Here is a 72,089-nt window from a genome sequence, read left to right as displayed (position 1 = left end):
AAAGAGTTTTTGAGAGCTGGGAAGGCTTTACTGACATATTGCCCCATCATGTAAAAGAGGCTATTAAGGAATCTTTCAAATTAACCTCCAAATATCTGAAGAGATCCATGATAGGAGACCTACCGATCACCTTGAGGGGAAATCTAATCCTGAAGGTAAAACAGGGATTCCAAGTATTGTCATGTTCACTTAGGTTACCCGGATGAGACCTTTGTCGAGTCGAAACTGCACATAAGGAGGGAAACATAGGAAATCACTTTGACATAATTATGGTGTCAACTAAGGTTGAAGTTTGCTGCAAAGATCCTGTAAGGATTGGCTAGAAACAGGGGGTTACGGAAGTCCCTACGTCAGCTTTCTCTCATGTCCCTACCTACTTGCCCCCCTGATCTAGGCCCCAGGGCGACAACTGGGCGACGGTCCCTACTCTGCACTAGGGACGTGACCCCCGGAAGGGAAGGGACAAGTGAAGAATACTGTGTAAATACACAAACTCAGTAGTGCCAACAAACTGGGACAAACTGACCGAGAACGACAGACCAAAGGAGAAGACAAGCTCAGAGTCAGGGAATAGCTGGGTCAAAACCAACCGGGAACGACAGACAAAGGGAGAAGACAAGCTCAGAGTCAGGGAATAGCTGGATCAGAACTAAAGGCAGACTGAAAATACGCGGGTGTTAACTGGATGAAACCTAACCAAACACTGGCACTGGAAACCAGCGCCAGACAGGCTAAAAACAGAAGTTCCCGCCTAAAGCGGGGCGGAGCGAGATTACACGCCAGCCGGTGATGTTATAAATACAGCCCCAACCTACCATGCGCCCTAGCAGGAGAGCTGTGCGTTTGGCCAGGAGAGAGGTGCTTCCGTGTGGGGCACGCACCAGCCCGTCCGAGCGAGCGAACGCAGCACACGAGAGCCCTGAGTGGAGACGCCTACACGACCACTAGCAGTGCCAGGGAGGACAGTGCGCACCCGCCGAGCGCCGGTGCCCCCAGTGGTAAGCTTCTCCCTAACAGATCCAGTTGAGGGACCTCATGTTCTTCCTCCTCTTTTTTTTATTTTTCATTTCCCTTTACCAGGGTATGGTGAATTATTGTTGGCTGTCTGGTTCCAACCTTGACGGGGCTTGATGGATCATCCGCACCATTACTGCATATGGAAATGACCCCTACTGGTTTCTGCAATCACTGTATATCCAACATCTTATGGCGTGTAAAAAACTTTACCGTTTGTGCTGAAAAAATGCAATAAAAACATATTGCATTTAAAAGGGCCTTAGTTTTAAGAGGATCTGTCATATCTTCTGACAAGCGGGACAAGCTGCTTACCTTTACACCCGGCTTTTCACTAATTCCAGCACTCACAATGGAATGGCTACTGTTGGCTTCTGAGCCCAGTACAAGTCAACTGCCATGTAGGAAGAGTCCAAAACTCCAGTTTCAATCAAACGTCATGTCAAGCATTGACACTGGATGGTGGAGGCCACATGACAATCTACTAATATGGGGTTTAGTTAGATATTGGTGAAAGTGACAGGGGCGTTGTGCTCAAATTGGGAATAGAGGTGAAGAAAAAGCAGTGGAGGAATCGGCGAGCTGCCGACTATAAAATATGCAGCCTGTTCTGCTTGTCAAAGGATTAGAGATGAGCGAACGTGCTCGTTTAGGACAATTACTCGATCGAGCATCGCTTTTTTCGAGTAACTGCCTACTCAGGCGAAAAGATTCGGGGGGCGCCGGGGTGGAGCAGGGGGGGGGGGGGGCTAGCAGGGGGAGCTCTCTCTCCCCACCACAACCCCCTGCCCCCCCCCCCCCTGTTCCCCGGCGCCCCCCGAATCTTTTCGCCCAATTAGGCAGTCACTCGAAAAAAGCGATGCTCGATCGAGTAATTGCTCTAAACGAGCACGTTCGCTCATCCCTACAGAGGATGTATTGGATCCTCTTAAACTATATGCAATTCCAAGAATAGGGAGATAGACAATCGTCTCAGGCTTCTCTGAAGACCCTTTTACACTGGACAACTGTTGGGCGCATAAGAGCCCGACAGTTGTTCCAACGACTGACGCTTCTGTGCTTTACATAGGAGCGGAAGCCATTCAGTACTGCACAAAAGCTTTAGGGCACCTGCACACGAGTGGAAATTCCGCGGCGGGATTTCCCGCGGAATTTCCGCCGCTGGAAGACTGCATAGGATTGCGTTAACGAACGCAATCCTGTGCAGACGGCCGCGATTTGGCCGCGCGAAATCTCACGCGGCAAACAAATCATGGCATGCTCTATTTCTGTGCGGGGCACAGAAACGTCATTGCCTGGCCGCCTGCTCCGGTCTGCGCATGCGCCGGCTGCCCGGCAAGCCGGCACATCAAACAGCCGCGGACGCGGGTAAGTACGCGCCGCTCTCTGCAGGCGCTCGGGTCGCGGCGAGAATTCTCGCCACCAGATCCGACCCGCCCGTCTGCAGACGGCCTTAGGCAGATGTGGAAAAATGCTGCAAAGTAAGAAGGTTTTAAAAAATAAAAATGCTAATAGTTTATTTTTGTCACTTAACAAAATGCAAAGTGAATGAACAAAAGAGAAATCTAAATGAAATCAATATTTGGTGTGACCGCCCTTTGTCTTCACAACAGCATCCATTCTTCTTCTAGGTGCCCTTGTACACAGTTTTCGAACATCTTGGAGAACTAACCACAGATTTTCTGTGGATGTAGACTTGCTTAGATTCTTCAGTTTCTTTACGTAACCCCAGACAGACTCAATGTTGAGATCAGGACGTTCTCATCACCTCTAGGACTTCCTAGTCCTCATGCACACAGCCGGGTCGGATTCTGACTGCAACATTCTCGCAGCGGGATGCAACCCGTGCCCCTGCAGTGACCTCACGTTTACCTGTCCAGCGTCTACTCTCTCTGCTCTGCAATGTCCCAGCTGGCGCACAGCCGCACATGCGCACAATAGAGTGGGCGTGTCAGCGGTGACGTTTCTGTGCCAGCCTCTGCCAGGCTTACCCAGAAATAGGACATGCCTCGATTATGTTACCACACAGATTTTTCGTGATCAAAACTGCGTCTGTCTGCATAGGGTTGCGTGCCTGCATGCAATTATATGGCAGTGTGCAACCGCGGAATCTCGCTGCGGAATTTCTGTCCGTGGGCATTGGGCCTTATTCTCCTTTACGCTGAAGATAGTTCCTACTGGCACTAGCTGTATGTTTGAGCTCATTGTTCTGCTGCATAAAAAAAAAATTGGAGTCCATCAGACGTCTTTTATATATTTTTTTAAATCCTTACTTTGCAGCATTTTTTCTACAGCTGCCTAAAACTTTTGCACAGTATTGTATACCTGCCACGGCTCGTGGGCTGTATCGGATCAGGGCTAGGGTGCTGTCACAGCGTTAGCCCCAGCCTGAGTGATCCACATGCTGGACCATGCTCAGTGTCATTTTGGCACTGGTTGCCGATATGAACTCTTCTCTGTGGATGTGTTGATTGGTCGGCTGGGAGGCGTGTTTTCAAGCTGGCCAATCAGCGCCTTTCTGTACTCACTTATTCTGGCTCCTCCCTATGGGGGATGCTGTTTATACTACTAGTTTGATGGTGATTCTGGTCACATTGGTGGCTCATGTGTTGCTCTGTTGTCAGATAAATCTGTTTAGTGTAAAGGATATTCTGGGGTGTTGTGACATCTAATCCTGCCTACAGAGGCGTAACTTGAAGCTTCTGGGCCCCAATGCAAAACCTGTAACAGGGCCCCCAACTATAATGCTTTATAATACTGGGCTCCCTATATGGGCCCTATATGGAGAGAGACCTTATGGGCCCCCTAAGGCTCCTGGGCCCGGGTGCAACTGCATCCCCTGGATCCCCTATAGTTACACCCCTGCCTGACTATACTACATTGTAATTTATATGGTTCATTGTGTGCTAGCTTTCGTCTAAACTGTATTCCAACTCTCCCCTGTTTTCCAACTAGAGAGAGTTAGGGCCATACGAGCTTCCTGACGTGGGGTTGCCCTTATCAGGGTAAATACTCTCCTTTTAGTTAGTGTCTCATCGCATAAGTAGTTAAGGTCAGATTTCCCAATGCCCCATTTTTTGTTTCGTTATTAATATTTTGTGTCCTCTGCAGTATTAAATTGTGTGAATATTCATCCTTTTAGGAGAACTCATTATGTTTGATTCAGACTAAGGTTTTGGACCTAGCTCTGATGTAACAATACCACTAATAACCCCCCTCTGCTTTCTACCACTGAGACCATTACTTGCCCTCTTACACACATTTTCCTGCAGACCGAGCGCTCTCTTGCTTTATACCAACCTTTAATGCGCCGCAGCATCAAACACTTTGGAACAATCAAGATATACAGGATCCGGTAACAAACAGATTCTGCAGCACTCATGCACGCTTAATGTCCCGTGGATGGCACAGGCTCACAAAGGAGCCCGCAGCGGGGACTGGCTGTGACGGACAATGTTTTAACAATCCCCGAACTTAACTCCTTACGTGCCAATGCCCACAAACTGATTTGCACCGCGGTTCCTGCAGTGGAACAACGCAGCTGTTAGGTTCTATTGAACCTAATGACTCAGTCCTAAAATGCAGGATTCTGTCACGGATTTATAGTATTAATGGAGACTGTGGGAAAAAAAAAATCGCAGCATGTTCTATTTTACCACATTTTTCCGCGGCACGAGATCTCTATTAATATAGTATTAATGGAGACCGCAGGAAAACGCACATTTTTCCGTTATCGCCAGCAGGGACTTTTTTGTTTATCCCCATGGAATTCCCGCAACGTAAAACCGCGGGCGTATCTCGCTATGTCGGTGGCCATGAGGCCTACATGTTGCGATCAATGTACATCACGGCATGTAAGGGGTTCACAAAGGGAGCACACTCCCTCTGTGGAGTCAGCGGCACTCCGCGATGTAATCGCCGAGGGCTGATGGTTTCCAATGGCAACCGGATGCCATACATTGTAAAAATCTAAAAGAAAAAAATTATTCTGGTATTGTTGTAATCGTACCAGCCTGCAGAAAAAATGTATAATGACATTTATGCTGCATGATTAAGGGATTATTTACACGAGCGTATATCGGCTTCCATCTGAGCAGTTCCCCCCTTCCCACCCACTCACTGGCTCTCTGCTTCTCTCCTCCCCTGCAAGTGGTTTGCAATGGGAGTGGGTGGAATGGGGGCGGACCTAAGCTCCCACCCCCTCCCCGCCGCTTGTCCATACCCACCAATGGGAGTGGGCAGGACAAAGCCCAGCTTAGCCCTGCCCCTGCCTGCACGCCCCTCCCATTGCAAATGCCTGAGTGAAGGAGAGAGGCAGAGAGCCTGTGAGGTTGAGGGAATGGGAGAACTGCTTAGATGGAAGCGTATATAAGCCGGCCTTGAAAACCCGACCGATATACACACGTCTGAATAAGCCCTAATGCTGTAAGAACAAACAAACAGCAGTAGCAGAATTGATGCATTTTCTCTTTCTGCCCTCCAAAAAAAATGTATAAAAGTTTTACAATACATTATGTGCATCCAAAAATGGTACCAATAAAAACTACAGCCCGCCACACAAAAAAACAAGCCCTCATACCATGGCCATGTCGATGGAATAATAAAGTTATGGCTTTTGAAATGTGGAGATGAAAATCCCCCCCCAAATCGTTGCATCCTTATAACCAAAATAGGCCGTGTCCTTAAAGGGTTAATAACCGCAAAACAAAATGCACAACTATTTTTATTACTAACTGCATAAAAATGCAAGGTTTTTAGCATACAATTTGATCTAATTTGTGTGGGACCGTGCATCCAAAAAACTAAATGCTGCATATTCACCAAATTGAGTAGACTTTTGGTTTTTGTAGGCATTGCCTTTGTGTAGGAGCGGCTGCCTGCACATGTCATGCACTCCATTTACCCATCTGTCCCAGGTGGTTCAGTAATAGTATATAGCCAGCTAGCCAGCTTTCCCATTCATATGGAGGCATTTTAGTCCAAAGAGAGGTAGGTGCCTGTAGAGCCATCCATTGAGGTTCTCCTGGAGGTAGTGGTTGGACTAACAAAAATGTGATCAAATTGTGCCATTAGTATAAACAGTTGTGCTTCAGTCAGGAATATGCTGAATATGTAATTATTTCAGACATGACTTTTGAACTCTCATTGTTCTGGACAGAGAGCTAAGGTAAATAGTCATGCCTGGGAAAAGTTATTTATTAGTGTATGCCCACAAAGCAACATGCTGAATGTGTATTGACTTTTATGATATATCTTATCTTGGGTAGAACGTTGAGCTTATTTCTGGGAAGAGGAATTTTAAGTTGGCATACAATAAAGAGGAGTCAACATTTTGACTTGTAGAATAATGTGCGGCTGTGTATGCTTAAATTAAGTGTAGGTACTGTTGTACCTTGTCACCACCGGAAGCTAGAGATTTGACAGGGCTTGCATGGAGGAACGGCCCTGTCACGCCCCTAGCTTCCGATTGGCTGAATTTCTTAGGGTCCTAGCAGCATCTATATTGATGTTTGCCTGGCCTTGAGGGTTAGGGTTAGTTTTCCTGTTAGGCTTACATTATTAGCTGTAAATACTTCCATGGTACAGCTGTTACATGGAAGCATGTACAGCTAATAATGTAAGCCTAACAGCCGTCTGTCCCCACTGCTCTGCCATCTCTGGTTGTCTTGGATGTCATCAGCTGTACGGACCCCGCTGTAGTCAGTGTCCCGACCCTGCTGCTGCTAATTGCCTTACACTGTCAGTGCAGGAGAGCCGCAATGGTCTTGCGCGACAGCGACGGAGGAGAGTAGCAAAGCGTAGATCACCGGGGAGACGGAGAAGCAGAGCAAAGCGTTGATCACCGGGGAGACAGAGGAGCACAGCACATTGCCGATAGCCGACCAGGATACTGTGAGCGCAGCTGAGCTGCAGCGGTGGTGGTGAGTCTGAGGAGTGGAGGACTAGAGCACTTCAGTGCCGAGACTGGGTGGGGAGTCACAGCAGCAGGAACGGAAAGCTCCCGTAGCAGGGGAAACAAAATTCTTCAACACCCGGGAGTGCATTTTAGCCTACAGTGCCGGCAGAGCCAAGAGACGCAGACGGCACAGCAGTGGGGACAGGTAATCAATGGGACAGTGGCAACAGAGGGCTCCGGACTGCACATTACACCAGAGACACCTTAATAACAGGGCAGTGGCGACAGCCAATAACAAGCTGCATGTCAACCCAGCTGTATTATGTCTCCGCCCCTAACTTCCGGTGGCGACATAATACTACAGTAGCTTAAGTGTATATGCAATGCATACAGCATATGTCTGATTTCCACTTCAAACAGAGTGTAGTGGCCCAGTATTTCATCCTGTTCCCCTCCATAAATATCATACATGTTTGTCTTATGTAGATGCACTGTGCAAGCCTATCTTGTCATTTCCAGTGTGTGTGTGTTGCACAGCTGCACAGTTAACTTTCATAAAATCATTGCCTGCATGTAAATGTATCAGTCTGTCTTGTCATGTGGTATGAGTGAGGGTATAAAAGGAGGCACCACCTGCGGGATTCTGCATGAAGAATCCGTGGCGGTCCTGATTTTCCACGTGGACATGAGGCCTTAAAGTGTAATCTGAACTTTAAGTCTTGCTCCATGTAGCAATATAGATGTGCAGACCTTTGCTTTTTGATATCCAAATCCAGTGACCCCGCCCACCTCCCTGATCCAGTCTAGAATTTACCTCCCCGTAGAAGCTGATCAGGGTGGTTTGACAGGACTGATTCCTCATAAACCCGTGCTGATATGGAGTTATACAGCTATTTCCCTTAAAGGGGTTATCTGGGGACATAATGTTCTGTAAAACCTCAGTCTGTAGTATTACATGCACCCCCACTGCTGCCAGCTCTCCGATCACTGCTCAACTTCACTCCTGGGGGTGAGTGATAATGACCTGACACTGAGTCATGTGAGTGCCGCAGCTATTCACTGGCTGAAGGGAGCCAGTGATTGGCTGTAGTGGTTGCGTGACATTTGTCGGGGATATTATCGCCGGCTCTGCACCCGGTAGTGAAGACTAGTGGGGACCAGAGAGACGGCAGCTGAAGGGTGAATATATAATATGTTACTTTAATACTGCAGGCTAAGCAATGTTTACAGAATATTATGCACCCGGATAACCCCTTTAAGATACTCCAGGACAGCATCTCTTAGATTTTTTTTTACTCTGCTGTCTGTACATGACTATGGGGGCAGCTATCTTACCTGAGCTGCTCTTAACTGCATTTAGAGATGCTTTACAACAGAAATCATGGGCCATTTACATAGTGGACAGGAAGTGACCCATTGACTTCTATGGGAGATTGTTCTAAACATGCAGGAGGGGGGAGGAGGAGAGCTGTGACCATCACCTATTGTGAATAGTGGATTCTATGTCATCTTTATATAAGTATGAAACTTTCATTTATTGTCATCAATAGGTGATCTTTTCAGGATATCCTATAGAGAGAACACCTGTGCCCATGTCTAGAGCACTAAGAATAATTGCCTCATCCATGCAATATTATGGAAATCCAGAGAACAGGGCCTGTTGGAGGGGGGTCATGAGGACTGGAGTTTGGAAACAACTGGTTTAGACAGATGCTTGTGACAGATATGCCGTACAGTGGTTTCCGTTTTCCTAAATTGACCAGATTTTCCCAGGGTGAAAGTGGGACATAGGGGTGTGGTCAGGGGCGGGGCTTATCATGAGGTATGCTTTTACCTTCGTCGTTATAAAAGGTACAGGGTCGCTTCAAAAAAAGACAGGGCGCAAATTCCACAGCATTTCTGCATGCAAAAAACAGTCAAAATACATACCATCAGTGTGGATTTTGACTGGAAAATAGCTGCATATAGCGCTCCCCTCACCTCCCCCGAAGGCTTCCCGCTATCAGTGCTCCCCGGCTTCCGGTTCCCAGCGGCCTGTAGTGGCCTCACCTGACCAGCATCACCTGACCAGTGGCATTGTACCTAACGAGGCTGCTGGGAACTAGAAGCTGGGGAGTGTTGACAGCGGGAAGCCCTCAGAGGAGGTGAGAGGAGGGGTACAGATTTTGAAGTGCAGTTTTTTTAGATGTGGAATTTGTGGTGGAAATGTATGCTGCAGAATTCCGCAGCATTTCCGCCATGCAGAGTGGCCTCAGTAGTAACAGTGTCCCCTATGCCAGCCCCAGCAATAATAGTGACCCCCACAGTATCCCAGTAGTATTAGCGCTCCCCTATACCAGCCCCAGCAATAACATTGATCTCCCACAATAGCGCCAGCAATAATAGTGACCCCCCCACAGTAGCCCCAGCAATAATAGTGACCCCCCCACATTAGCCCTAGCAATAATAGTGACCCCCCCCCACTGTAACACCAGCTATAATAGTGACCCCCCACTGTAGCCCCAGCAATAATAGTGACACCCCACAGTCGCCTAGCAATAGTAGTGACCCCCCCCACAGAAGCCCCAGCAATAATAGTAACCACAACAGTAGCCCCAGCAATAGTAGTAACACGCCACAGTAACCCCAGAAATAGTAGTGACTCCCGCAGTAGCCCCAGCAACAATAGTGACTCCCACAGTAGCCCCGGCAATAGTAGTGACACCCACTGTAGCCCCAGGAATAGTAGTGACACCCCACTGTAGCCCCAGCAATAGTAGTGACACCCACTGTAGCCCCAGCAATAGTAGTGACACCCACTGTAGCCCCAGCAATAGTAGTGACACCCCACTGTAGCCCCAGCAATAGTAGTAACACCCCACAGAAGCCCCAGAGATAATAGTGACACCCCACAGAAGCCCCATAGTATTAGCGCTCCTTCTAAGACCCATATACTTACCTCTTCCTGGTCTTAACAGCGCCGCTGTTCCTCTCAGCGCTGCCGTCGAAAGTGTGTGCGCCCACAGCAGTGCCTCCTCCCTTCTCTTCTCCTCTTGCGGAACCAAAGAGGAGAGGTGAGGAGAGGAGGGGACTGCAGAGACGACCTAGAGGCACTGCAGCGTGATTACCGGCCAGGGAGCTCGAGCACCCTGGCCGGTAATCACTATAATGGTGACCCGACGTCCCGAAAATGGGACAAATGGCTGTCCCTTTGGGGTCCTGGTGGAAAGCGGGACACAGGGTCCGAAAGCGGGACCGTCCTCCCTAAATCAGGACGTCTGGTTACCTCAGTTTTCCTATATACTATTTAGGTATCCGTTCAACGGGTACAATTTTCTATAGAATGCGTCTGGATGGAATAGGGCAGCCTACTACTCCATCTAGAAAACAGTCCCCGATGGATACCGGCTGAATTAGGGATACAAGGGTCAGTAAATGTGAACTTATGGGAACCCTCCAGGATCAGTCACAGCACTATGGGCTGGAGGATGGTGCAGCGCTCCTGAATGTCACTACTTCTCTGTAGAATGGGTATACTGCTGAAAAACTTATCATACATTGTACTGATAAATACCTGCATCCCTTCAATACACATCTGACAGCTTATTATGATAATTCACCTGGACTGACAGGTATGGATGATGCTCTAAAATGAAGCTGAATTTTGGTTGACTAAATAAATGGATTTTTCATTCATTGTTAAAAAAAATGAAAATTAGATAATGCATCTAATTTAATTTCATTTTTTTACATAACCCATATAGACTTGCAGCAGGTTTGTACATCTATTCATGCTCACTAGTATATATTTATCAATCAGCATACCAACCAAAGGCTTTCATGGTAATAAAGAGTAAATCCCATCTGTACACCCGTAGAAGAACACAACTGGGGAAGAATGCAACACATAGTACTATATATATTATACACATAGACGTTTGGTTAGGCATGGGCGAACACAGGTCTCTGCACGTCAAGAGTCACGGCATCACCATAATCATGGGAAACCAAGGGTCTCTGCTTCGTGAAATATGTAGCTGCAGGACCAAGATCTGATGCAGTCGGTAACATTGCTCTACCAGGACCCATTGGAACTACTCCAATTTTCCACCCCTTGGTTATCAGTCCATTGGAAAGTTTCTTGGCTACTTTCATGTTTCCTGTCCTTGACCCATCTTGCCTGACTTTGTTTGTTCTTGGCTACTCCATATAGCAAACCAAGCCCAAACCTACGAACTTCAAAGACTCACCTTGGACTTGATGTTGGCCTGGCTGTTGTTATCCTGGATCTGCCCTGACTACATCATTAGCTCAGGCCACTATTAGTGTTCCCAACGTCTATTGCTGACCCGTGTTTTTATGGGGTGGCTTGTTACCTTTTACACAGAGCAACTGTCATTCAGATAGTCTCTCAGAGAAGTCGTTGAGGTGTACAACCAACTTCTCTGTCCCGGCTGGATCTTCTTACTTCTGCACGGTAGATGCGTGCGAGCGCGTCGCACTCAGGCGCAGTACACTCTTCTTTTGATTCTCCTGCATTCCTGCGAATCCACGGCACGCCTGCAGTGTCAGCTGTGGCTGTGCCGCGGATCGGATGGCATACATTGACTTCAATGGCGGGTGCTCTGCACGGATTCCGCAAATCAAATCCGCCCATGAACATGAGCCATTAATGTAGATTTTGGCAAAACATAGCCGGGCTTGGATGTTTTTCTGTGTTAGAAAAGGCTTCCATCTTGCCCCCCTACCCCACAGCCCAGATCTATGAGGAATATGGGAGATAGTTGTCACAAGTGCTACACAACCAGTACTTGCCAGAAATTCCTGCAGCTCCTTTAATGTTGCTGTAGGCCTCTTGGCAGCCTACTGGACCAATTTTCTTCTGGTCTTTTAATCGATTTTTGAGGGACGTCCAGTTCTTGGTAAGATCACTGCTGTGCCAAATTTAATCCTCTTTTTGATGACCGTCTTCACCGTGTCCCAAGGTATATGTAATGACCTGGGAAGGTTTTGTTCTCCTTCTCCTGAGTCATACCTTCCAACAATGAAGAAAACGTCAGGAAAATCCTCCTAGAGGAGCTGAACCTCACATGAGGTAAATCAGAATCCCTGTTGATAATGGCAGCGGAGTGCTGACTACTATTTATCATTAATGTAAATGTGATTGGTTAATTCTGATCACAGCCACACCCCCAAATATAAACGGGTGCCCACACTTATGCAACCATGATATTTTACTTTTTTTTATTTTAGTTTTCCACCATGAATGATTTCAGTTTATTTTTCAGTAGAATTGTGCCGATAACGGGTCACACTGAGGGCGGAAATAAGGCCGAGATGATTCACCTTTGTTGGATTTAACCTGACATAAACCTGGCATCTTAATAGGGGGTGTAGACTTTATATCCACTGTATATTAGGTGAATAAGGTTCACTTTGATAAAACCTGTCCTTCCACCTTCAGATTAATTTAAGGTCAAGATATTTAGGTCAGGACTCTTTATAAGAGGATGGAGACTATATTCAAGGTAAAGTCACAAGCTCTGTCCTCTTTAATGTCTTAATTATGAGTTACTAATTCAGCGTGGCAATAGGCATACGCACTGTGCAATGTCTCAGTGGGGCAGATTTAGCAATCCGGTCTTAAATTTAGGCGGTTTCAAAGTGGACTGGATGAGCCAAATTTATTCCAGTGGCTCCGCTGAATGATTAATTTGGTGCAGATACCTTTGTCCAAAAGCCCATTTAGACACAATGATTATCGCTCAAAATTCACTCAAAAGCCATCTTTTAAGTGATAATTGTTGCGTGTAAATGTTCGTTCATCGCTGACTCCAGGTCCGCATGAAATCCTCGTCCCTCAGGACGATAAGACAAGACAGACCGCATGCTGTGTTCTCCGTGGGCAGCGCTGATAACATTCTTTAACAGCTGCTGTCAGGCTGGAGAACAATAGTGATGTATTTAGAGAACAGGCCACCCGCTGTTCTCTAAATACATGCAATTAAGTACTAAAGGTCTGATTAGCCCATTAATACCTATGCAAAATGATCGTTCAGAACCGTCAGTTACTGACGAATTTTGAGCGATCATCTGTGCGTGTAGATGCACCTTAACTTTGTGGTGGAGCTAATATGGCCATATGCATGTGGCTTAAGACTGAAGCTGCTCTAGATGAATCCAATAGAAAAAAACTGATCACTCAGATTGTAAATGACTGAAATGTGTCAATGCATTTTGCACTGGGACGAAGAAACTGAGATATGAGTCAATGATGTCCCATATGAAACAGATCTAAATAACAGTATGAGTCATAACGCAAGCTGGAGCCCGTACAAATGGCCAATCCCTGTTTCTGTGACTCTAAGATGCTTTCAATTGCGACATAGCAAAGAATTAGTCATCACCGAATGAAAGCCCAGCCTATTAAAATGCTGTCACTTATGTATTCTAAAAGCATTACACATATGCATCTGTTGCAGGGAAGCATGCGGCCTCTACATTACCTCTGTTTGCCTCTAAGCTTGTATATGGCACTTTCTATCAGACTCCATATATACAGCAGTATTCCACTTTGCTTCCAGTATTTCTGTACATAAAGCACACAACAGTGCACAGAAGTCATGCGGCTCTGTACTATGGAGCTGCACTGTATGCGCTGCTGAGCAGGCTTGGCGCTGTGCATGTGCCATACAGATAAGTAATGTGAATTGGTGTTAACTGACCAATGATATCTATGGTTCCACTCAACTATTTGAACATTGTGCAAGAGAGGGAGGTGATATTCACAGTGGTAGTAAAGATATATTTCCCTCTCTGTTCCCAGCTACACTACAGTGAAAGATTGGAGGTCGTTGGTAAGGGCTGGTCTTTGCTCCCTGGTGTGATGACTTGGTATATCACAATATCCCAGGAGAAGAGAGCCCATAGAGACCGAAAGGTTAACAGTTAAATCATGTTAATTTAGCATCCAGATAACGATTGTACAAATTCTTTGCAATTCAGTTTTCAAAGTCCTATCCTGAAGGTGGTGGCTGGAAGTGTTGCTGCCTCTAAAGTCCTATCCTGAAGGTGGTGGCTGGAAGTGTTGCTGCCTCTAAAGTCCTATCCTGAAGGTGGTGGCTGGAAGTGTTGCTGCCTCTAAAGTCCTATCCTGAAGGTGGTGGCTGGAAGTGTTGCTGCCTCTAAAGTCCTATCCTGAAGGTGGTGGCTGGAAGCATTGCTGCCTCTAAAGTCCTATCATGAAGGTGGTGGCTGGAAGGGTTGCTGTCTCTAAAGTCCTATCCTGAAGGTGGTGGCTGGAAGCATTGCTGTCTCTTTATTTTCTCTGTACTGCTGATGTGGGTTTTCTCACCATCCTCCCGGAAATCCTTATCATGCATTATGCGCCTTTTCTCTTTTAGAAGTCAGATCCAGAAATGGCTGTTAAAAACTGTGAAAATCTGTCCCCTAAACCAGCTGTTTTGCTCACTTTGCACTAAACCACAGTCTGCCTTCTTCTTCAAAGCTGAAAATTCGTGAACATTAAGATAACTTTTGCCCCCCCCCTCCCCCCTGCCTGCCAATCCTGATTGTCTGATGGATGGGAGACTGTTCTATTCATATCTAAACTAAGCTCTATGCTAGCCACCACCTTCAAGATAAGACATTTCACAAGATATTGGAAGCACATTTGAAGTCATATTTATACGATTTCCCAGAACCACCAGTACAGTTCTGTGGTGACCCTTCTGGGTCACTACAACTGCAGCCACAACTCCTCAGCCATGAGGCTTGAGAAAAACTCCAGTTAGCGAAATCATTGCAGATATGAGTACCTAGGTGGAAGTGCATCCAGACAACATAGTATAGCTTATCCTATGTTAGACCAACATGTACACAAAAGGTCATAGATTATTTCCTAAATGTAAGAGTAAGGCCTCATGTCCACGGGGAAAAGAAGAATTAAAACCCGCAGCGGATCACCCGCATACGGATCCGCGCCCGATAGGGATGCATTGACCACCCGCCGGTAGATAAATACCCGCGGATGGTCAATAAAAGTGAATTTAAAAATTGCTGTAGCATGAAAAAAAATGGACATGCTCCATTTAGGTGCGGGTTCCCCGTGGGGGAGGCTCCCGCAGGCTTCTATTGAAGCCTATGGAAGCTGTCCGGATCCGCAGGAGACCCGCGCCTGAATTAAACTCACCTGCTCCGGGCGATGCAGATCTTCCTTCCTTTGCAGCAGGATCTTCTTTCTTCGGCCCGGTGCATGTGCCCGGCGCATGCGCGCAGCACGCAGCCGGTGTGCCGAGCACATCCGCCGGGCCGAAGAGAGAAGATCTGGCCGCGAAGAAGGGAAGACGCACACGGGCCGCTGCAGGTAAGTTTATTCTTATTTTCAGCGCTCATGTCCGCGGGGCAGGAGGGACCCGCTACGGATTCTCCATGGAGAATCCGTAGCGGGCCTGATTTTCCCCGTGGACATGAGGCCTTAGTGAGTTGCAGAAATCGAACTGCAAATGGATCAGGGCAACACAAAGTTTTTGATGTATCCACAGTTAAGTAAAGGGCACATGCTGTTTCTGAGGTGCAGGTGACTAAATATAGGGAGTGAAGGAAGGATCGGAGTCAAATATGACCCCAAGAGAGTGGGTGTGCTGCCCAGAAGTTATCGTGGTACCGCAAACTGAAATAGAAATATCAGGTTTAGGTTGGTTAGTTTTTGAACATTTCAGTTTTACATAAATGACCAGCGTTTTTGCTCCATATTCCGCCCTTCTTGAGTTTCAGTGGTCTGTGTACAACCAGACCTTTAAATTGAAATCAGGACCATATTTAGTTAATGCTACTATAGACATTTTTAGTGCTCACACTCCATAGGCTACGTTCACACATAGCATTGTGGCGTGCCAGTTGGTTTCATGCCCACTCTTATAAAGTTTGAGTATCCTGAACTCATCGTGATCCTACCCCTTCACCCTGAAATATAAAATTCCCAGCTGGGTTGGTCTCACATTGCTGAAGACACCATATGTCCATCTTGCATATGGGCAGCAGTTTCATTGGATGCCTGCATCACCTAGCCATATATAACATAGGCATAGTGTAACCAATGGCCATTTTACATTTAAGCACAGAGAAGCTGTATCAGGTTTATATGCCTATATAACACATGGTCTGTTAGTGACAGATATTCTTCAGAAGATATATTGCTGCTGGTGTGAAAGCTTGTATACCAGCAGACAATGTCAATTGGATTCTATTGAAGAGAGCAGAGAAAGAAACTGTATTACATCTATATGCATATACAAAACGTGGTCTGTACATTAGGAGAGGGGATATTTAGGCTGTTGACAACATATATAGCAGCAAAGCATGCGGACAAACTACGCTTTGGCGTGGGGAATATTGCAGCCCTCTGTTTGTGGCCTCAGGCGTCGTTCAAAGTCATCAGTCCTGCCATTGGGAATTACCGTATTTTTCGCTTTATAAGATGCACTTTTTCCGCCTCCAAAGCGGGGGGGAAAAGTTCCTGCGTCTTATAAAGCGAATGTGCCGAAAATTCGTTCCGATCGCCATTGTTAGAGGTTAGAAGATTTCTCTCCTGTCAAAAAAAAAAATATATTACTCACCTCCCCCAGCATTCTGCGGCGCTGCTGCAGGCTGTCGCTCACTCCTGGTCCCCGTCAGAGCATTGCTTTCTGGACGCGGGGCTTGAAATCCCCACCTCCAGAAAGCTAATACTGTGAAGTAACATCATTGAATGGCTGTGATTGGCTGATGGCGTGTGTTAGCCAATCACAGTATTAGCTTTCTGGAGGCTGGGATTTCAAACCCTGTGTCCAGAAAGCAATGCTCTGCCGGGGACCAGGAGGAAGAGACAGCCTGCAGCAGCTCCACAGAACGCCGGGAGGTGAGTAATTATTTTTTTCCCCTATTTTCCCGCTCTAAAATGGGGGTGCGTCTTATAGACCGGTGCGTCTTATAAGGCAAAAAATACGGTATTTACAGACCTTACACAGCTAACAGTGGGGTTTAGAGAATTCAATTAAGCTATACCAAATAGAGACCGCTCACAAAGATACAAGCTATACACTGTCACCTTCTGTTGTCACATATTGTGTTGCCCAGGGATTGCGGCTTATTTAGTTGCGGTGGGTGTTAATATAAAAAACACCACAACAGGGAAACAGTAAATACACACAGTGTGTGTCAGCAGCCTCAGATGTCATTTAAAGTAGCCAGTCCAGCCACTACAAATTATTTGCAGGCCTTACATAGTTAGCAGTGGTTTTCTGCAAACTATAAAGTTAGCTAATGAATTACATAGAACTACACTATAAAGTAAACAAAAACCCCTAAATAAATAAAAAGGAAAATAGAAGAAGGCAAGGAATAGGCAGAGAAAGTGTTGGAGATAGTAGAGGACAGGCCAAGTTGGCACTTCAAGCAGCTTGTACTGAAGCAACAGCTCCATGTTCTATAGGTGGTGAGGAAAGCCTGCTGCTATTCGCTAGAAGTAGTTCTACCTGTGCAGTACATCTACAGCATGCAGAACAGGTCGAAGAGTGGATAACACAGCAGGCCTCAAGTACCACCACCTCCTCTTCCTTTCAGTCATAGCCATATAGCAGTCAGTCTGCAGCAGTCAGCTATGAGCATTCCCTCTACTTCATCGTGTTGCAACTCTTCTGCACCCTCTAAAACAGTCCATATAGATCAGTCTGAGGAGATATTTGATCATTCAGTGTCACAGATGTCAATGGGGCAGTCCAAACAACCAGAGGGAGAAGACCAAGACATTGAATGCACTGATGCCCAATCATTTTTTTTTTCCGAAAAGGAAGATGTGGGTGGGTCAGTGTGCGCAGTCAGCCGTCCACAGGCAATGTGTACTCAGGGGGATATGGAAACAGAAGTGCCATTTCATGGTGCTCACTGTGAGATAGAGTCCATTCAGGAGAAGGAAGTGGAAATGACCAGGTGCTAGACCCAACTTGAACAGACAGGGGAAATCATGATAGCAGCTTGCAGAGGGGGGGAGGAAGAGGTGGACGTTGCAGGGCAGCACCATGCTAAAACAGGGAGTATGGTATCGCAGACAAACATAAGGCCTGTACCGTCATCATCAGTGTTAGGTCCTGCAGACCAAGTCGCCGTCCTGTCTCTTGAGTCTGCTTCTGTTCCTTTCAGCACTCACAGGGTTACTGTGTCTAGCTCCTCTGTACAGCCTGTGGGAGTTGTAATCAGCTTCCTATTTAAACCCTCTAGTTCTCTCCCACAATGCTTGCTGTTGTTGTCATTTCCTGTGTGAGTGCATGTAAGCTGCTCTCTCAGTCTCTAATCTGTATGCAGTTCATTGTGCCCCCTAAACCAGTGTACTCTATGTCTTGGTGTATTCCCAGCTTCCTGTGTGCCTGCTGCTGGGTTTTGTTTGTCTGTCTACTTTGTGTATACGTGATCGCTGCTCAGGTCTGCTTCTGGTTTCCACTTTATGTTTACTCCAGCATATCCGCGTGGCTCGGTGAAATGACTCTTGATTCCTATTCTCACCAGATAGGTAGGAACGTCTAGGAGTCAGGAAAGGCGGCCTGGACCTCTCCACCTTCAGGAGTATCTCCAGGACAGGGACACCTCATCCATCTGAGTCCAGGGTAAGGCCCATTCTCGTTACTGCACTCAGTTCCCGCATTCTGTTCTGTCGGCACCTTGGTGTCAGCTGTCTATCCTGCTGGGTGGTTCTATTTGGCAGGGAAACACAGTGGATCCACAAACCACACGTAACAATCAACTACTACTTACTATTCATAGGAGCACCAACATCAGCTAGGTCTGGTCACAGGACTTGTGCAGCCTGGGCATTCTTTGAAACCGCATGTGATGACAGACGAATGGTCATCTGCAATATCTGCGATAAGCGTTTAGGCCTCATTCACACGGGCTACAAAACCCATGTATGTGAAGCCCATGGTTTCCAGTGAGTTCCTTCAGGCTACAAAACAAAGCGATGAATTTGTAGCCTGTGTAAACGACGTCCTAAAACGTGGCTAGAACATAAACAACCACAACACAATGTGTATCAACGGTCACATGAACTCCCACCACCTACTTCGGTGGAGAGCCCACCTCCTGCTCCCTCTTCCTCCATCTCCCTCCCTGGTCATGCAGGAGCCTCTGAGCACAGAGGGGCAGTTTTGTGTAGGGCAGTAACCTGACTACTTCAGGTGTCTCCTCCACAATTGATGATCAGGCTTGTAGGCTTCAGAGCCAGGAGCGGGAAATAGAGAGTAGAAGTTGAGCCGCCACCATCACCACCAACGTTGACTTCTGCCCCATATTCCAGTGTGTCCCAGGTCAGCAGCCAGCCCTCCATCCCCCGGCTATGGGAACACAAAAAAATACGACCCCAACCATCCATGAGCACAGAACCTAAACGCAAGCATTGCACAGCTGCTTGCAATAAAAATGCTGCTCTTCAGGTTAGTGGATACAGACACCTTCTGCAATCTGATGCTTCATGCTAAGCCACAGTACCACATGTGCAGTCACCAATTCTTTGCCCAAAAAGCTGTCCCTGCCCTGCACCTGACCACGGACACATGGTCCAGCTAGCATGGCCCCCGGGCGTTACATATCCTTAACAGCACACTGGGTCAATGTCCTGCAGGCGGGGCATGAAGCCCGAAGGCGGTGGTCTACATTTCCTGGTACCCAAAGAGTTGTGGGACATTCATACTTGTCTGTTCCTTCCTCCACCTCTTCATACAACCTTTCAACACCTCCTGTCTTACGTGGTGCAATTTTTGATCTAGGAAACTCTATGTGGGCCTTCTATTGCTTTCATTGACATCCCTGTGCTACGGTTGATCCCTACACCACTGTACCGTACTTTGACCAATTTTTGTGAGGAGCACAGTGTTCCCCAGATCTGTGGCTGTGTTCCCATGCAATTTGGGGGGCTGTGGCTGCATTGGGAATTTTAACTCCCATTGACTTTAATGGAAGTTGGGATTAGCCTTCCTGATTCACAATGATTTTCATGAAAGTGGCCTGATACCGACATGAACCGAATATTCCACTAATCATTCATTACTAGTCACAATCTGTGTTTAAAAAATCCTGCATTTTTCAAACTGACCACAGAATCTAGAGGCCCATTTACACGGCCTGATGATCGCTCAAAGATCGCTCAAATGACAGTTTGAGTGACGGCTTTGAGCGATCATTTTGCATAAAGTATTAAGTAGCTACTGAGCTACTTAAGAGCAATTAAGTGTGCAAATAAAGCCTTAGCTGAATGCAGTTAATATCCCCAAGGGCGCTTATCTGTGTTCAGACCCTTTGTTCTCCAGGGGGAAACAATGCTATCAGCACTCCCCATGGAGAACTGCTGATAAGGCTGACCGCCGATTTTTAGGTTGGACTGAATTTAACGATCAGCTAGCAGTGCACGAAGTGTGCACATTTAGACGCAACGATTATCGCTAAAAATATCGCCTTTTAGTGTTTTTTTTTTTAAAGTGATCATTGTTCAGTGTAAATGGGCTTTTAGTCTAACACTTCCTGATGTGTAGAACTAAAACCAAGCAACTATTGGGCCATGTGAACAAAAAAGGCTCAGTGTTTACGGTGAATTGAGGCTGGTGGGCTAGAACAATCCTGTGCCCGCTACACCTCTGTTAATTGAACGACTATCACTGCTGTGTAAAGAACAGGACATATAGTTGGGTGGTAGCTATGAAGAAAACTTTAGACTAAGAGATAACACCTATATGTAGATAACACAGGATTAGAGATGAGCGAGCGTACTCGTTTCGGGCGTTTTTGCACTCGAGCACTGCTTTTTCCGAGTAACTCACTACTTGGACAAAAAGATTCGAGGGGCACCGGGGGTGAGCGGGGGGTTGCAGAGGGGAGTGGGGGGGGGGGGGGGGTGAGAGAGAGCACTCCCCCACTGTTCCCCCCCGCTCCACCACGCCGCCCCCTGCCCTCCGCCGCCCCCCCTCCCCAATCTTTTCATTCGAGTAGTCAGTTACTTGGAAAAAGCGGTGCTCGAGTGCAAAAACACCCAAACCGAGTACGCTCGCTCCTCTCTACACAGGATCCATTACTCACAATAGGTGATCGGCGATGCCTATCTACTCCCCTCCTTGCAAAATGACCTCCACACAAGTCACAGGACATGCCTAGAACAGTCTCCATACAAATCAGTGGGTCCCCTCCTATCCATTGTGTGAACGGCCCCTGAAGCTGCTGTGAAGCAGATCTATAAGGCTGGGTTCACACAGGGCGGATTCCCGTCGGAAATCTCGTGGTTTGGCCGCAGCCAAAACCGCGAGACTTCCGCTGGGAGAACCGCCGCGATTTAAGCCGCGGCGGCTTTTCCGTTGTGGCCGGCGCTCCCATAGAGGAGAGTGCGGCCGCGAGGAAAATAAACAAAAAAAAAAGTAAATAGACATGCTGCATCTTTTGAGGCCGCAGCCGCGGTTTCAGCCGGATTTACCGCAGCGGATTGGCCGTCCCGTGTGGACGAGGTTTCTGAGAAATCTCGTACACATGGCTGGCTAATCCCAAGATTAGCGGCCGCGGGCGGATTTGCCGCGGCAAATCCGCCCTGTGTGAACCCAGCCTAAATGCTGTTAAATGTAGCTCAGACAAGATGGCCGCCCCCATATTGTACAGACAACAGAATAAAAAAATTCTACAATCCAAGAATTAAAACAGATTAGAATAATGTAATATGTTTCTCTATCTGATAAAGTCGCTTTAACCCCTTGAGTGGCACGCCCGGAAATTTTCCGGGACGAGCTCCACTGCTCATAGCGACATAGCCCGGAAGATTTCCGGGCTATGTATCACTATGGGAGCTGCAGAACACAATGCCACAAGCTGTGACAGTGTGCTCTGCCTACACAGACCCACAGAGAACAAAGCAAGGGCTTTGAAAAACCAGCAGAAGATATTGCAGATATGCCGGCAAACTCCTGCTTTGTTTACAGGTTGCCATAGAGACCATCGGCTTGTCAGAAGCAAGCCGATGGTCTCTGTGGCAGGGAGAGCTGGTTGTTACCTGTCAGAGGACAGCTAGGTACTAGCTCTTACAGCAGGGATCAGAGAAAACCTCCGATCTCTGCTGTGTTAACCCTTTACATGCTGCAGTCTATGTGACTGCAGCATGTAAAGGGCTGTCACCATCGGACCCCCGGAATGTGATCAGGGGGTCCTGATGGGTCCCTGTGGAAGTCCCCTAAAGGGAAAAAAATAAATAAAAATTTTTTTAAAAATTAAAAAAAAAAAAAAGTAAAAAAATTATTAAAAAAATAAAAAAAACACTTGTCTCCCTTTACTTTGTAAAAAATCAAAAATACAAATCACACATGTGGTATCCGTGTGCGTCGTAATGACCCAGAGAAGGAAGTTAATACATTATTTAACCCCTTAATGACATGGCCCCTTTTTTTCTTTTTTCCCCATTTCTTTTTTTCCTCCCCCCTGTTTAAAAAATCACAACTTGTCCCGCAAAAAACAAGCCCTCATACGGCCATGTCAATGGAAAAATGAAAAAGTTATGGCTCTTGAGACGCAACTGCAAAATTAGTTGAAATTCAATCATTAGACCATTTTAAAAAACCTGCCCTGGTGGGCACAACAGGGTGGTAGGAAACCCGCCACTCAAGGGGTTAAATCACCCCAGATCTCTATGGTAATCTAAGTTCAGTTCACTTGAACCACAGCCCAAGCCTTGAGGCTGTAATATAAATGCAAAAGTTAGGCTGTGGTACGGCCACCTAAACGGGGCACAGACTTGCAAAGGAACATATTTAGCCCTTTAATAAGCCGAGGGGGTTCATGGCATGGATAGAAGCATTCATTTGCAGATGCAATATCAGTGCCTTAATTATGGGCTGCACATATTAAACCACTAGAGATGAGCGTGTATACTCGCTAAGGGCAATTACTCAAGCCAGCATTGCCTTTAGCGAGTACCAGCCCGCTCGAGACAAAAGGTTTGGGTGCCGCCGCGGGGGAGCGGTGAGTAGCGGCAGTCAGCGGGGGGAGAGAGGAAGAGAGAGATCTCCCCTCTGTTCCTCCCTGCTCTCCCCCGCAGCTCCCTGCCCGCTGCCGGCAGCCGAATCTTTTGTCTCAAGTGGGCAGGTACTCGCTAAGGGCAATGCTCGCTCGAGTAATTGCCCTTAGCGAGTATACTCGCTCATCTCTACTGCACACCTAAAAAGTGCTGCCACACAGTACTAGTGAATAATACTACCGCACACTCTATACATACGAAGGCCGCTATAAGGTACTAAGATATGATGCCACTATACTGTACTAAAGGAATACAATATTGGAATACCACACAGCATGCGCACGGTTTCATCTGGGGAAAAAAAAAAAATCGGAGAGCCGGACAGGTACGTTAGGCGCCACTCGGTTTTGTTATAGGACAAATAAGGCAAGAATTTAGTTTTCCCATAATATGGCAGGAAGATGGAACCCAAACAGAGCCCTTAGTGCAGATGTGAAAGTGGCCTAACATTCGTGTCTCGCTATGGTCTCCCGTACGGTTAGTGGCCGCAGGGAACCTCACATGATGTCTATTGGGAAGTACCTTAGTAATGTTGATGACAGCGACTCACTTCATGAGGACTGCTCCTTAGGACAGCAATAACCATTATATATGCATGTGCCTGTCATCAATGTGGCAATAGCACCCCCTATGGCTGCAATCAATGAATTGCTGAAGCTACGACACTTGTTCATTACCGTAGAAGGGGAGGAAATGAAAAGGAAGCAACAACATACAACCAAGTATGAAAGAAGTACAGGATCCTCCTTCCTTCGTACAATATAAACCTGTGACTAAGGGCTCCTTCAGACTACCATATTTGTGCGTAATACGCAGAGAATACGGCCCATTGATGTAAACGGGTTCATTCTCACTCCTCTTTTTTGCACGCTCATTTACACACCAAACGTCCCCATAGAAGTCTATTGGAGGTTCGCAAATACGCAGAAAATACATTGTAATTCTGTGTAAAAACAGCACACCTGGACCTTATTAGGCTAATAGCCTTTTATATTACGGTGGGGGATGCCCTGCGACCATGTGAACTAGCCCTGCGAGCACAAAAAGTACAGTAATTCGCGCCAATATGCATACAAAAGCGCATGTTTCACAATTGTGTTGTGCTTACCCGAGTGTTTTTACACATACGATCATGTGAAGGGGCCCTAAGATAGCAGGCACTGGAAAAATATAGGAACTTACACTTATATGTCCCTAATATAGCCCCCTGATGTTCCTATATAAGAGCCACACGTGTCAGGGCGATAGCTCTATTTGTCAAGTAGGCTTCTGTAGGGTGTTAATAGGGTGAGTTCTTTTCAAGGCTTGCTTTTGCGACTGTGAATGGAGCTTTTTGCTGCTTTTCTTTGTATTTAACCCCTAAGTGACGGCCCCATCGGGATTCTACGTCCTCACTAAGTGGGCTTTAATCCTAGAGGACGTAGAAACAGGTGTCCTCTTAGGATTAATGCCCTCTTAGCTGAGGACGTGACAGCTCCATGCTGTCGGTGCCCGCAGGTAGCCGACAGCATGGAGCTGTCATCCTGGGCTGCGGGCAGTCCCCCCCGGCATTGCAATCGGCGCTATCCTATGGACAGCGCCGATCACAATAAAGTGAAAAAAAGTGTAAAAAAAGATCAGATCCATCAGGGCAGCTGAAAGTACTCACCCGCCTTGAACGAGGTATCTTGCGGTGAATGGGTCCTCTGGGACATGTCGCCGCTCTTCTGCGCATGCAGGCCAAACGTATGACGTCACGTGCATGCGCAGAAGGCTGGGAGCCCCGGCAAATTCAAAATCTCCTGGCTCCCGTCTCCTGAACCAGGAGATATCACCGGGGACCGCGGTGAGTGGTCTCCGGGTCTGCGATCGCCGCTATCCACTGTATAGCGGCCATTGCGAAAAAGTTAAAAAAAGTAAAAAAAAAAAAAAGGTCCAGTTTCACCTCCCCTCATGGATCCGATCCATGAGGGGAGGTGAAAATACTCACAAATTACTCACAGTGGTTTTGTGTTTTAGGGCTTATTTACATGAGCGTATATCGGTCAGCATTTTCACGGCCGGCCGATATACGCTTCCATCTAAGCAGTGCCCCCTTCCCTCCCCCTCCCCGGCTCTTTGCCTCTCTCATCCAGTCCGGCATTTGCAATGGGGGGGGGGCAGGGGTGGAGCTAAACTCTGTTCTGTCTCGCCCACTCCCATTGCTGACTAAGGAGCGGGGAGGTGGCGGGAGCTTAGCTCCACCCCTGTCCCGCCCACTCCCATTGCAAACCGCTCGGAGGGGAGAAGAGAAGCAGAGAGCCAGTGAGGGGTAGGGAAGGGGGGTACTGCTCAGATAGAAGCGTATATCGGACGGCCGTGAAAACGCTGGCCAATATATGCTCATGTAATGCTCTCTAACAGCCTAATCACACGGACGCATTTTCTGTCTGTATTACCTACATATTTTTTATAATAATAATCTTTATTCATATAGCGCCAACATATTCCGCAGCGCTTACAAGACAGGGGGAATAAAAACAAAACCACTGTAACATGTAGTAATCAATTGATGGAAACAGTAGGGGTGCGGGTCCTGCTCCAATGAGCTTACATACTACGAATAGTGGGGTGATACAGAAGGTAAAGGGGCTGGAGATGTGCACGGTACGGCGAGGTGCAGAGTGAGGGATGCTATACACAGACAATAGTCAAATTGGGCTTTATAGTGGATAAATCATTATGACTGTGAGGGGCGGTTGGTTGCGGCTAGCAGGGATTACAGTCAGTAGGTCAGGGAGCATGTTATCAGGAGTACAGAGGAGTTTCGTTTAGGGGATGTGGTATGCCTCCCTGAAGAGGTGCGTTTTTAGGGCATACCTGTAGTTTTGTGAATCAGAGATTGCCCGGATAGTTTTGGGTAGTGCATTCAAGAGGACAGGTGCTGCTCTGGAGAAGTCTTGGAGGCGGGAATGAGAGGTTCGAATTAAAGGGGCACTCTGATTTCGTTAGCAGAGGGGAGGGCCCGGGCTGGGTGGTGGATTGAGATGGACATAATTCGGACAGCATACGTCTGCACAAATTTGCATTGATGTATTATAATGTGCATTTTTTACATGTGTAGAAAAAGATGCAGCATGACCCATTAAGGTCAATAGGATTGTGTAAAAGCACAGCAAATACACAGGGGCATATGAATGCACTGCATCTTTTACACACATTGCCAGGAAACAATGGTGAAAAATGACATCAATTGGGCGTTCCTTCACTTGGCACCAGGAAATATGGTTTACTGGTTGCCAGCTTGCAGAAGAAGGAGGTCCTGAGTGTCAACATGGATCCATGCAGAGCCAGAAGCTGAAGTACTGTCAAGGGTTGCGAGGCAGCACAACTATAAGAAGAGAAGGGCAGGAAAGGGGTATAAGACAGAGTTTGGTGCCAGTAGCAGCGAGTGCAGAGTGACTCTGTAGTGCTTGAGGGGCCTACTAATAGAGCGCTTGGCAAGTAGGCGTCAGTATAGCAACTGAGATACGATGGTGGGTGAGGGCAGAGGTAAAGAGTTAAAGTGCCTAAGTAGTGCTATAAGGAAGAGTCTAAGTCTAGTCATTGTGAGCAGGACGTTGGCCACAACAGGAGAGCAAGAGCCTGGGCAGTGCTGCATTGCAAGGCCAACTAACTGCTATAAGACAAGCCTGTGAGCCTCTTGAGAGACTATGGAAACAACTACTAGGTCAGTGTGGGTGGTGAGTGTCAGCCTAGAGTTGGATTGTCCCTCAGATTGAGAAAGAAAGACTGAGGAGGTGAGGCCTATCCTACCAACTAATTGGACTGGTAGGGCTAAGAGGGACAGTAGCAAGCCTATTATGTGGTTGGGATCCAAGTTCAAGTTAGGTCAATGAAACATGAGTATATTCTGACCACGTTTATGTGTCTTAGTATGGATGAGTGTCTGGGTTTGGTCTCCTGATCCAACTCCAAGCACCATAGATTTATACTTGGTGGCTTGGGACAATACTTTTGTGTGTTGTGCTAGATGCACTCTCACAGCTGAGGGTAGTCAGACAACTGCGAAAGGTTGTAGTAACCATGAGGAACCGTGTAGGCACAGAAGACCATCCATACTAAGAGAGTGCTGCAACCCTACAAGTGGTATATAGGCGGGGTAAGCTGTGGCATGGAGTAGCCACTCAAAGACCCGCGGCACAGCAGGACAGCAAAAAACAGCTGTCATTTTGGCACAACCTGACTCTGGTGGAATCTCAGGTCCCGTCCTGGTGTAAAGATCACTCAGAAACTGTTATGCCACAACTAAGAATTAAAACTTTTTGTCTGATCTCAAATTTCTGCATTGTTTGACAGGGGAGCCCCAGTTACAAGAGCGACTGCCACAGATGCCCCCAGAATAACTTGTTACAGATATTACTCAAAGGGTCTGCCATAGATGTATGTAAAAATGGTATCCCTGTAGACAGTCAGGAGTCCTGCTGAGATGAAGGGCTTGGATAGCCTCATGAACAAATGCCCTGCTGTTATTTATATAAGATGCTGGTAGGATAGTGTATGATGGTATTACAGTGACAGACGGAAGCAGCAAAATAAACATTCACTCAACAGAAAATATTAATTACATTTCATTACTCCACAAGAGGCTTCAATATGTAAATGTTGCATAACATTCCATGACAGGGTCCGCTATTTCTCTCCATAGGAGGGCATGATCTTTAGCGTTACCTTTCACTACTTATTATACAAACACAGCAATCGGTAACATAAGCAATTATCCTTTTAGCAATAAATCCTACTAAGCCATAATTGTCGTCCAACTACCAGTACTCTGGGTACCATAGGTTTTGATTGCACTTCTGCAAAAGTTTCTTAAAATTTTGCTTACTGCCTTAAAGGATACATCTTTCATTGCTCCTCAAGCCACCACCAACTCTGGAACGTGGTATTGCAGGACCTTATTTCCATACATCTGGTGGGCCTGTTGTAGTGCCAAAGTCACACTAACAGTACATAGAATAAGACCTGCAGGCTCTCTATGTAGTAAGACCTCTGCCCTCTCAGGGCTGCAAGAATGAAGAACTGAAGCTCACTCATATTTTCGGTCTCACAGCTTTACCATGACCGGCCCACATTTTCTGATTTAACTTGGCGACCTTCTTTTCCACTGCGTTCTCCTTCTTCCCTGTCAGCTCTCCTCCGCATGCACACACATGACTGACTTCCAATCTTCTGTTTCTGTGGCTGCTTCCCAGCATGGGGATACAGGCGCTACACTTCTCTCTTACGGTTGCTGGTCTCCATCACTTCATTCAGACTTCTTTTACTGCATCCCTAATGCCGCTGTCCGATAACTATTCTCTCACCTCTCCTTAAGAATTAATCTTTGACGCGTCACACTCCTTTTTTATAAAATATGGTGTCCATTTTGAACTTCAGACGTCTCCCTCTGACTCGCTTGCCACGTATGTCTATGGGCGTGGCGTAAGCCCTTTAATTCCCCTAACAAGGATCATCTGGAAATAGGAGCTCCTTCCACTTTACACTTAGAAGCATCTGAACAAATGGAATTCTCCATTTCATGTGGGTTGTGTTGTAGTAACCCAGAGTTAATGGGGCCCCTCCTTAAGTATGAATGTGTTTTGTCTTGTGCAATTGTGTTGTCAGTGTCTTCAATGTGTGTGCATTTGATGTGTATTGCATCTCTGCATCACTGAGTGGGTTAACGTCTGGGTTATGGCTGGAAAATGTATCTTGTGGTGTGTCATGTGGCCATGTAATATATATGCGATTGCAAGGTGTATGCAAGAGGTCTTGTCTAGGTCTTGGTCTTGGGTCTCAGTTCTTCGCCTGAAGAGATCTGAGAGACTCGGTGTGATTATGAGAACTGTGTCTGGTCCTACAGGGAGCCCCAGGATGGAAGAGGCTGAGCGACTGCCTTGTGTGTGCCCTAGGCCCAATCTACCCAGGCCTTTATGCTAGTGACCTGGAGGACCGCAAGTGTGCGAGAACCAGCCATGCAGCGCTGAGTGCCCTTTCCTAAATGTGAGTGTGTACCGGGAGAGAGAGAGAAGAAGTTTGCCAGGAACTGGGTCACGCAGATAACTCGACTGCGGATCGTCTGGAGCAACCCGAGAGAACCTCCCTGTCACACCACTAATTTTCCTGCGCCAGTGTCCTGATGGTGGATGTAATTGGTTTGGACTGTAACTTAATCTTTAAGTAAATGAGCTCTACCGACCATTCCCGGTTTTGCTCTGAAACGTTAACTCTGTGTGCGGACTCTTTGTCACTTTATGGATTCACCGCAGAGGACGGAACGGTGGCGTCACGAGTGACAAGGACTTGAGGTAAACCACAGCTTGGGTTACCCTCTGTAAGTTCTCCCCAGCGGTAACTTGGATGGGTCATGTTCTACCCCCAGGGGATGAGATAGTAGAGCCCTATGACAAGGCCCATACTCTACCCCGCTGTCTCCTCGGCTGTGGGCCCGCTCCTCGGACACTGCAGTGTCATGAACTCTGCATAGTTAGTAGTTTTTGATTCTGTTGCCCAACTCTGCTGCATCATTTTCCAGTGAACAAAAGGGTTAATCTCTCCTGCTTTGGACTCCAGCACTTCTCATCTGTTGGTTGTTTTCAGTTTAGCTTGCTAGATATGCCCTGTCTGTTTCCTCAGTCTTGGCTTGTTTGTCTATATCCATGTTCCTATCTCCTGGTCTCTACCTTGTTCAGTTCCTGACCCAAGCCACCTTGCCTGTTCTGAGTTTGCTTCCTGCATTGTTCTTGTTCTGCGTTCTGACTTCTCCTCTGTCAAGTATTCACCTGCCTTCCTGCTGCGTCTGTCATCCCTGCAAGGTCTCACCCTAGAGAGCACCACATCTTGCCTTGCGGACCAACGTTCCTAGTCATACATATTAGCTGTCTGACTTGATCAGTAAACCACTATCTCTCCCGTTCCCCCCCATACACATGTACACTTGAAACCATCAAACATGCATGTGTTTTGCATGAAGTGAGGGGAGAAAGCCGCTGTCCATCCTTAAAAATAATAAGTGTGGATGGATGGATAGATAGATTGATAAATAGATTATGCACTCATCCTTTTAAAGCTGCCCCCTGGGGTAATAGAGGGGTCAGAGGCAGATCTTTTGATTGAGACCTGCATGTACTAGGAGAGCCGTATAGCGGATGCTGGCCTCTAAGCCATATCTAGACTAGTGGGCCAGGTCACACGGGTGACATATGATTAGAGATGAGCGAGCACCAAAATGCTTGAGTGCTCGTTACTCGAGTCGAACTTCCCGTGATGCTCGAGGGTTCGTTTCGAGTAACGAACCCCATTGAAGTCAATGGGCGACCCGAGCATTTTTGTATATCGCCGATGCTCGCTAAGGTTTTCATTTGTGAAAATCTGGGCAATTCAAGAAAGTGATGGGAACGACACAGAAACGGATAGGGCAGGCGAGGGGCTACATGTTGGGCTGCATCTCAAGTTCCCAGGTCCCACTATTAAGCCACAATAGCGGCAAGAGTGCCCCCCCCCCCCCCCCGCACTGTCAGCATAAAGATCGTTCTCCTCTGCCACAGCTGTAACAGCTGTGGCAGAGAAGAACGATGTTAGCCCATTGAATTCAATGGGGCCGGAAATACAGCCGGCTCCATTGAAAGCAATGGGCTGCCGGCGAGCGCGGAATTAATTTTCGGGAAGGGCTTAAAAATATAAGCCCTTACCTGAAAATCATCCTAAAATGTGTAAAAATAAAAAAAAATGTATACTCACGTTACCGCTGAAGCCGAAATTCAGCCGAGTCTGGCTGGCAGTTCTCCTGAACTGCTCTGAGTAGTATTCAGCAGCCGGGGATTTAAAATCCCCGCCTGCTGAATGAGCTGCCTCTGATTGGTCACAGCCTCACCAATCAGAGGCAGCTCTCACTCACACCCATTCATGAATGGGTGAGTGAGTGCTGCCTCTGATTGACTCAGCGCAGGGACCAATCAGGGGCAGCTCTCAGCTGTCAATCAGAGGCAGCTCTCACTCACACCCATTCATGAATGAATGAATGGGTGTGAGTGAGAGCTGCCTCTGATTGGTGAGGCTGTGACCAATCAGAGGCAGCTCATTCAGCAGGCGGGGATTTTAAATTCCCGGCTGCTGAATACTACTCAGAGCAGTTCAGGAGAACTGCCGGCCAGACGCGGCTGAACTCCGGCTTCAGCGGAAAGGTGAGTATACATTTTTTTTTTTTTTTTACACATTTTAGGATGATTTTCAGGTAAGGGCTTATATTTTTAAGCCCTTCCCGAAAATTCATCCCGCGCTCGCCGGCAGCCCATTGCTTTCAATGGAGCCGGCTGTATTGCCGGCTCCATTTAATTCAATGGGCTAACATCGTTCTTCTCTGCCACAGCTGTTACAGCTATGGCAGAGGAGAATGATCTTTATGCTGACATTTTTTAAAAATTATTTTTACACATTTTAGGATGATTTTCAGGTAAGGGCTTATATTTTTAAGCCCTTCCTGAAAATTCATCCCGCGCTCGCCGGCAGCCCATTGCTTTCAATGGAGCCGGCTGTGTTGCTGGCTCCATTGAATTCAATGGTCAGTGCTCGTTTAATCGAGACGAGTAACGCGTGGTGCTCGTCTTGAGTAACGAGCATCTCGAGCACCCTAATACTCGAACGAGCATCAAGCTCGGACGAGTATGCTCGCTCATCTCTACATATGATAGAAAGTGTCCTCTGGCTCTGTGGATGTTGAATAATGGCCCAAATGTCTAATACTTCAAACAGTTTTTGTTTTTTTTGAAAAATTAAGAAATCATGCTCAGATGCAGGAGGCAACTCACATAGTGGGGCGGCAACAACTCCTCCTGATTCGAAGGTCAGGCTGAGAGGGCAGCAGATGCTGGCACCTCTTTGCATTGCAAGTCAACTCCAGATTTGGAACCTGGGGTCTGCAGGTCATTAAAAGTCCTTAGTGGTGGGAAACACCACTGCACTGTCCAGCAATCACAACCAGGGTACCACGCTTTGATGTGACTCTGCAAACATATTGTCTGAAACACTTCCCCCCTCCTTCCAGATAGTGTAGTAACCGGTGGTGGTTCTTCATGGAGTGGGTGCTCCATCATCGGCACCAGGTGGGCACGGCCCCTGGGAGATACTGGGCCCTGGGATGATGGTAATGAGAGATATTGGGGTGCAGAAACTAAAGGAGATGGGCCAGGCTGTACTGCAAGCTGGCAGCCTTGCCCATGTCCACATATCGGCAGGGGAGATGGGTAACTTTGGGCCCGGGCTTCGATGGGCCAGCATTCATCTTCAGACAATACACCTCTAGGAGTGGACTCAGTATTTGCTAACTGTAACTATGTAATACCGTGGCTCGCCACTAGTCATGCACAGTAGTTTTTTTTTTGTTATGTATTTCTCGCGCTTAGTGATGATGCAGTTACCCGCAGTCCCTATGCAATTGCGGATGGGCAGCAGGTCGGCCGGCCTCCATTGACTGCAATGGAGGCTATCCATGCGCAATCCGCAGCCAGGCAGAGCATGCTGCGATTTTTCCTCCGCTTGCGTAATATGCAATTCATATCTGCGAGTGTGAGTGAAAAAGCAATTTTACATGTTTTAATGCCCGCTTTTTGCCACAGACGCTGATCACGGATTCTGTAATTAGAATCTATTGGTGTGAGCCCGGGCTAAGAGCCGACTCTGCTGTGTTTCCTTGTGTTGTAGTTTGTGTTACTTGTCGTATCTCATATAGCTTCCACAACTCACTGCTACATTGATCTTAGTCTATATACAGTATAATTTGTTACTCATTCCCTCCTACGTCTCATTTTTATTTTCTCTGTTTTCCCTCCAGCTATTCCACAGAGGCTGACATACATGGTAGACTAGAATTATAGAATACGGATATACTAAATAATGGATAGTAAACATTGGCGAGATAAAACCTGCCTATTGTCATGTTTATACACAGGACCTAACCCAAATCATGTGATTACAGCTCAATAATCCTCGGAGAAGTAATCACATGAGCGGAGAGGGGTCATCCAAGTTATATGCAGGTTCTTGGCCAATAATAGCTGATGGGAGATAAGCTAAGGAACCAGTAAATAGACTGGGAGCCATGTAAATTCCTATTAACTTCTTGGTGACATCCACCATACATGTATGGAGGATATGCACCTGAAATGTATGGAGTGGGCTCAAGAGCTGAGCCTACTCCATACTTGCTGTGCGCCAAGTGAGCCGCACTCACTACCCATCAGATGCGATGGTCAATAGCAACCATGACATCTGAGTATTTAGAGAGGGAACTCCCTCTGTCAGCCGATCAGCCCCTCTGTAATGCTATCACGGGAAGCCAAGCAGTTGTTATGGCAGTTCGAGGCCTTAAGAAAGTCTTCAGGCCTGCCAACTTAGTACTTATATTTATACCCTACCAGGTATCGTACTAGAGGTAGATACTAGCCAATGGTTCTATGTGGCTGGCTGTGTCGTCAAGAGGTAAAGCCTTGCTTCAGGCACGGCCTAATAGGTACCCATCAGTTTTCCACTGATGGGCAATGAACCACTGCAATATATGGGTATTGGAAAGCATTCTTTATTATAAGTAAAAGTCTTCAGTAAAAGAAAAAAGCTGGGCAAAGTTCGGTAAAGTTATAAAAAGAGCAAATTTGCATGTGTTATGGCAGCTTGTCACGGCCAGCGATGCCCCCTACCTACTCCTGTCATTGGTCATGGTTAACATTATGTTCTGCAGGTCCCGTGCAGCAGATACCACATCAGCTATCCCTTTCCTGCTACCCATAGGGTACACGTGCGACCATGCCTTGCTCTTAAAGGGCCAACACACACAAACCTTTGCATCCCCAATCAATCTGGACAAGCCTTTGGCTATTTAAGGCACCCTCCCCCAGTGGAGAGTGCCTGAGCAATTGGTTCTGTCTAGTATGCAAAGGCACTTTCTGATTGACTTCTGGTTTCTTGCATGACTGTCCCGCTCAGCTTTCCGATTTTCTCCATTCCTGACCTACCTCAACTTGTTTCTGGACCATGCTATACCTGTCTGCTTCCCGCCCTTACCCTTGGCTTATTATATTGTTATGCAGGTTTGTATTATTACTGCCATGGCTTTACTTTCTCCTCTGGTACAGTTACCCCAATCAGTTTGTGCCAGTTGCCTGAACTTTGAGACTACTTCTGGGGTTATGGCCTGTGGGTCCCTGCAGCTAAAACCAGATCCGATTAGTGGGATTAAAGGTTGAAAACCAGGAGACTTCAGGAACTGCCCTCAGAAGTAGCACCAAGCCAAATCGGTGTGTGGCACAGTGGACCCACCCGTGCTGAAAAGAAAAAAAGTAATAAAACACAAAAAAACTTGAATAAATAAAACCTGGCAGAATTACTTTTTTCTTAACATTTCCAAATAATAAAGTTATAAAAGTTAAGTACTAAGTTCTGTGCGCTCTACAACTGCTCCAACAGAAAACAAGCCCTCATACAGCTGGAATGCGGTGAGGTCAAAGCAAAGAATTCCCCGCATCCAAAATCGATGGCATCCTTAAAACACGAACACACAGAGATTTAGCATGCGTCCACACGGCGCTGATCCCCGGGGGATTTCATTGCAGATTTCACCCTTTTAATTGAACTCAAACAGAAGGGTTGAAATCTGCTGCGGATCAGCAACGAAATCCGCTACAAAATCCACAGCAAATCAGCTACGTGTGAACGCACCCTGACGGTGCCGCCACACTGGCAATAAAATTGCGCAATGCGAGTGAAAATGCAGAATTATCAAACCAATGATTTTCAATGGTTTCATTCCCATTTGCAATGTTTTCACTCATGTGATGTGGAGTGAAAAAAAAAATCGTAGCCTGTCCGATCTTTCTGCATTTTGCTTTTTTTTATCCCCCATGTTTCCCTATGGAGCCTTTTTATCACACCGCAATGCACAAACTTACCATTTTTGTGCGATGGGTCTTTAACATTTGTAAAATCCTAATGTCTATCGCGAGAAAAACGTGTTCAAAAATTGCGCAAAAAAAATCGCAATCGGCAGTAATGTTTTGTGCAAGAAAAAGCATTGCTGACACTCAAAATAGTTGCGATTTTTGCTTCGATTTTATTACGGCAAAATCGCGATCGCCAGTGTGAAGGAGCTCTTAGGATACATTCCCATGTAGCAGAAATACTGCGAAAATTAAAGACCGCATCAAAATCCACACCATTGGTGCAGATTTCGACCAGGAGTCACCTTGCAATGCATCACGGCCCGTCGCATGTCAACTGGCAGCCTCTAGTGAGCGCCGAGCCACTGGTCAGGTCATGCGACTCCCTAATTAGCTGTCCTAGAGGCTGCTGGGTAACATGCGATGGGCACTATGTATTCCGAGGCGAGGGGGAGCGCTGTAGCTGCTACAATTAGCCGTGGAAACGCAGTGGTTCCTGGTCAAAATTCACACTGATTATGTGGATTCTGACGCGGTTTTTAATGCGGATATGCTGCGGAATTTGCAGGGAAATCTTCTGCTGCAGCATTTCCTCTACATGTGATCACAAGAGTGTTCATAGGGTTGTGCGAATGAGGCATGACATTCTTTAATAGGGGGCTATTAGCTGGCTTTGAACAGTTTGCACTACACACCAGCAGATGGCAGCATTGCGTCACTTATTTTTACCATAGTTCGCATTGTGGCGTAGGGATATACACCACATTTGTATCGCAGTTTCCACAGAAGTTCCGAGATTAAGTGTGTTTAGAATCTTCATTTTTTAAATCTTCTTCGTCTCATACCGAATACCACGTACAGCGCTATTCTCTATAACGCCTCGTTTACAGGAGGCCGGACCCCAGATGAACTACTTCGTCTCTAGTGCAGTTTCTTCTGTGCATTGCATAGACTTCATATACCGTGCAGAGTTTTTCTATTTATGCCACATTTATATTAGCGGAGCTGCAAACCCCGCGCTGATCCGGTCTCTGTCCCATCTCATTGCTGTATTATGTAACGGCTGAAGTGTTTTGACAAGTTGAAGTGTAGAAAGAATGCAATCGGAAAATCCTGACAGACTTCATCAGATTATGTACTTCTGGCTATGTATACTGTACCCTGCAGAGCAGAAAAGATCATCAAGCCCGGCGTCAGTCATGTGTGCAAAGCTGGAAAGTTTTACAAAACTTTCCTTTACTTTTCCATAACATATCTTTATATACAGAGCTGCAAGTCCCCTGCATAGAATGGAATGTAAATGATGACATTCTGGGTGTCCAGCGCAGTGTTCAATGTATACAGTTCAGTGTGTAAATGGATGCGGTTAGCTTGCCACACACAGCGCATACTTACTCAAAGAACCAACTGCAACAGGTGGATTTGTAAATATTTAAAACAAAGTCCTCAAAAGTCCTAGACTTGTTTTCAGTAGTATACCAGTCCTTTAGCTAAGTGGTTGAGCTGAGTATTACTAGTGTCCTCCCGAATAGTGTTATACGACCAGAAGGCCTGTGTAGTCCCTAACAGCCACTAAACACATGTATACGCGTTTTGTTAAAAATCGAGGCCAACCTCACTTACAATCCGTTACCGATGTGACCCACAATATCCTCCTAAATAACTTGATCCATTGATTGCCTGGCACAATTCTATCAGCAGCTCTTTCACAGGCAAGGACACTCTGTCGCAGGAACAGAAGCAGGATGTTATCTCCACTTTGTGGAGTCCCTTTGTCTCTCCACATCCCCAGCAGACTCTTCATCCTGCTGCTCTCCTCTGTCCTGTACTAAAGCACTGCTTTTTACAGAGCTCTCTCTGCTGACTCTCACCCAGCACCACCAGGCCCACACAGTCCCACATACTGCGTCTTCTCCCTCTTCCTGCACCCTCCTCAAGAACTGTGTCGCAGCAAACAATTCCTCTTCTCATTCCCCAGTGAATCACTAATTCATCTCAGATTTTTGTTCAAAAAGTAACACAAATTGTCTCATGCTACTAATTGTGGCATAAATCGTCACATGTCTGCTCTTCATCATGGTATCCCATTTAACTTTTTAAGGGGGAAGCCCCTTACACAGACTTCAGGCAGGGCAGGGGAGAGTATGTGCAACAAGAGTGGTTAGGCATGGGATAGAGCTTTGCATAGGCAATATGTTGCGAAACATACAAACACTCCAACACCTAACATATAATATTATGCATGACGGGTCTGGCTCTCCTTCTTTTGACATAAATTTACTTAATCTTGGTAAAGAGGTAAGGTGCATGAGGAAGGGTACAGCTAGCGCAAAGGGATGAAAACAGTCAAAAGGGAGTCACCAAGCAGGTCAGCTCCGATGATGAATGGAAATAGATCTGTATTCTGTTTCTGTAACAGAAGCGAACCTTTTTTCTTATAACCCTGGACAACCCCTTTAACTATGTGAAAGCGGAGGATGACTCAGACCAAGACCCCCACTAAACAGCAGAACAGGGCTGAGCTGTTTTACCAGGCATATCCACCATCACACCTTTGGTTGTGGCAGAAAGTGAGATAAAAGCATCAGCTCCTGCCACACTCAAGGGGAAAGAGTACCAGCGCAGCAGAGCTAAAGTGCTACAAGCTGGAGGTCCAGCCCGGACCAGTTGTGGGAACAGTCACGTGTCTGGTGAAGGAAGATGCCCTCTAGACACCCTGGGCAGGGTAGTGACAGTGGCTCTGTGGGTTTGTGAACTCTTAACTATGGACTTTGTGTTACTGCTGTTTGCTGCACATGTTTGCTGTGGAATAAATGCTGGCAGGCGCCAGTTTTAAAGAAGTCCAAGGCTCCTGGAGCCATTTATGCATGTGTTGTGTTCATTTTATGGCGCTCTTATGGCAGCGTGCAATGGTGGAAATTCTGCAAGAGTCTCGAATTTCCGTCCGTGGGCATTAGGCTTTTCCTAGTATAGAAGTCAGGCGCACAAGCCTATAGTTTCCTGGATCCACCTTCTTCCCTTTTTTGAAAATAGGAACAATATTTGCCCTTCTCCAGTTTTCTGAGACTTCTCCTGTTCTCCAGGAATTTTCAAAGTTTACAGCAAGTGCTTCAGCAATTACCTCTGCTGCTTCCTTCAGTATCCAAGGATGTAACTCATCTGGACCTTGAGACTTGAATTAATTTAAGTTAGCTAAGTGTTCTCTCACCATCTCTCTGCTTATAGATAGCCTGCATTCTTTTATTCCCCCAATAGCACAGGGAAGATCAGTTGATGTTCAATCTACTTTCTGAGAGAAAACAGATAAAAAATAGGAATTTAAGTCTGCCTCCTCAACATCATTCTTAACCAATTCACCATTTTCATCCTGTAAACATCCTATAGCATCTTTGAATTTTCTTTTGCTTTTGACATACCCCCAAAATCATTTTTTATTGCTTTTGGCCTCTTGCAAGCCTCAATTCATTATTAGCTTTTCTGACACTTGCCCTACAGTTTCTGCAGACTGCATTCTATTCTTCTTTAGATATTTCCCCCTCTTTCCATTTGATAAACATATTTTTCTTTGTTTTTAATAAATTCTGCGTTCATCCATCCGGGTCTCTTTAAATGCTTCCCATTCTTCCTTCTTTTAGGGATTGTTAATGATTGTGCTTTGAGAATCTCATTTTGCAATATTTCCCAACCTTCTTGGACATTTCTGTCCTTAAGAACATCCAGCCATTGGATTCTTCCTACCCTCTTTCTGAGTTCATTAAAGTCTGCCTTTCTGAAATCCAACCTTGAGGTCTGAGTTTTCTCAGGTCTTCCTCTCCTTTTTATCCAAAATTCAAGGATAGCATGATCACTGCCTCCTAAGGTCTCAGACACTCTTACTTTTGCAACTATTCCCTCCCTGTTGGTTAGAATGAGGTCCAAGATAGCAAATCCCATTGTTTTCTCTTTGACCTTTTGGAAGATAAAGTTGTCAGCAAGAGCGGATAAGAATTTATTGGATCCATTACTTTTACCTGAGAGAGATTCCCAACAAATTTCTGGATGGATAGAATCTACCATGATCATTATGTCATATTTTTTGGAGAGCTTAGGCATCTGATGTAGAAAGAGTTCTTCAATATCTTCTGCTTGTCCAGGTGGCCTATAGTAAATGCCTACAATGGTGTCCTTTCTGTTGTTCTCTCCTTCCGAGGCCCTTCCCGCCCCCAAAGCTCCTGGCATCAGGCCGAGGCCCTGCCCGCCCCCAAAGCTCCTGGCGTCAGGCCGAGGCCCTTCCTGCCCCCAAAGCTCCTGGCGTCAGGCCGAGGCCCTTCCCGCCCCCAAAGCTCCTGGCGTCAGGCCGAGGCCCTTCCCGCCCCCAAAGCTCCTGGCGTCAGGCCGAGGCCCTTCCCGCCCCCAAAGCTCCTGGCGTCAGGCCGAGGCCCTTCCCGCCCCCAAAGCTCCTGGCATCAGGCCGAGGCCCTGCCCACCCCCAAAGCTCCTGGCGTCAGGCCCTTCCCGCCCCCAAAGCTCCTGGCGTCAGGCCGAGGCCCTTCCCGCCCCCAAAGCTCCTGGCGTCAGGCCGAGACCTTTCCCTCCCCCAAAGCTCCAGGCGTCAGGCTGAGGCCCTTCCCGCCCCCAAAGCTCCTGGCATCAGGCTGAGGCCCTTCCCGCCCCCAAAGCTCCTGGCATCAGGCCGAGGCCCTTCCCGCCCCCAAAGCTCCTGGCGTCAGGCCGAGGCCCTTCCCGCCCCCAAAGCTCCTGGCGTCAGGCCGAGGCCCTTCCCGCCCCCAAAGCTCCTGGCGTCAGGCCGAGGCCCTTCCCGCCCCCAAAGCTCCTGGCGTCAGGCCGAGGCCCTTCCCGCCCCCAAAGCTCCTGGCGTCAGGCCGAGGCCCTTCCCGCCCCCAAAGCTCCTGGCGTCAGGCCGAGGCCCTTTCCCTTTGCTGTTGCCACTGTTGACACACTGGTCGCATTACGTGGGTTGGGGGCAGCACATGCTTCCCTACTGAATCCTGTTTTTCAGGACCAATGATATATTATCATATCACCATTTGCCCTTCCCGCCCCTAAAGCTCCTGGCGTCAGGCCGAGGCCCTTCCCGCCGCCAAAGCTCCTGGCATCAGGCCGAGGCCCTTCCCGCCCCCAATGCTCCTGGCGTCAGGCCGAGGCCCTTCCCGCCCCCAAAGCTCCTGGCGTCAGGCCGAGGCCCTTCCCGCCCCCAAAGCTCCTGGCGTCAGGCCGAGGCCCTTCCCGCCCCCAAAGCTCCTGGCGTCAGGCCGAGGCCCTTCCCGCCCCCAAAGCTCCTGGCGTCAGGCCGAGGCCCTTCCCGCCCCCAAAGCTCCTGGCGTCAGGCCGAGGCCCTTCCCGCCCCCAAAGCTCCTGGCGTCAGGCCGAGACCCTTCCCGCCCCCAAAGCTCCTGGCGTCAGGCCGAGGCCCTTCCCGCCCCCAAAGCTCCTGGCATCAGGCCGAGGCCCTGCCCACCCCCAAAGCTCCTGGCGTCAGGCCCTTCCCGCCCCCAAAGCTCCTGGCGTCAGGCCCAGGCCCTTCCCGCCCCCAAAGCTCCTGGCGTCAGGCCGAGACCTTTCCCTCCCCCAAAGCTCCAGGCGTCAGGCTGAGGCCCTTCCCGCCCCCAAAGCTCCTGGCATCAGGCTGAGGCCCTTCCCGCCCCCAAAGCTCCTGGCATCAGGCCGAGGCCCTTCCCGCCCCCAAAGCTCCTGGCATCAGGCCGAGGCCCTTCCCGCCCCCAAAGCTCCTGGAGTCAGGCCGAGGCCCTTCTTGCCCCCAAAGCTCCTGGCGTCAGGCCGAGGCCCTTCCCACCCCCAAAGCTCCTGGCGTCAGGCCGAGGCCCTTCCCGCCCCCAAAGCTCCTGGCGTCAGGCCGAGGCCCTTCCCGCCCCCAAAGCTCCTGGCGTCAGGCCGAGGCCCTTTCCCTTTGCTGTTGCCACTGTTGACACACTGGTCGCATTACGTGGGTTGGGGGCAGCACATGCTTCCCTACTGAATCCTGTTTTTCAGGACCAATGATATATTATCATATCACCATTTGCCCTTCCCGCCCCTAAAGCTCCTGGCGTCAGGCCGAGGCCCTTCCCGCCGCCAAAGCTCCTGGCATCAGGCCGAGGCCCTTCCCGCCCCCAAAGCTCCTGGCGTCAGGCCGAGGCCCTTCCCGCCCCCAAAGCTCCTGGCGTCAGGCCGAGGCCCTTCCCGCCCCCAAAGCTCCTGGCGTCAGGCCGAGGCCCTTCCCGCCCCCAAAGCTCCTGGCGTCAGGCCGAGGCCCTTCCCGCCCCCAAAGCTCCTGGCGTCAGGCCGAGGCCCTTCCCGCCCCCAAAGCTCCTGGCGTCAGGCCGAGGCCCTTCCCGCCCCCAAAGCTCCTGGCGTCAGGCCGAAGCCCTTCCCGCCCCCAAAGCTCCTGGCGTCAGGCCGAGGCCCTTCCCGCCCCCAAAGCTCCTGGCGTCAGGCCGAGGCCCTTCCCGCCCCCAAAGCTCCTGGCGTCAGGCCGAGGCCCTTCCCGCCCCCAAAGCTCCTGGCGTCAGGCCGAGGCCCTTCCCGCCCCCAAAGCTCCTGGCGTCAGGCCGTGGCCCTTCCCGCCCCCAAAGCTTCTGGCGTCAGGCCCAGGCCCTTCCCGCCCCCAAAGCTCCTGGCGTCAGGCCGAGGCCCTTCCCGCCCCCAAAGCTCCTGGCATCAGGCCGAGGCCCTTCCCGCCCCCAAAGCTCCTGGCGTCAGGCCGAGGCCCTTCCCGCCCCCAAAGCTTCTGGCGTCAGGCCCAGGCCCTTCCCGCCCCCAAAGCTTCTGGCGTCAGGCCGAGGCCCTTCCCGCCCCCAAAGCTCCAGGCGTCAGGCCGAGGCCCTTCCCGCCCCCAAAGCTCCTGGCGTCAGGCCGAGGCCCTTCCCGCCCCCTAAGCTCCTGGCGTCAGGCCGAGGCCCTTCCCGCCCCCAAAGCTCCAGGCGTCAGGCCGAGGCCCTTCCCGCCCCTAAAGCTCCAGGCGTCAGGCCGAGACCCTTCCCGCCCCCAAAGCTCCAGGCGTCAGGCCGAGGCCCTTCCCGCCCCCAAAGCTCCTGGCGTCAGGCCGAGGCCCTTCCCGCCCCCAAAGCTCCAGGTGTCAGGCCGAGACCCTTCCCGCCCCCAAAGCTCCTGGCGTCAGGCCGAGACCCTTCCCGCCTCCAAAGCTGCTGACATCAGGCCGAGGCCCTTTCTCTTTGCTGTTGCCACTGTTGACACACTGGTCACATTACTTGGGATGGGGGCAGCACATGCTTCCCAATCCCTACTGAATCCTGTTTTTCAGGACCAATGATATATTATCATATCACCATTTGCATCATTGAGGTAGGACCACTCCCACTCATTGGCGCTGTGCCTGCTCATTTTTTCCAGTGGAGAAACAGCGAGCTTCTACACAGCCTTAAAATGTTATTGGGCAAAGGATCCTTTAAGTCCCTCAGTGTAACTGCTACCTCTGCAGTCTGCACCCTTACAGCTTTACCCTTTATTTAAATAGTGGTGAAACCTAATGTATCTCATAAGGAATAAATCATATCGAGTAAAATCCAATTTAAAAGAGTGTTGAAAATACTGGCTATTCTCAATGGTCATTTCAAGATTTTTGGAGTCTAAGATATAGACTCGAACCCTAGCGATCACCCTCCAGTTATTATGTACTCCATATAAATGGGTCCTGTTGGCATGTAAGATAATAAATAATACAGACATGTGTAGTAAATGGTCATTGTGGGTTGCATCGGGTACAATTGTTTCTGACATTACCTCTGATAAAGGTCATTGTCGTGGATTATCAATGGCCCCCATTGTCTTAAACATGTATCCTTGTGTTTTGTCTACCAGCAGGATTTCCTTGTTACACAGCATCTCACCAAATAATATTTCAAGTTTAACTTGGCAGAATTTGTTGGCGAGCGCTCAATTCAGTTTCCGTTGTTCAAATAAAATGCTGCTCGTTATATCTTTTACAAATAAAACAGGTTACATTTAATATGCACCCTCCACTGACCGCAACTCAAAACTCCATATTTTTTTTTTTTTAGCTTAGTATGTGTAATGCTCAAGGTATGGTCCTAATTTGACAGTTTGTTCCCACCTCCTTGTTGGTTATGTTACCTTCACTGTATATAGTGATGGCACCCAGAGTCACACTCTGTGAAACTATTTCGGAAAGATGTTCCCCAAATAAAATTGCCAAGACTTTGAACATCCCACAATCTACAGTACATAATATCATCAAAAGATTCAGAGAATATGAAGAAATTCATGTGCACAAGGGATGAGGCCGACGGTCAGTATTGGATGCTCCAGATCTACGGGCCCTCAGGTGGCACTGCATTAAAAACAGGCATGATTGTGTAATGCAAGTCACTGCATGGGCTCAGGAACACTTCTAAAAATCCTCGTTTGTGAATACAGGTCGCGTGCAATCCACAAGTATAAGTTAAAGCTGTACGAATATCATGCTAAGAAGAAACCATATATCAACACAATCCAGAAACGTTTGCGTCTTCTCTGGGCCAAAGCTCACTGAAATGGACTGAGGCAAAATGGAAAACTATTCTGAGGTCAGATGGATCAAAAATTGAAATTCTTTTTGGAAACTATGGATTCAAGAGGAGAGGGACCATGTAAGCCTGTTACCAAGTTCACAGTTCAGAAGTCTGCATCTCTCATGGTATGGAGTTGCAATAGTGCCTATGCAGTGTTTCTGAACTCCAGTCCTCAAGGCACCCCTATAGGTCATGTTTTCAGGATATCCTATAGTAAGAACACATGTGGCAATGTCTGAGGCACCGACAATAATTACATCACCTGTGCAACACTGAGAAAACATGACCTGTTGGAGTCCCTGCACTCTGCCCCCTTTCAGCAGCACTAATAATCTTTAAGGAGCCTTTAACCTTTGGGACTTCTATAGGGAGAGGAGCTTAGGTCATTCAGTTCATGATACTATGCTGTCAAGTCTAACCATCCATAGACAAATGGAGTCCAACAGCACTCAAGTAGATTCCAATAAGGCGAGGTGAGTAAAATGCAAAGCCACTATAAAGACTTGAACCAAAAGTCCTCTTCTTGTTAATCCCTACCTTCTCCTACCAGCTCAGAGCTGCTTGTCTTACTAAGGGGAAGAGAAGAGCAGTGCTCCCCCATTACATAACTATAGTGGGTGTAGACAGTGTGATTACACACAGGGCCTGGAACCTTAGGAAGTCCATAAGGTCTCTCCTCCCCATATGAGACCAGTACCATAAATATAATAATAGTAATCTTTATTTATATAGCGCCAACATATTCCGTAGCGCTTACAAAAACAGGGGGATCCAGAAAGACAAAAGTAGAAAGATACAAAAACCATGGTTACATAGTAATCAGTTGATGGAAACAATAGGGGTGAGGGTCCCTCTCCAACAAGCTTACATACTACAAATAATGGGGTGATACAGAAGGTAAAGGGCTGGAGATGTGCACGGTATGGCGAGGTGGAGAGTGAGGGATGCTATACACAATGGTCAGACATTAAGCCGTGTGATGGCAGAATCGGTATGACTGCAGGGGCAGTTGATGGTGGCTGGCAAGGATTGCAGTCAGTAGGACAGGGAGCATGTTATCAGGCAGAGTACAGAGGGGTTTGGTTTAGGAGATATGGTATGCCTCCCTGAAGAGGTGTGTTTTTAGGGCACGACTAAAGTTTTTTGAGTCAGGGATTGCCCGGATAGTTTGAGGTAGCATGTTTCAGAGGACTGGTGCGGCTCTGGAGAAGTCTTGGAGGCGGAAATGATAGGTTCGAATTAAAGTGGCACTCAGTCCGATTTCGTTAGTGGAGTGGAGGGCAGGGTTTGGGTGGTGAATTGAGGTGAGGAAGGCAATGTAGGGCGGCGCGGTGCTATGGAAAGCTTTATGGATGAAGGTAGTGAGTTTAAATTGAATTCTGTATTTAACAGGCAGCCAGTGCAGTGACCGGCACAGGGCAGAGGCGTCCGAGTAGCGGCTGGACAGGAAGATGAGCCTGGCTGCCGCATTTAGGATGGATTGGAGGGGGTAGAGTCTGGAGCAGGGGAGGCCGATCAGCAGCGAGTTGCAGTAATCGAGCCAAGAGTGGATGAGGGCAACAGAGAGATAGTTTATAAGGCGGGAGTAAACCAGGCATTCTAGTAGTTTGGAGATGAAGGGGAGATTTGAGATGGGTCGGTAGTTGGCAGCATTAGTCAAGTCAAGAGTTGGTTTCTTTAGCAGTGAGGATATGATAGCGTGTTTGAATGAGGAGAGGAAGATGCCAGAAGTCAGAGAGAGGTTGAATATAGTGGTGAGATGGGAGATAACCACCGGGAGAGAGACCAGAGGAGGTGTGAGGGTCGCTAGCGTAGGTGCTCAGCGAGCAGAGGAAAGCAGTCTGGAGGCTTCTTCCTCTGTCGTTGGTCTGAGTACAGAGAGTGAGTAGGAGCTAGATGCTGTACTGCAAGACTAGGGTCAGGGCTAGTCTGGGATTGGGAAGTTATTTCCTGATCGATGTTGTCGATTTTCTTTTTGAAGTAAGCAGCCAGCTCTTCAGCACTGAGATTCGTCATGGTGTGGTGGTGGTGGTGGGGGGCTGCAATTTAAGGCTGTAAAGGGAGTAAAAAGTGTCAAAGAGTTGTTTAGGGTTGTGAGACAGTGAGGAGATGAGAGAGGTAAAGTAGACTTCTTTGGTGGGGTGAAGGGCGAGTTTGTAGGTTCTGAGCATGAATTTGTAATGAAGGAAGTCTTCGAACCTTTGAGCCAGGGTTGCTGAGATCTGCATTGAATGGCTTGGGTCACAGGGGGCACATTATAGTTGGGGGAGGGGGGTTTAAAAATTTCACATAGGGGCACAAGAGCTTCATGTTATACCTCAGATTTTAGTTGATTATGTTTTTGTTGGTTGTCTTCTCTTTTTTAAGGTTTGCTTAATCCCTTAAGGACACGGCCTATTTTGGGCTTCAGGACGCTATGATTTTTAGGGATTTTCATCTCCACTTTTCAAAAGCCATAACTTTATTTTTTCATCAACAGAGCTCTGTGAAAATTTGTTTTTTTGCATGACAAGCTGTACTTTTTATTGGTACTATTTTGGGGTTCATGTGGCTTTTTTGATCACTTTAGTTGCATTTTTTTGCAAGCAAAATAAGCATTTTGGGTCAGTTTTTTGTTTTTGCCATATAGGGTAAATAGTTTGTTCAATTTATTGTGCAGGTCATCAAGAATGTGGCGAGGTGCAAGTGAATAAAGGGTTTTTAAAAAAAATTTTAAACTCTTTTTTAGTTGTCTTACATATATTTTTTGGGGGTCCTGTAGTGGGAATGAAAGGGGGCAGATGATCGTTATGATAAATACATTGCGGTACCTCTTGTAGGCATTTAAAGGGTGAAGTTGTGGATAGAATATACCTCCCTCCCAGGCTTTTAGTCTGGACAGGGTGGCGCTCCAGTCCACAACTTCACCCTAGTCCTCAGGAAGTGCAGCTGTAGGCCCTGACCTCATTACTGGAGCATAAAACACTGCAGCTCCAGGGAGTCAGGGCCTGACAGCCTGAGAAGAAAACTGCGGAGCACCTTGCATGGTGCAGCTTCCTCTTGTGTCTCTGCGTGAACCTGAGCACCCCGCATGGTGCATATTCTATGGACTTTTCATGTCGTGTGCTTGGAGTGTGCTGCACAAAATAAAGCTTGAAGTGACTTTTACCCACTACCTGGACTCTCGTGTGTCGCTGCCGCCCCTCCCCTGGAGGATAAACTATCACACTCTGTACTGGAATACATTATCGCTATTACTAACAATCATATACCGTGGGAGACCTGGGCGCCAGGAAATGATAGCACAGAGGGATACCATGTAAGGGGTTAACAGTGGGAGGCCAGTCACAGCCAGCTTCTGCTGCATGCCAAGTACCAACTGCCCAGAATGCAAGCGTATGTCATATAGCATTAAGGGGTTAATTCATTAGGGCTCCTGTCCACCGACGATAGTGCATTGCGTTACTCACAGCGATAATCTGTACGCGGGTAACGCAGTGCACGCTTTCCATAGCGTTTCTATGCAAAGTGCAGCCCCCTGTCCACGAGCGGAGAATCATAGCGATTCTCTGATCACGGAACTCAAATCACGGCATGCTGCGAATTGCCACGATTCTCTGTCAGATAGGCTCCCCACAGAGAAGTGTCAGTTCTCTACCCTGCTCCCCGATAGCGATATTCCGTCTCGCCCGTGGACAGGGGGCCTTACTTCTAGTTTTATACACTAACATACTCAAATCAAATTAAAAGAAATAGAAAAACCAAACAGCTTATGGTTAGAGATGAGCGAGCACCAAAATGCTCGGGTGCTCGTTACTCGAGTCGAACTTTCCGTGATGCTCGAGGGTTCGTTTCGAGTAACGAACCCCATTGAAGTCAATGGGCGACCCGAGCATTTTTGTATATCGCCGATGCTCGCTAAGGTTTTCATTTGTGAAAATCTGGGAAATTCAAGAAAGTGATGGGAACGACACAGCAACGGATAGGGCAGGCGAGGGGCTACATGTTGGGCTGCATCTCAAGTTCCCAGGTCCCACTATTAAGCCACAATAGCGGCAAGAGTGGGCCCCCCCCCCTCCCAACAATTTTTACTTCTGAAAAACCCTCATTAGCATGGCATACCTCTTGTGCAGCACAGTGATTAACGCGGCTGCAGGGGACTGGGGGCGGAGCTTTAAGTTAAGAGCGAGATAGAAAGGGGGAGGAGCTTAGAACGGAAGGGGGGAAGAAGAAAGGAAGAGGAACAGAAGTGAGAAGCAAGTGAAGAGAGAAGACGGAGCCGTGCAAGACAGAAGACACGTGGAGTACAATTGCCTGGAGGAAAAGATTTTCGTTTTGCAAACCAGCAGAGGAGATACGTGGAGTACAAATTTGGATTTACAAATTGAAAGCAGAGCAAGCGGAGGATTAAATTTAAAGAAGAAGAGGAAGAAGCTTACGTTTGAGGACCGGAGGCGTCAGGAGAAGAAGAGAAGAGGATTCCGGTGCGAAGACAAGGAAGAAAGAAATGGAAGACCTGCGGGCGCAAATCCAGGAGGCAGTCAGCCAGGACGGCACCGGCTGGCTGGAGGAATTGCTGCTGAGCTACAGGACGGCCGCGGGAGCGGCGGAGCCGGAGGGATCCGGGACGCAACTGAGGAGAGCCAGCGAAGCGTCGCCGGGAGGAGGTGAGCAGCTGCGGGGAAGACCGCAGCGAAGAAAGCAGCCGCCAGCGAGGCTCAGCCCGAGCCCGGCGAACAAGCGACGCGGAATGAGGAGCAGCAGGGGAGAAGATGAAGCGGCGGCCGCCGCGAAAACCGGAAGCAAGATGGCGCCGGGTTCAAAACGTTTGGCGGGAAAACGGCCCGCCACGAGGCAGCGCTCACCGCCGGCGAGCGGGAGCAGAAGAATAGAAGCTCAGCCATCTTCTACAGCAGCAGCAGCAGCACCCAGCGCAACAGGGCAGCGCGCGCTGGCGTGCAAAACAGCGCAGAAGAGGAGCGGTGCGGTCATGAGCCAGACGGAGGAGAGAGGGAACACGCGGGAAGGGCGCGTACCCCGCCAACACCGCAGAGCATCGCAGCCAGAGCGCAGGGCGGAAGGTAGGCAACAGAAAGGCAGGGGGCCAAGTAAGAGGGGGAACACCACGGGAACAGCAGCCACCTATAGCACCACCGCCAGCACCCCCGCCAGCAGCCCCGTTAGCAGCCCCGCTAGCACCCCCGCTAGCAGCCCAACCCCTGCCATTTTAAGCCCAGGAAGGGCACAACGGGGGAGGGGTAGCCGGTTCGAGGGGTCACGTAGCCCGACCCAGAGCCCACTTGCAGCTGGCCAAGCGAGTCATAGCCACGGTATGCCATCTTACTGTGGTGGTAATAGACCGGAGTCTTCCCTATACCCGGGACAGCAAAGGGGGTCATACACCACACAGAGGCCAAGCAGACACACTTCATTAGTGCAGCCACCCGTTACGGGCATGCAGCATCGGTGTTTCGTTAACCCGAGATACCTCGACCCAAGGCTGCAAGAAACGTTGGGTTATGCATCCCAAGTATCAGGTAATTACGCTAGCAGTAGCCGCCAAGGGCAGAGCGCTAGGCGTAGGCGCAGGGACAGAGCCAGGGCGATAAGACTAGATGCCAGGCGTTCGGGCCAGCTAGAGCAGGCGGGCAGCGCTTCAAGTAGCAGCAGCGGCAGGGCAAGAGGAGTCAGCAGAGTAGATAGGAGCAGCTCAGGAGAAGATAGACGGGACTCTGAAGAACATCGGCACCTGCTCAATGTACAAGCTGAACAAAGTTCAAGAGACTACAGGAGTTACAGAAGTCGTGGCCACTCGCATGGACGGTCGTGCGGACACCAGCCTGGTTTGGCCCATCAGCAGAGGGCGCAGGAGGCTACGCAAAAGGACAGTCGTCAGCCCACGCCAGACCGCAGGATCCGGAGGAGGGATACAGCTGGGACATCACCCTTGGCGTTGCCGGAGGTCGGTCGAGCTGGTGAGTTGTCATTACAAAATGCTTGGTGTAATGTGATGGATCCCGCGAAGGGCGCGGAAAAACAAGATTTAGTTGCGGTGTTGAAGTCTTTGTTGAGCAAGGTGGATCCGCAAGAGGGGCTTGCAGGATCCGGTGGTTCACCGGGGGGCAGAGGCCCGCCTGTGAGTAATGTGTCTGGAAGCTCAACGTTGTGTACAGATGGTGACCCAACGGAAGGGTTAAAATATGCAGATTCAATGTTCTGCGGTGTTGCCCCGCTAGGGGTAGGTTTGGCTGAAGAGGTTACGGAAAGGATCAAAAAAGGTTTATATGTGGATATTTGGTCCTTATTGTCGGTGGACCACGTTATGGTGGACAAGGAACGGTTGTCCGAACGTGGAACAGAAAAGAAGCCAAAGATTGCCAAGACGTTCGGCAATTGGCTTCAGGCGTATATGGTTTTGGCTCATGTGGTGTGTCAGCATCAGCCGATTAAAGGTCCAGAGTTGATGGTCTATCTAAACACCATATACAGCGCCTACAAGCTGCACGGTGGGTCAGCTTGGTGGCGCTATGATGAGGATTTCCGCAGGCGCGTATCCGGAACGAGTCACATAAGCTGGGCCACAAAAGCGACCGACGTGTGGATCCAGCTGATCCTAGCACAACGGCCCGCCAGAGCGTCCTTTCCGGCGGGAGCCGCGGGAGGCGGGCAACAGCCCCCCGCGGCATCACAGAGACCGAACGGCACATGTTGGCTCTATAACGAGGGCCATTGCCGATTTCACGCCACCTGCAAATTCCGACATGAGTGCTCGGTTTGCGGGGGGCAGCACGCAGCAGTTCGCTGCTTTAAAAAACAAAGAGCGCCTGCCACAGTGGGTGGTGCCGGTGGAGCACCGAACGCCAGTGAAAAGTCGGGTCCTGCTTCCGTGGTTAGACATTTACCACAGGAGGCAGGCGGCAAAAATGCTTAAAGACGGTTTTTCCGAGGGTTTCGTGATTCCGTTTGTTTTTTCTCCCGCATCTATGTTTTCCCCGAATTTAAAATCGGCGTTGGATAATATTAACTTGGTCAAAGAAAAATTGATAAAAGAAGTGGAGCTGGGCCGCATGGCCGGCCCTTTCGGAACACCGCCCTTCACCAATTTGCGGGTTTCCCCCTTGGGTTTAGTACCTAAGAAAGAAACCGGTAAGTTTCGTTTAATTCATCACCTTTCTTTCCCCGCCGGTGACTCGGTTAACGACGGCATATCGAAAGATCAGGCGGCGGTGACGTATACGTCTTTTGATTGCGCGGTGCGTTTGGTTAGGGCGGCGGGCAAGCGAGCTCAGCTGGCAAAGACGGACATTGAGTCCGCTTTCCGGTTGTTACCTGTTCACCCCGAATGTTTTCACCTGCTGGGGTGCCGGGTCGAGAACCAATTTTTTATAGACATGTGTCTGCCGATGGGATGCTCGATTTCGTGTTATTATTTCGAATTGTTTAGTTCTTTCCTGGAGTGGTTACTCAAGCATGAGACGGGCATCTCATCGGTGATACATTATTTAGATGATTTTTTGTTTGTGGGCTCGGAGACATCAGCCGATTGCGCAATTTTGCTAAAGACCTTCCAGTCTCTCATGCGTCGGGTGGGGGTCCCGTTATCAGAAGAAAAAACGGTGGGCCCATTAACACGGATCACCTTCCTCGGGATCGAGATCGACTCCGAGGATATGGTTTTCAGGCTACCAGTGGAGAAAGTAGCAAGACTGACCCAGGTGGTCAACGAAGTGTCCAGCTGCAGGAAGGTCATCCTGCGCCAGATACAGAGTCTGGCAGGCCTGCTTAACTTTGCCTGTAAAGTTATCCCCATGGGGCGGGTCTTCTCGAGAAGGCTAACGTTAGCCATGACAGGAATTCGGGAGCCTCACCATTTCGTGCGGGTGACTCAGGGAATGAGAGCCGATTTGCATATCTGGAAGGTGTTTTTGCAATCCTTTAACGGGCAGGTGATATGCCCTAAGGAGGAGGTGACCGGAAGCGAAATATGCCTGTTTGCGGACGCTGCGGGATCAGGAGGTTTTGGGGTCATTTTCAATAACCACTGGTGCCGGGAACCCTGGCCCCAGAGTTGGTTGCTTAGAAAGTGGACCAAAAACGTGACACTGTTGGAGTTTTTTCCCGTGGTGGTAGCTTTGGAATTATGGATCTCGGAGTTCCAGGACCGCAAGGTCTGTTTCTGGTCAGACAACGCGGCAGTAGTACATGTTATCAATAAGCAAACATCGGCTTCTCCACCCGTGTTGGCGTTGTTGAGACACGTGGTTTTGAAATGTCTACAAAGCAATATCTACTTGCGAGCCAGGCATGTTCCGGGTCGTGACAATGGGGCGGCTGACGCACTCTCTCGTTTTCAGATGGAAGCGTTCAGGGACCGTCATCCCCAGGCGGAGGCCGAGGGGGCACGATGCCCCCCTCACTTATGGAAGCTGGTAGAGCAGAATTACTGAAGCTGGTGGAGACATCGGTTTCGCGTGCGACGTGGAACAGTTATAACTCTATTTGGCTACATTGGCTTTCATTGTCAGGCGGCTACGTCACCGACGGCGAGAAGGCGCGGGCGGCGACGCTGGATATGCTGGCAGCTTTGCGCAAAAAACGGCGGTCCGTCGGTGCAGCAAAAAAGCACTTAGCCGGCGTCGCGTTTTTATTAAAACTACACGGCAAGGCGGATGTCACGAAGGATTTTATGTTCCGCCAAGTAATACGCGGCTGGAAAAAGGAGAAGCCGCGTGTCGACAAGCGACGGCCGATTACGTTTTCCTTGCTAGTAAAACTTTTAGAACTTTTAGAAAGTGTTTGCGACAATAGCTCGGAAGCGCTGCTATTCAGGGCAGCTTTTTCGGTGGCGTTTTTCGCGGCATTGCGCATCGGTGAGTTGGTCCCGGCTAGTAAAAACAAGCCGGGCGGCCTTCGCCTCAACGACGTTATCCCCACGGGGGAGTCTTTGCGGATATGCATTAGAAAGTCCAAAACAGACATGTACGGCAGAGGCGAGTGGTTAGCGATTAACAGCCTTGGCTCCAAGTGGTGCCCGGTAGCAACGGTACGTGAGTATATGAGCTCGCGTATCATCGGTGACCAATTTTTTGTTCATGCGCAGGGCACACCCCTCACCCGGTTCCAATTTTCGGCGGTTTTCCGTTCAGCCCTACGCGCGGCAGGCCTGAATGCGTTAGAATTCGGTACGCATTCTTTTAGAATAGGAGCGGCAACCATGGCAGACGCACATGGTATGAAGGAGGAAGACGTAAAACGTCTGGGCAGATGGAAGTCGCAGGCCTTCAAATCTTACATTAGACCAGACCTAGTGTTATAGGAAGTAGAAGTGGCGAGGTTTTTCTGTCGGTTGGTTAATTCGTCTCGGTTGGACGGTATGGGTTCTGTTTCTTTGTTTTCTATTTTTCAGCTGCGGAACCGTGGAAAATATGGATTGTCGGTCACTCTTTTGTGTATTGGGCCGAAAGGAGGGCAGCAACTCGGCCACCAGGAAGGAGCCTGGGATTGACGGACACGGTGGTCAACTGGTATGGAGTTAGAGGCCTGCAGTGGCCCAGTTTGCTGAGAATTATCACGGACATTAGCAGGTGGACCCCCCGGCGAGTCATTCTGGTCGTGCACGCCGGGGGGAACGACCTAGGAAAAATAAAATTGGGCGATCTACTCGTCCTAATGAAACAAGACATGCTCCGTTTTAGGGAGTGTTTTCAGGAGTCCATGTTGGTCTGGTCGGATATTATCGGCAGGAGACGTTGGAGGGGGGCAAAAAGCCCCGAAGCAATTGAGAATGTCCGGAAGGTGGTCAACCAAAGGGTTTCAAAATTTGTGCATTCCCTGGGGGGGATTGCCATACGACATTGGGAGCTGGAGGACAGAGAGAGAGGTGCACTGAGGAATGACGGGGTACACCTGAACGAAGTCGGTTTGGACACTTTCTTGTCAGGACTGCAGGATGGAGTCGAGGCTGCGCTAGCTCGGGTTCGTGGGGTGGGGCGGAATGCGCCGTGAAGGATACGGCGCATGCCGCGTGGCCTGAACTTTCCATGCTGGTTTGAAGGAAGGTTTACAAGCCCAAGGAAAGCGGGCTTACAAACGTCCAGTGGAACGGTTAAAGTTAATTTCAGTTAAGATAAAGCGGGTTGGAGCATGGGAAGGGTTAGCTAGTTAGAAACAATAGGTAGTAAGGGTTAAATCTTTAATAAAGCTGTGGCCTACCCCACATTTGACATTAAAGAAGTTGTCGGTAAGTTTTTTGTTATTAGTTGGTAAGGGAGCGTCAGTCAGGCTGATGCCCCCAGTCTCTTGTGCAGCACAGTGATTAACGCGGCTGCAGGGGACTGGGGGCGGAGCTTTAAGTTAAGAGCGAGATAGAAAGGGGGAGGAGCTTAGAACGGAAGGGGGGAAGAAGAAAGGAAGAGGAACAGAAGTGAGAAGCAAGTGAAGAGAGAAGACGGAGCCGTGCAAGACACCCACCCACCCGCCCGGGGGATTGGGCAAGGAGAGACGTTATAAGACTTTAGTTGTTGGAAGTCGTCACAGCTGGTTGTGCCTGAACTTTCCATGCTGGTTTGAAGGAAGGTTTACAAGCCCAAGGAAAGCGGGCTTACAAACGTCCAGTGGAACGGTTAAAGTTAATTTCAGTTAAGATAAAGCGGGTTGGAGCATGGGAAGGGTTAGCTAGTTAGAAACAATAGGTAGTAAGGGTTAAATCTTTAATAAAGCTGTGGCCTACCCCACATTTGACATTAAAGAAGTTGTCGGTAAGTTTTTTGTTATTAGTTGGTAAGGGAGCGTCAGTCAGGCTGATGCCCCCAGTCTTAGCTAAGCACCACACTACCTCCAACAAAGCACAATCACTGCCTGCATGACACTCCGCTGCCACTTCTCCTGGGTAACATGCTGCCCAACCCCCCCGCACGACCCAGTGTCCACAGCGCACACCAAAGTGTCCCTGCGCAGCCTTCAGCTGCCCTCATGCCACACGCTGGCCTCATAGCCACACCACCCTCATGTCTATTTATAAGTGCGTCTGCCATGAGGAGGAACCAGAGGCACACACTGCAGAGGGTTGGCAGGGCCAGGCAGCGACCCTCTTTAAAAGGGGCGGGGCGATAGCCCACAATGCTGTACAGGAACAATGAGAACTCCAATCCTGTGCCACCTCCGTCAGGAGCTGCAAACGTGGGCATAGCAATGGGGAATCCATGTGCCACACAGTATTCATTCTGTCAAGGTGTCACATAGCTCAATCCACACTGCAAGGGGAAAGGCGTCAGCGCTCTGCCCCCTACCCAAAGTCAGTGCCTTTGTGCCAGACAGGTCAAGCACCGCAATGGGAACTAAGTTTGCACCAACAGCATAGGTGGGTCCTAGGAAACCCAAGACATGAACCAAAAATTGATCTGAGCGGCCAAACATGGCAGGCTTGCACCGCGCCCACGGCATAGGCCTCGGCCCACAGATTCAGCAATCCTAGGCAGGAAGCGGACTTTCACTGCACCCAGGACATAGGCCTCTGCACAAACCCCCAGCAATCGCGGGCATACAGCGGACTCCAATGCTAGCGTAGCTGTGCACGTCTCATTAGCGCTGTATTGATCCTGTAGTTTGTCCCAATGCAGTGCCCTGGATAGTAGAGCTAACGTCAGATTAAATACAGGTGGGCTTCGGCCCACACTGCATGCCCCAGTCCGACCGGGGTTCTTTATAAGTAGACACAGGCAGGTACAACTCCGTGTGGACCGACAGCATGGGTGGGTCCCAGGAAGCCACCGGCGGTACATAAACAAATCCCATTGCAGTGCCCAGCACAGCTGAGGTAACGTCAGATTAAATGCAGGTGGGCTTCGGCCCACACTGCATGCCCCAGTCAGACCAGGGTTTTTAATACATAAACACAGGCAGGTACATATCCCTAATGTGAAGTCCGTGTGGACCCAAAGCATGGGTGGCTCCCTGGAACCCATCGGCGGTACATAAATGTATCCCATTGCAGTGCCCTGCTCAGCAGAGCTAACGTCAGATACAATACAGGTGGGCTTCGGCCCACAGTGCATGCCCCAGTCAGACTGGTAATATGTACCTTAACAGTAACCGCGTTGGTGGGAATGTGGTGGCGACTGCGGACCTAGTAGCGCGGTTTTATTTAGTTGGTTTTCGGAATGTGGCCAGGATTAAGTGGGCTGTGGCGGGGGATGGTTGGGGTGGGGGGGGGGGGGCTCTCTTGTTGTGTCGTTAAAGGTGAAATTCTTGGACTGCCACCAGACGGACCAATGCAAAGGTATTTGCCAAGAATGTTTTCATTGTTGGAGGAGGAGGGGAATGTTTTTGAGGCACTACGTGTCCTCTCCACGTGTCCGTGGTTATATGCACCTTAACAGTAACCGCGTTGGTGGGAAATGGCCTCGCCGCCATCATGTCTTTGGGAAGCCTCCGTTTCCACACCCCAGTGACATAGCATTAGCAGCGGTATAGGCAGAGCCCAGAATTAGTAACATTTCAGCGGTAGCATTAGGGACAGGCCCCAGTAACATATCACTAGCAGCAGTATAGGGGGAGCACAGTATTAGTTCCATTTCAGTAGTAGTAGCAGTCCAGACAGGCCCCAGTAACAATTCCGAAGCAGCAGTATAGGGGGAGCACAGTCTTAGTTCCATTTCAGTAATAGTAGCACTCAAGACAGGCCCCAGTAACAATTCCGAAGCAGCAGTATAGGGGGAGCACAGTCTTAGTTCCATTTCAGTAGTAGTAGCAGTCCAGACAGGCCCCAGTAACAATTCCGAAGCAGCAGTATAGGGGGAGCACAGTCTTAGTTCCAATCCAGTAATAGTAGCACTCAAGACAGGCCCCAGTAACAATTCCGAAGCAGCAGTATAGGGGGAGCGCAGTCTTAGTTCCATTTCAGTAATAGTAGCACTCAAGACAGGCACCATAACAATTCCAAAGCAGCAGTATAGGGGGAGCGCAGTCTTAGTTCCATTTCAGTAATAGTAGCACTCAAGACAGGCCCCAGTAACAATTCCGAAGCAGCAGTATAGGGGGAGCACAGTATTAGTTCCATTTCAGTAGTATTAGCAGTCAAGACAGGCCACAGTAACATTCCCGTTGCAGCAGTTTAGGGAGATAACAGTCTCTTTCACATTTCAGTAGTTGCAGTATATACAAGGCCCCAGTTACATTTATGTAGCAAAAGTGTAGGCCAACCCCACACACCTTTCTGTACCATGAGTGCAGGCGAAGCCCTTAAAAATTACTAGGATTACACTGTAGGCGAGGGCCCAAAAAAATTGGTGTACCAACAGTACAAATGTACCTCAGAAAAATTGCCCATGCCCAACCAAGAGGGCAGGTGAAACCCATTAATCGCTTTGGTTAATGTGGCTTAATTTATAACTAGGCCTGGAGGCAGCCCAGTTAAAATAAAAATTGGTTCAGGTGAAAGTTTCAACGCTTTAATGAGAATTAAAACGTATAAACATTGTTTACAAAAGTAATATGACTGAGCCTTGTGGGCCTAAGAAAAATTGCCTGTTCGGCGTGATTACATGAGGTTTCAGGAGGAGGAGCAGGAGGAGGAGGATGAATATAATACACAGATTGATGAAGCTAAAAGGTCCCCGTTTTTTATGGTGATGGAGAACGATGCTTCCATCCGCGGGTGCAGCCTACGTATTGTTTAGGTATCGCTGCTGTCCGCTGGTGGAGAAGAGAAGTCTGGGGAAATCCAGGCTTTGTTCATCTTTATGAGTGTAAGCCTGTCGGCACTGTCAGTTGACAGGCGGGTACGCTTATCCGTGATTCCCTCAGCCGCACTAAACACCCTCTCTGACAAGACGCTAGCCGCAGGACAAGCAAGCACCTCCAGGGCATACAGCGCAAGTTCAGGCCACGTGTCCAGCTTCGACACCCAGCAGTTGTAGGGAGCAGAGGCGTCACGGAGGATGGTCGTGCGATCGGCTACGTACTCCCTCACCATCCTTTCACAGTGCTCCCGCCGACTCAGCCTTGACTAGGGAGCGGTGACACAGTCTTGCTGGGGAGCCATAAAGCTGTCAAAGGCTTTGGAGAGTGTTCCTCTGCCTGCGCTGTACATGCTGCCTGATCTCTGCGCCTCCCCTGCTACCTGGCCCTCGGAACTGCTCCTTCTGCCACTAGCGCTGTCGGATGGGAATTTTACCATCAGTTTGTCTGCCAGGGTCCTGTGGTATAGCATCACTCTCGAACCCCTTTCCTCTTCCAGTATGAGAGTGGAAAGGTTCTCCTTATACCGTGGGTCAAGCAGTGTGTACACCCAGTAATCCGTAGTGGCCAGAATGCATGTAACGCGAGGGTCACGAGAAAGGCATCCTAACATGAAGTCAGCCATGTGTGCCAGGGTACCTGTACGCAACACATGGCTGTCCTCACTAGGAAGATCACTTTCAGGATCCTCCTCCTCCTCCTCAGGCCATACACGCTGAAAGGATGACAGGCAAGCAGCATGGGTACCCTCAGCAGTGGGCCAAGCTGTCTCTTCCCCCTCCTCCTCATGCTCCTCCCCCTCCTCCTCCTCCTCCTCAACGCGCTGAGATATAGACATGAGGGTGCTCTGACTATCCAGTGACATACTGTCTTCCCCCGCCTCCGTTTCCGAGCGCAAAGCTTCTGCCTTTATGCTTTGCAAGGAACTTCTCAAGAGGCATAGCAGAGGAATGGTGACGCTAATGATTGCAGCATCGCTGCTCACCATCTGGGTAGACTCCTCAAAGTTTCCAAGGACCTGGCAGATGTCTGCCAACCAGGCCCACTCTTCTGTAAAGAATTGAGGAGGCTGACTCCCACTACGCCGCCCATGTTGGAGTTGGTATTCCAATATAGCTCTACGCTGCTCATAGAGCCTGGCCAACATGTGGAGCGTAGAGTTCCACCGTGTGGGCACGTCGCACAGCAGTCGGTGCCCTGGCAGATTAAACCGATGTTGCAGGGTCCGCAGGGTGGCAGCGTCCGTCTTGGACTTGCGGAAATGTGCGCTGACCCGGCGCACCTTTCCGAGCAGGTCTGACAAGCGTGGGTAGCTTTTCAGAAAGTGCTGAACCACCAAATTAAAGACGTGGGCCAGGCATGGCACGTGCGTGAGGCTGCCGAGCTGCAGAGCCGCCACCAGGTTACGGCCGTTGTCACACACGACCATGCCCGGTTGGAGGCTCAGCGGCGAAAGCCAGCGGTCGGTCTGCTCTGTCAGACCCTGCAGCAGTTCGTGGGCCATGTGCCTCTTCTCTCCTAAGCTGAGTAGTTTCAGCACGGCCTGCTGACGCTTGGCCACCGCTGTGCTGCCACGCCGCGCGACACCGACTGCTGGCGACGTGCTGCTGCTGACACATCTTGATTGCGAGACAGAGGTTGCGTAGGAGGAGGAGGGTGGTTTACTGGAGGAAGCATACACCGCCGCAGATACCAGCACCGAGCTGGGGCCCGCAATTCTGGGGGTGGGTAGGACGTGAGCGGTCCCACGCTCTGACTCGGTCCCAGCCTCCACTAAATTCACCCAATGTGCCGTCAGGGAGATATAGTGGCCCTGCCCGCCTGTGCTTGTCCACGTGTCCGTTGTTAAGTGGACCTTGCCAGTAACCGTGTTGGTGAGGGCGCGTACAATGTTGCGGGAGATGTGGTCGTGCAGGGCTGGGACGGCACATCGGGAAAAGTAGTGGCGACTGGAAACCGAGTAGCGTGGGGCCGCGCGCCGCCATCATGTTTTTGAAAGCCTCCGTTTCCACAAGCCTATATGGCAGCATCTCCAGGCTGATCTGGCTATGTGCACGTTTAACGCTTGAGTGTGCGGGTGCGTGGCGGCGTACTTGCGCTTGCGCTCAAACAGTTGCGCTAGCGACGGCTGGACTCTGCGCTGAGAGACATTCCTGGATGGGGCCGAGGACAGCGGAGGTGAGCGTGTGGGTGCAGCCCGGGAGACGGTCGTGCTTGTGTCCTGAGAGGGGGGTTGGATCTCAGTGGCAGGTTGGGGCACAGGGGGAGAGGCAGTGGTGCAAACCGGAGGCGGTGAACGGCCTTCGTCCCACCTTGTGGGGTGCTTGGCCATCATATGCCTGCGCATGCTGGTGGTGGTGGCTCCCCGGCTGATCTTGGCGTGACAAACCTTGCACACCACAGTTCGTCGGTCGTCTGCACTCTCAGAGAAAAACTGCCAGACCTTTGAGCACCTTGGCCTCTGCAGGGTGGCATGGCGCGAGGGGGTGCTTTGGGAAACAGTTGGTGGATTATTCGGTCTGGCCCTGCCTCTACCCCTGGCCACCGCACTGCCTCTTCCAACCTGCCCTGCTGCTGCACTTGCCTCCCCCTCTGAAGACCTGTCCTCAGTAGGCTTAGCAAACCAGGTGGGGTCAGTCACCTCATCATCCAGCTGCTCTTCCTCCGAATCCTCTGTGCGCTCCTCCCTCGGACTTACTGAAATTACTACTACCTCACTGATAGACAACTGTGTCTCATCGTCATCCTCCTCCTCACCCACTGAAAGGTCTTGAGACAGTTGCCGGAAGTCCCCAGCCTCATCCCCCGGACCCCGGGAACTTTCCAAAGGTTGGGCATCAGTCACGACAAACTCCTCCAGTGGGAGAGGAACCATTGCTGCCCAATCTCGGCAGGGGCCCGAGAACAATTCCTGGGAGTCTGCCTGCTCCTCAGAATGTGTCATTTTCATGGAGTGAGGAGGCTGGGAGGAAGGAGGAGCAGCAGCCAGAGGATTCAGAGTTGCAGCTGTGGACGGCGTCGAAGACTGGGTGGTCGATAGATTGCTGGATGCACTTTCTGCCATCCACGACAGGACCTGCTCACACTGCTCAGTTTCTAATAAAGGTCTACTGCGTGGACCCATTAATTGTGAGATGAATCTGGGGACCCCAGAAACTTGCCTCTCTCCTAATCCCGCAGCAGTCGGCTGTGATACACCTGGATCAGGAGTTCGGCCTGTGCCCACACCCTGACTTGGGCCTCTGCGTCCTCGCCCCCGTCCCCGTCCTCTAGGCCTACCCCTACCCCTCAGCATAGTGTATTACGAGTAGAGCAGAAACAGAACGTTGTAATTAAATGTGCCGCTTATTGGCCTGTGGTTGGAGGCTGACTTCGTGTACGGAACGCACAGCAGAGTCAGGAAACAATTATGCGCAAGGCTGGGTATTAAATCACCGAATACTCCCCCCAGCAGAGACGCAGTAAACTGAAGACAGTGACAGGCAGGCCAAATATAGTATATTTTTAAACTTTTTGGGAAAAAGCCCACTGCCTCTGATATACACTGTATTTCGATTTCCCTGTTGGAGGCTGACTTCGCGTACGGAACACACAGCAGAGCCAGGAAACAATTATGTGCAAGGCTGGGTATTAAATCACCGAATGCTCCCCCCAGCAGAGACGCAGTAAACTGAAGACAGTGACAGGCAGGCCAAATATAGTATATTTTTAAACTTTTTGGGAAAAAGCCCACTGCCTCTGATATACACTGTATTTCGATTTCCCTGTTGGAGGCTGACTTCGCGTACGGAACACACAGCTGAGCCAGGAAACAATTATGTGCAAGGCTGGGTATTAAATCACCGACTACTCCCCCCAGCAGAGACGCAGTAAACTGAAGACAGTGACAGGTAGGCCAAATATAGTATATTTTTAAACTTTTTGGGAAAAAGCCCATTGCCTCTGATATACACTGTATTTCGATTTCCCTGTTGGAGGCTGACTTAGCGTACGGAACGCACAGCTGAGCCAGGAAACAATTATGCGCAAGGCTGGGTATTAATCACAGACTACTCCCCCCAGCAGAGACGCAGTAAACTGAAGACAGTGACAGGCAGGCCAAATATAGTATATTTTTAAACTTTTTGGGAAAAAGCCCACTGCCTCTGATATACACTGTATTTCGATTTCCCTGTTGGAGGCTGACTTTGCATACGGAACGCACAGCAGAGCCAGGAAACAATTATGCACAAGGCTGGGTATTAATCAGCGACTACTCCCCCCAGCAGACACGCAGTAAACTGAAGACAGTCACAGGCAGGCCAAATATAGTATATTTTTCCACTTTTTGGGAAAAAGCCCACTGCCTATATCGCCAGTATACCTCTTTCCCTGCCTCACCAGTACTGCCCCTATACTCTGTAAAATAATTGCAGACTGAGGACGTAATGGTGTGCACGCCCGATATACAAAAAAAAAAAATGTGCAACACTGCTAAAAGCAGCCTCAACAGTACTGCACACGGTCAGATGTGGCCCTAAGAAGGACCGTTGGGGTTCTTGAAGACTAATATAACACCTAACGCTCTCCCTATAGCAGCTACAGCAAGACAGCACATTCCCTGATCTCTGTCAGAATGCATCTGTGGCGAGCCGCGGCCGGCCCCAGTTTATATACTCAGGTGTCACCTGATCTCCCCAGCCACTCACTGCAGGGGGGTGGTATAGCGCTGGAATGTCACAGGAGGAAGTTTAATGCCTTCCCTGTGTTTCTATTGGCCAGAAAAGCGCGGAAATTTCTCAGTGAACGAAATGTAATGGAGTCGAGCACCGCGTGGTGCTCGTCTCGAGTATCGAGCATTTTGAACACCCTAATACTCGAACGAGCATCAAGCTCGGACGAGTACGCTCGCTCATCTCTACTTATGGTTCATTTTGTTTTCTGGGGGGCTTACAATGGGAAAGAAGGACTTCAAAGCAAGATGAAGTTGGGACCTCACCGAGGACTACTCACTATAACCCTACTACCGTGTTTCCCTGAAAATAAGACAGTGTCTTATATTAATTTTTGATCAAAAAGGTTTAACTTTTTTATATGTATAGCTGCCTGGCCACTATTTAAATTGACTTTTTTTAAATTAACTGTTAGCAGAGCTTAATTTTGGAGTAGGGCTTATATTTCAAACATCCTCAAAAAGTCTGAAAAATCATTTTGCATCCTCAAAAATGCTGGAAAATCATGCTATGTCTTATTTTCAGGGTATGTCTTATTTTCAGGGAAACAGGGTACACCCCCAACTTCCTGCACTGGTCTAGAGAACAATTAACGGTCACACATTACTGTATTGCCTATATAGTCTGTTAGTGGCCCGAGGTCAGTGGCCCTATAGGGGCTGTGCAGTTTTATAAAGAGATCCTAAAATGTTTCAAGAACCAGAATGCCAATGCCAAAATGCACATCACCCAAGTGCAAATATTTATCTTTCCTTTTCAGCCTATGAAGTAATTGAGAAATTAAGTAAATAAGAAGTAGTGCTATGCAAGTGAAGACTGGCGGATGTTAGGAGGTTTTATGGGAATTTTATATTCAGAGGGGGTTAATCTACCTTTTTCTACTTTCTATACTAAAATATAATTCCCAAACCTTTAGTTCTCTGATCATCTATGTTCTAATGAATGTAATGACACAATGTTGTAGTGGCCCGGTACAACGGGCCCCCTTCATAACTGTATGCATGCATTTGTCTGTGTAATGTCAGTGTCTGTTGTGTTGCATGATCGATGTGTATTGCATAGCTGCAGCACTGAAATTGTTAAATGTCTGGTATGTGAGCTGACTGTCTGGAAAATGTATCTGTTTGTTTTGTCATGTGACCTTGTGTGATATATATGATTGCAAGTTGAGTGCTGGGTGGTTCTGTTCTGGAGAGAGGGAGAAGAGTTCTGCAAGAGAACTTCACAGATACTTCCAGCCTGTGCAGCTCAAAATGGAATGAGCCTACCGCCTGCCCTGGGACTGGAGGTACGGATGTACCCTTCCCGTGCTACGAGAGAGAATGAGGAACCGCCATGCAGCGCACTCTTGTTTAGTGAGTGTTGACCGGGATCAGGACCTACAGATAACGAGACTGTGACTTCTCCTGTTCACCCGTGAGTCCTCCCTGTCGCATTACTTTGATGTGTTTGCACTGGTTTCCTGCTGGCATGTATTTTGGAATTGTCAACAAGTCATTGCAAGTAAAGCGACCAGTTGCCCGTCCATTTCCGGAGGCTGTATCTTAAAAGAGCCCGGTGTGTGTGTGTGGATTTACTCCCACAGCTAGGAATTCCCCCACAGAGGACATGCGAGAGTGAGTTTTTTCTGCCATCCAGGAATTCCCCCGCTGCAGAAGAAACGGTGGCGCCACCTGTGACAAAAGAGACTAAGGTAATCCAATATTGGGTTTGCCTTTTATAAACCTATCCTCGGCCCTTGGAAGTGTCACTGGTTACCCTCCGTTTGGGAGACAGAAAAGCCACCGTGACAAGGCCCAAACTCTACCCCGCTGTTTCCTAGGCCGTGGCCCGCTCCTCGGATGCTGTTATTTGGTTGTAGGTACATTAATATGAGGACCTGGCCTACTACATATTGTATATACAGGGTGATCATAATTAAACTTGGGGTGCTCAGACGACTCTTAACGAACAAACAAAGAGGCAGAACCCAATATAAGTTGTGTATACTCAATCGGGTATGGGGTTTAGATCTCAACAGTCAAAATGTTGCCACTAGAGGAATGAGTGGCGCTGTACACAAATAGTATGGCGAATATAATGCATCTGGTCAAAGGATTCTGTCAATGTCTGATTCCGATCAGTCCAATGCCAGGACTCTCACGTTGCCGGAGTGTGCCTTGCTGGTTGCTAACAAATTCATTGAACATGTGGAAGGGGCACACATTGAGCCATGTCTACAGGTTTCTCCAACATGACAAATCACGGAGTGCCCATACTGAAAAGGTGGGCGGTGATGTCAGCTAGTAAGAGAGCCAAGTCCCAAGGTTGGTCTGAGCAGCCACTTATTTTTAATGGAAGGGCAAGTGCCAATCCCCCCCCCCCCCCACACACACACATTTCCCCCTCCCGTAGGCCACTTTCACACGACCGAGAAGATCGTGTGGGACTTGTGCATTGTGAAACATACAAATCTCACACAGATATGAACCCCAGTCTTTTGATGGGGTCATATATATAAGCGATTCCCCCCCCCCTCCCCAGGGCCATGCTACACAATGGTAGACATGGCCCTGCCCCAACTTTTCGGAGATGTTTTGCTGCCATCAATTTCTAAATGATTAATTTTTCTAAAATGAACTGGACAATGCCTCCATTTCCCCGTCTGATATGTTCTGTGATCTACTGTGAATACACTATGGTTATATGAGATTTCCAAATCACTGCATTCTTTTTTTCTGTATATTTATATTTTACACAGTGTTCCAGCTTTTTTGGAATTAGGGTTTTTGACACAAAAATACCTCACATCCATGGAGAAATCACACCTTCTCGAACGAGAAATTGGACTAAGTTTTACGGCCCAAAATCGCGCTCGGCCTTGTCAAATTAGCCTTAAAGGGGTTGTCCCGCGCCGAAACGGCTTTTTTTTTTTTCAATAGGCCCCCCGTTCGGCGCGAGACAAACACAAGGGATGGGTTAAAAAAAAAAAAAAGTTTAGTACTTACCCGAATCCCCGCTCTGCGGCGACTTCTTACTTACCTTACCAAGATGGCCGCCGGGATCTTCACCCACGATGCACCGCGGGTCTTCTCCCATGGTGCACCGTGGGCTCTGTGCGGTCCATTGCCGAATCCAGCCTCCTGATTGGCTGGAATCGGCACACGTGACGGGGCGGAGCTACGCGATGGCGCGTAGAAGGGGGCGGAGCCAGAACGCCGTTCGTGCCGAGTCCCAAGAGAAGGGAGAAGACCCCTCTGCGCAAGCGCGTCTAATTGGGAGATTAGACGCTGAAATTAGACGGCACCATGGAGACGGGGACGCCAGCAACGGAACAGGTAAGTGAATAACTTCTGTATGGCTCATAATTAATGCACAATGTACATTACAAAGTGCATTAATATGGCCATACAGAAGTGTATACCCCCACTTGCTTTCGCGGGACAACCCCTTTAATGTGGCAACCTAGCAAAGTCTGTATACAGTCCTTGACTGTGAAATTCGTAGCTGCACTCCGCCCACCGCTGCTGGTGCTATCCTGCTGACTACGCCAAAAAGGAAGAAGGTGGGTAGTGATATTGTCTTGGGGGAAAAGCTAAGGTCTTGAATCTGGTCTGAGCAGCAGAGCCAATTATCTTTAGTGGAGGAGTGAGTGCTAGAGATGAGCGAGTATACTCGCTAAGGCACATTACTCGAGCGAGTAGTGCCTTAGCAGAGTATCTCCCCGCTCGTCTCTAAAGATTCGGGGGCCGGCGCGGGTGACAGGTGAGTTGCGGCGGGGAGCGGGGGGGGGGGGGGGGGGGGGGGAGGGAGGGTGGGAGAGATCTCCCCTCCGTTCCTCCCCGCTCTCCCCCGCAGGCCCTCGAATCTTTAGAGACGAGCGGGGAGATACTCGGCTAAGGCACTACTCGCTCGAGTAATGTGCCTTAGCGAATATACTCGCTCATCTCTAGTGAGTGCCAATCCTTCCGCCTTCTACAGTACAGTAAATATAATCCTGACTCAAACAACAATGGATGGTTCTTTGCTACTACTCTAATTGTGACGTACTTCATATCTTCCACTTAAACACGTCAAGGGGTTGAAACAACCTCTTTAATTTAGCACTTTACTACATGATGTTGTTTCTTGAGAGGAAGCTGACTTTTTTTTTTGCCAATGGGCAGTAGTGATCCAGTCCTTCTGCCTCCAATTTTCTCTATAGTTATTCCATTTGTAAAATGCACTTAAGGCCGATTTAGATACAACGATTATTGCTCAAAATTCGCTCAAAAGCCATCATTGCCTATTTCCAGCAAGCTAGAAATCAGCGATGACTGTCATCAGCGCCGCACACTGATTTTCTCAGCGGACGGTGCTGATAGCATTCTGTCAGCTAGTATCCTGCTGGGACCTTTCAGCAGGATGCCAGCTGAAAGCTCTTAAAACAAAGCAGTCGTTTGCATATACAAAACAGCTGCTGTTCTCGGGGTTATCAGCGGTGTCCCCCTCCTCCTGCATTTAACTCTTTAAGTAGCTAATTAGCTACTTAAGAGTTATGCAAAGATGGCCGCTCAAAACTGTAACTCAAACTGCCGTTTGAGCGACTTTTGAGCGATCATCTTTCAGTGTAAATGCACCTTTAGGCATAGTGACAGGATTGTTTGATCATGGCCAGAGGCGTAACTTGAAGCTCCCGGGCCCCAATGCAAAACCTGTAACAGGGCCTCCAACTATAATGCTTTATTCATAGTACTGGGCTCCCTATATGGAGAAGAGAGGCCTTATGGGCCCCCTAAGGCTCCTGGGCCCGGGTGCAACCGCATCACCTATAGTTAGGCCAGTGATATGGCTTTGTTAGAACAGACTAGGATCATGCTGAGCTCTATCATATCCACCAAAGGTCAAGGCAGCATCAGAGGAAATGAAAAGTCATATTTTATTCCTCCATAGTAAAATAGCCAGCGACGTTTCGACCTACATACACAGGTCTTCATCAAGCTCTATCATGGCTGACATACCCTAAGTGCAATCCTTGATTTACATAATACTGCTTATTCTTTAATGCATTTTCTATCATTTCAGGTTGATTGCATTGTATATTTGGTCCTGCCCTAATCAACCCTTTATCTTGGTTTTGTTCGGCATCATGTCAATGTTGACTTAAGTGCAGTTCCTCTTTTGTCCTGCAGATGTCGCTGTTGCAGTTGATATTTATATTAATTTTGAAGTAATTGATGAATTCCATTAGGCAAGTTCAATATTCTCAGTGAATCTGGTTGATCTATCACGCCAAGAAACAAGTGACCGCTACTATTATGACATCTATTGAATGCAACAAGCTTTCACTAGGACATACGCTGGCGGGATTTCAAAACATCACAAATATTAGGAAGATTCTGCCAAAATTTGTGACTTTTATGCCAATTTTCCCTTTATTCAATACATCCCCTCCTAAAGGTGTAGGTCTCTTCTCAGCTCTGTTGGAATCTTGACCTGAAATTGTATTTGTAATGTCTTACCCAACTCCAAGGTACCATGTTTATTTTAATGGGGAATGGGAATAAGGCACGCCATATGCTGATCTCCATGGTGAACAAAGTATAGGTCATGTTCAAATCCAGTATGCCAATGGCTATTACCTCTAACCTCAGACTTCCAGGGACTGCCCTGCTGTCACCATAACTTGTATGAGCGCCAAAGCCCCTTCAATCAGCTGATCATTGTGGTCCCGAGTGGCACAGCCCCCCCGATCAGACATTGATAGCCTATCCTGAGCCTATCCAATTTTACAAGTTGGATTAAACAAAGACATATTGCACCTGACCATGCTACTTTATGATCCTGGACCTCTGTTTCTTTTTAGTGACCACTTTCAGCATCCAAGACTTCTCCTGCGCTGCTGCTTCTTATTTGGAAGAAAGTCTACAATCTTTTAAGATGGGAAAGGACTTGTTATTTGTATAGCGCCAACTTATTCCGCAGCACTTTCAGGTAATTTTTTATTTATTTATTACCACCCCACCAGGCTGTGTATTCATTTAACCGACCTTGCAAGGATGGAAGACTGAGTCAAACTTGAGCCGACTACCTGAACCATTCGGGGATTGAACCTGCAACCTTCAGGTTGTGAGTGAGAGCTTAGGACTGCATTCTGCTGCGTTAACACTTCGCACCACACTTAAAAAAAATCCATCTCTTCAAAGAAGCCAACTGCAAACCAAAGCTTATAAACTATACCACCTGTTCACCCTTTTTTTTCCTACAGCTGTTTCCATTTCCTCCTTGTCTTACAATATCTCCATCCATAGCCCTTCTGATTAGAGATGAGGGAGCCTACTCGGTAAGGCAGTTACTCGAGCGAGCATCGCTCTTCTCGAGTAACTGCTTAGTCATCCGAGCAGGCTCGGGTGGGCTGCAGGGGGTAGTGGAGCGGGAGGAAGAGTGAGAGAGATCTCTCTCTTCCCCCCACTCCCCCCCCTTCCCCCGCTCAGCCTCGCAGACCACCCGAGCCTGCTCGGATCACTAAGCAGTTACTCGAGAAGAGCGATGCTCGCTCGAGTAACTGCCTTACCGAGTAGGCTCACTCATCTCTACTTATGATCATAAAGTACCTCAATAGATGGCTGCTCCACCCAAGTATAGAGTGGGCTGCGGAAAAGTAGTCCGCCTCTGACAAGACAGTGACAGGAAGAGCAGATGGAATTCCAAAGCCTTTCCGATTTACCCACATGTTACAACAAATACCGGAAGTGGTCCCTGTTCACCTCCATGCACCTATGGTCACATTGCAACATGTTGGCTGATACTGCCTGCAGCTCTACAATGCTGATTCTGTGGATAGTATTTGTAATGTTCGCCTTCAGTTCATCCAAGGTATGCGGATTATTGGCGCACATTTTCTGTTTTCAATTTTCTTACAGATAAAAATCACATGTGGACAAGAAAAAGAAACATGTTGGCCATAACCGATTGCTCATAGTTCGCTCTTCCATAAACAGTTCATGAACCCATGCCATTGAGATGTGGAAGGTGGGGCATGTTGGCCCATCTTGGAAAAAGCAGTATATTCTGTCTTGAATTGGCGAGTCTCATCCGTAAATCGGATTAATATAGTACATGCCGTGAGTTTTTTCACGTAGTCCATGCTTGTGTGAAAAAACTCGTTAGTGTGCATTGCCACATAGAATAATATGGGTCTGTATGCTACCGTGCTTCCCCGAAAATAAGACAGTGTCTTATATAAATTTTTGTTCAAAAATGTTTAACTTTTTTACATGTATGGCTGCCTGGACACTATTTAAATTGACTTTTTAATTAACTGGTAGCAGGGCTTAATTTTGGAGTAGGGCTTATATTTCAAGCATCCTCAAAAAGCCTGAAAAATCATTTTGCATCCTCAAAAATTCAGGAAAATCATGCTATGTCTTATTTTCAGGGTATCTGTGGATAGTACACTTGTTTTAACGGACAGGAATAAATGCTAGTGTGCCGGAGATCTTAGGCTGCCGACACACATGCGTTAATGTTGTGGAATTTCAGCAGTATTCACAGTACAAGCCGCATGGAGGAGATTTCTCTTCCAATCACATGGAGCGGAAACATTTTGGCACTGAATCCGCAGATTTCGACCCTTGAATCGCAACTAAAACCATTGCAAGTCCACTGTACCATTTAGCTGCTGTTTTGGCCACTGCGGACTTGTGGCGGATTTGCTGCGGGTCTTCCTTTGTAGAAAGTCCACAGTTAATAGGCCATGTCTGAAGGTGCCCTTAGAGTCCACGATATGTGCGTTTCCCGAAGTCCACAGTTAATAGGCCATGTCTGAAGGTGCCCTTAGAGTCCACAATATGTGCGTTTCCCGACATGTTCTTTGTATTTCTAAGATCTCATTCCAGATGGAAAGATGGATTGTTATAACTGACTGCACATGCCAAAAAAAGAACATTCCCATAATGTTGTTCTTCCTATAACATATTTTCCTCCACCCAACCCTTTTACCCGAGGCTACAAGAGAGCATTGCAGATTGGAATTCTGTTCATGTTCATACCAAGTTCAGTCTTTGTAGCCCACACCTGCCCTACTTGTAAAGCAGACAATGGGTGCTTGGCCTCCCCAGACACATTCCAATTTGGCAAGCTATCACTCTCTAATTACTACTTGTCAAACAGGTAAATGACGCTTTGGTCCTCCGCCACACAGCTCCGAATTCCTATGGAATACTATACTCTCTGAACTTTCACCTCTTCGCAGTTCTGAACATGTATGGAAGTGGGATGCAGTTTTCAGCCTCAGGAGCACAACTATTAAAGGGGGATTCCGGTTATTTTTTTTCAAGTTTTCACCCATCAAACGCATAGGTGAAGACGAATACATTGGCGGGGGTCTGACCAATGGTACCCCCATTGATCCCAAGAATGAGGGACCTGTGTCTGCCATAATTCTCAGTTGAAGATGCAGGCTCCCATTTATGGGAATGGAGCTGCTGGTCGCACATTGTATTGTCCTTGGCTATCTCTGTCTGCCCCATAGAAATGAATGGAGCGGCGCCACCAACCTATCAGTTTTCACCCATCCGATGGATGGGGGAAAACTTGAAAAAACAACCTATTACCAGAATCCTTGTTTAAGGATTCATTCACACGAGCGCATAAACAGCGAGTTTTTTTTTACGGCCAACCGATATACGCAACCATCTGAGTCATTGGTTTCCAATGCATTCGTTCATACGGGTCAATATACGGCGCGTAAATGCGTCGGACCGTCAAAGATGGACCATACATGACCGAAACACAGCCGGCGAATATACGGTGGCTAAAAAGATAGTTCTGGTTCTATCTTTTGCCTGATGTATGGCGGCGGCTCCCATAGACTCCTATGGGAGGTAGAAAGAAAAAAAGGGAGGGGGAGGCATAAATTTTTTTTAACACAAGCATTTTGGTCGCCTCTTTTATACGCTCCATCAAAAGATAGGTCTTGCCCTATCTTTTGCCGAAATACACAGGAAGCTCTCATAGACTTCAATGGAAGCGGTAAAAAAAAGGAGGAAGTTACCCTGCGTATAACGCTGGGAAAATGACACAGCTGGCCCGATGTAACAATTAGTAGTCATTCCGAGGATTTTTCACTGATCGATATTTTCCGCGCTCCTGCGTGGTTTTTGCCGATACGCAGCAGTGACCTGTGTGAATGGCAGAAAAGACGCAGCTAAAGTTCGCGACTCAATTATTGATTTATACGATTTTACGGCCCGGACGCTGAACGTAAAACTGCATGCGATCATGTGAAAGAGCCTTTAATGATGCCTATTAGAGATGAGCGAGCATGCTCGCTAAGGGCAATTGCTCGAGCGAGCATTGCCCTTAGCGAGTACCTGCCCGCTCAAGAGACAAGGTTCGGGTGCCGGCGCGGGAGAGCGGTGAGTTGCGGCAGTCAACAGGGGGGAGCAGGGGGGGAGAGAGGGAGAGAGAGATCTCCCCTCCGTTCCTCCCCGCTCTCCCCCGCAGCTCCCCGCCCGCCACCAGCACCTGAACCTTTTCTCTCGAGCGGACAGGTACTCGCTAAAGGCAATGCTCACTCGAGTAATTGCCCTTAGCGAGTATACTTGCTCATCACTAATGCCTATCACATTAGGGTGCTAATATATGAGTACTGGCAGCCACCACTGGGTGCAGGTGGAGTCCGGCAAGTAATAACTGGTGAGCGTTACCAGCAGTCATGTAATCGCGCCCTTAACAACCCGGTGCGCACGTGTCTGGCTTATTGCAGTACAAATACTCCACTTCTCAAGGATGTCTGACGGTAATTAGCCTGATAAGCAATTACCTCTCTGAATCGGAAGTCCATTTCCAGTGTTTTAGTTAAGAGGAAGGAATGTGGTTAATGTCTGTTGTCTGAGATAAGTCACTTATTAACCCACTAACATAAATGGATGTTTTCAGATACTTTGATTGCTTTTAATTTATGCACTGAAGCAAAACATAATAAAAATCCTACATTGTCATTTTTCCTTCAAATTATGCAGGAAATCAGATTAGGTAACCCATATATTGTGCATTTCCTGTAAAGATGCACGTTGGGTAATACCCAACATGCTGGCACAACCGTCATAGGGGCCTCTGTAGTACAACGGGCCCCTCCATAACTGTATGCATGCATCTGTCTATGTAATGTCAGTGTCTTCTGTGTTGCATGATTGATGTGTATTGCATAGCTGCAGCACTGAAAGGGTTAACTGTTTGGTATGTGAGCTGACTGTCTGGAAAATGTATCCGTTTGTTTGT

This window comes from Eleutherodactylus coqui, chromosome 9, assembly GCF_035609145.1.
Source record: "Eleutherodactylus coqui strain aEleCoq1 chromosome 9, aEleCoq1.hap1, whole genome shotgun sequence".
NCBI lineage: Eukaryota > Metazoa > Chordata > Amphibia > Anura > Eleutherodactylidae > Eleutherodactylus > Eleutherodactylus coqui.
The sequence above is the reverse complement of the archived record's forward strand: the minus strand, read 5'-3'. Positions refer to the sequence as shown.